At 33.9% G+C, this 72,089-nt stretch overlaps 1 protein-coding gene across 1 annotated transcript; it reads left to right on the forward strand.

Annotated features, from left to right (window-relative positions):
* The first annotated feature begins 26,459 nt into the window (after nt 1–26,459).
* LOC149138051 (glutamate receptor 3.2-like) lies at nt 26,460–37,666 on the forward strand. Its single transcript, XM_089450221.1, has 10 exons — nt 26,460–26,745; nt 27,095–27,923; nt 28,232–28,733; nt 28,853–29,130; nt 29,229–29,260; nt 30,733–31,127; nt 31,240–31,677; nt 33,353–33,523; nt 37,209–37,291; nt 37,381–37,666. Exons 1-10 carry the CDS (start codon nt 26,460–26,462, stop codon nt 37,664–37,666), a joined length of 3,300 nt encoding a protein of 1,099 aa, XP_089306347.1.
* Nucleotides 37,667–72,089: the final 34,423 nt, after the last annotated feature.

A 72,089-nucleotide genomic window follows, 5' to 3' on the forward strand; every position in this document is an offset into this window, starting at 1 on the left:
ACTTTTAACTATCAATCAATTATGCAATGTCAAGTGATATTTAAATCATAGTACTTTTACAAGTACTTAGAGAGCACTAACACTCTAATCATCAAAATGATAAATCACTGCACCACATGCACACTGTCTTAGCTCCTGCTAAAGACATCCACATAGTACTTATAAAAGTACCCAAAGAGAACCTAACTCTCTAATAATCAAAATAGTCAATAACTGCACCAAGTGAAAATTGTCTTAGCCCCTACTAAGACGTTCACAAGATTGGTAATACAATAAAGGAACTAAAATTCCAACAACTCCTTACTGAGCACTAAGCTCCTTTCGTGTTAAGATGTGCATAACATCTTTACACAATTATATATAAAATTCATTTTAACACAACACATAATTAATTAATTAATTAATTTGTTCTCTTACAAGAACCATAGTGGCAAAAGAATGCTCTTCCCAACCCATGGGAACTGGTTTCCACAACCAGATCGAGTCATTTTCACATCCAGATAGTTCTTTGACAGAGACCATACCAGGTCTAGTATAGAATTCCACTGGCCAACCAGCTCAAGAATTCCAATGACCACATAGGGTCCAATATAAGATTCCTCTTGGCAGCGTCCTGCCTATTCCTCTAACAACGTCCCGTCTATGAAGAATTTTGGGCCTCCTCCAACAGGCTCCAAATCAACAGAGTTGCCTCAGGATTTTTACCCTCTTCACCATCTTGGCCAACTATTTTCCCTTACTAAGATCATTTATCTCTAGGGAGAGGAAATCTGGTCAGGCAAGTTCCATCAACCCCTCCGGGCAAGCAACCGCCATCAACCCAAGGCCTTCTAGCCTTTCACAATTGTCGACAACTGTCTAGCATGTTAAATTTATCTTTTAGCACTTTTTCCCACAATAATATACATAATGAACCATATGCACATTAGCATTAACAAAAGAAACATTCATGTACACCATGGATTTATACTTAGCCCTCAACATGGGTCCACAATATCTAGATTGACAGGAAACATAACTGTCATACATGTTGTATGCATTTTGATTTTCCAAGTAACGTAATCATGCATATCATATAACATTATTCTTTCTCATTTATGATTGCAATTCACATTGCAACGTTTTACTTTCATAGTTTTGCTTATTTCCCATCAGCATTTAGTCATAAATAAGTATTCACTTTCAAAATCATTTTAGTTTCATGTGTACAACATTATCATGCATAAAAGTATATGCAAATATTCATTAATGTGTAAATGTCAATAATAGTTAAGGTAACAATTCAAACATTTGCAATTTCCCATAGTATATTGTTACCAATAGACCAACGCATGAACTACCATAATCACTTATTCACAACTTGCAATAAGCTTAAATAAAATCCAATTCATGCATACAAGTTTTATTAGTTAGTCAGGAAACGCTAACCAATCACTGCTACCAACCATCTTAATGCGTAGTGCATTGTAGCTTCAGTCATGTTCATTAGATGTATCCTTAATATTTCCATATTTGCAAAAGTTGGTAGTTGATTGTCACTTTCCTTAGTGAGTGTTCAAAATTATTCATAAGTGTGACAAAGGTTTTATTGTCTTTTATCCTCGTCAAGATTCCAATGTCATGAACATAGTTTTGCAGCAGACTTTATTACTTACTATTCAATGCAGTTATAAACATGAATCACACATTTCATGTCAAAAGTAGTCTACTGTATATATATCGATATGTAGATTGTTAGACTCATACTTGAGCTAAGTCCCACTGGTGGCATACCTCAATTTCTTTTCCGCTTACCAATTCCCAAAGGCACCAATGCTACAACCTTTTGCTCTGATACCACTTGTAACATACCCTGATAGCCTCATATGAAAATGCAGGGAGTTAGAAAAATTTTACACAAATTACCCATCGGTAATTATCCAAACCACTATTCCACATTCTTCATTAACCATTAAATAGAATGTTCATCAATACATAAAGTAACTTTAGTAGAGGAATAATAAGTTTTGTAACCATTAACCACCACTCTTGTAGTATATTAACATAAACTGTATGATGTAATATTGCATCCATTTCATGATTCCATTAACCACATTAATTAATCACATACTTGACATTATCAACATCACATTATGCAAGGAATCACATCATCAAACTGACATAATAAGCAATCACATCATTGAACACCGATATACCTTGGAAACCCCGTAGGGTGAAAACCAACAAACATTTAATTTTATTATTAAACGCTCGTGAGGGTGTTCACCCCTCACTCAATGGCTTATAAGGGAGTCCATCCCTTAACCATTGTCCCAAAATATTACAATGAAATATCAATTAAAATACAACATACCTAGCTAAAATCTATTACAATGATCATGAAACCATTTACCCACAAATGACCACTCTTTATATGTTTGTGGCATGATTATCCCATCAGTGGACCATCCTACAGCTCGTACTCATCAGCATGGACCATTAGTTCTTATCTATCACAATTTTAAACATAATTTGTCTTATTCACAAATCACCATCCTTTCATGTCATTGATGTCGTCAACAATATTTGGTAACATGATTAGATAAAGTATTAATCAATCAATAATCATTCTTTGAAAGCGATCTTTTAACATCTATTCATGTGCATACATGAGATGTAAATATAATATCACAACATGCTTCTTCTTACAACATTATGCGTGTATAAACAAATAATTATCAAGCATGTCAAAATAATTATCTCATTACTATGATGATTCTCGCACCAACACACATTCATATCCAAAGGAAACCACTGTAACCATCCATTTCACTTAAAGGATACTAGAAACTTATCTTTGTTTTTCATGCATGTAAGTAGATAAAAACTTATTCAAAGAGAGCTAGCCCCTTAGCTTCTTCTTTGTGCATGTAACTAAGTAATCTTTCCAATACAATAGATGTTCCCTTCTAAGGGGAAGCTAACATGATAGACCTTATTATCATGCATGCAAATGTAAGTCCCTTTTCGAAAAAACATCTTTTCCAAGATAGATATATTTACAAAATCTATTGTATGCACAAAGACATGCATTGTTCTAAACTAGAAGTAATGTGTTAGTCATTATTTCTTGCATGTGGATATATGTATTTTACAAAGGAAAGCTAGTACATTTATTCCAACTACTTGTTTTACTTTCCATAATACTTACTCTTTTCTGCACACAAATCCATATTTCTCTTTAAAATATCTAACACAATAGTTCTACAAATCCATGTTTCTCTTTAAATATCTAACACAATAGTTATATCTTCATACATGTAATCAACTATGGTAATCAACTATTGTTTCTATGCTTTTGCATATGTGCATATGTGTTCTTTTCACATAGTTATTTTCAAGAACCCAACATAGTTATATCTTCATACATGTAATCAACTATGGTAATCAACTATTGTTTCTATGCTTCTGCATATGTGCATATGTGTTCTTTTCACATAGTTATTTTCAAGAACCCAACATAGTTTCTCTATCATTTATGTACAAAGTTATTATGCATTTGTTCCCAAGAAAGTATCATAACAAAGTTCTCATGCATTTGTTTTCAAGAAAGTATCATAATCAACCTTTCTTTTGGGCATAAGAACTAAGATAATAATAATGGTAACCTTTATGCATTAAACCATGCAATTAAATCAAACTATCCAATATGCAACACACAAATCATTTACTTTTTTACTCACCAAAACATGTAACTTTTGCAAATCTTGCAAATGAATTAACACCATTAAATTATCTTTCATGCCCAAGGAAAACATATTCTTTCCAAAGAAGATTCATAGGACTTATATTATCTCCGTGCATTTCATCTATGCATAGGTTATTATATTTTCTCATAACTAAGTATTCTTTTTCAAAAGAACTCTCTTACCCATGAGAATATTTCACAAATTACCCTCTTTAATCTATATTCACTTCCAGAAAAATGACCTATCTTTTTTTACATAAAAGACATATTCAATGTTATATAAAGACAAGAAAGGTTACTCATCGCAAATATATTTATAATAACAATCTTTTCTATATATATAGTAATAACAATCTTTATCTACATGTAGTAATATATTTTCTCTACCAAGAAAAATATATAGTAACAATCTTTATCTACATGCAATAATATATTTTCTTTACCAAGAAAAATATATGATCACAATCTTTATCTACATATTTTCTTTACCAAGAAAAATATATTACTAACCAATATTTTCTTTACCAAGAAATTTATGATAATCATGCACATATATATGTATATATAATCACTAACAAAAAACAATTTTTCATTTCTTTACCAAGAAATATATGATAATCATGCACATATATATGTGTATATATAATCACTAACAACAAAAAACAATTTTTCAAATTGTGTATAAACTTGTTTTTACTTTTAAGAAAATCACATTAATTTCTACTATTTTATGCACAAGATGCAAATGTGAATTTTTTTAAGGGGCACGATCGCTTATCTAGGTAGTCGACTCTCATAGGAAAAAAACGAATGGTTGTGAGCCCTTTTCATACGCAAGCATGGGATCCATGTCTAAAAATACGACCGTACTCTTGCATGAAGTTCGACCCTCTGGTTTGAACATTGGTTGTGAGCCCTTTTCATACATAACCATGGGATCTATGTCTAAAAATATGGCCGTACTATTGCATGAAGTTCCACCCTCTGGTTTGAACATTGGCTCCTTTCACGTAGTGCCACTAATATCCATGGAGTCCAGCGGAGGAACAACTTTCCTTTGTCCTTTGTTACCATGTCCAACAGAGGAACAACTTTCCTTTGTCCTTTGTTACCATGTCCACCAGAAACGAAGCTTCATAAAACAAGACAGGAACTCCATAGTCCTCAACGACTGAACATATTATCCAAAACCTCTCAAAAACGATTATTCCTCTCCCTCTGAGCACGAGCCCGATTCATTGTGAGATCAAAAATATAAAAGGGAAATTTCCAAGAAGTAGTTTAATTGAGTTGGCATATGATAGCAACTGTTGTCAGAGCTAAGAGACTGATATGCCTATTCTCCTTATCTCAAGATCATTCTTTCATGTAAAAACAAATGGTTATTCTCTGGTAGTTTCACCATACCGAACCCTAACTACCTCATGGTATCACAAATTGAGAGTTTAATGGCATAATCTATGTAAAATCTATAATCATGCAACCCCTAGTTTTAAATTAATAAATTATAACCCAATGGAGTTAACTCAATCTCACACCCATGGAGCATGACCTGCATAACAAGCTAATAATACACAATAATCTACAAACAATTTAGTCTTGTTATAAAAAGAAAAGTAACTAAAATTAACACAAGTTGTTAATATCTTGCCAAAACTATCGAAACGCTGAATTGTTTTTGTTTAGCTTATTTCCACTATTCATATATTCCAACAATATGAATTTGTAATTTCTCAACTTTGCTATTTTGATTAAAGATTTCGAAACTTGAGCTATTAACTTTAGAGTTTATTTTTCTAAATATAAAATTATATGGTTGAAATTTGACACATTTTAGTGAAAAAAATATCAAATTTGTTTAAAAATATGCACAATTCTTCTGGGGTGGGGGGTTCGAATCCCTTACATTAATTTTCCGCACAATATTTTGCTATGGATGAAGAAATCTGAATGAATAAAATAGTTCTAACAGCAAACAAACTGATGCTTTTCCACAACTGTGGATCTATTGAAAAAACAATCATTCTAATCATTCTATTTTTCAATCTTTATTTTAAAAAAACACATATATGTATAATCTCAATATTTCCAACACCAAAAACTCCAATTGACCACTATACTTTTCATTATAATTCAATATCTACGTACATAATTCTTAATCATAATCTGGCTTTTCGTGGTTCTGATAGATTAATTACGTTTGTAATTTGTAAATTTAATAGATAGGATGCCATGATGGCTGGGCGGATGGCTTTCGCTCCCCCCGCGATCGATTCCTGCGGTGGTGGTTGAGGCTCCGCGCTATAGTATATTCGTGACGGCTATGCCGTAATTCTGTTCATCTGCTGGCTTCGGCCAAAATTCTGCTCATCTGCTGGCTTCGGCCATATGTAATTATCTGCGGGCTTCGGCCATATGTTGATTTTCCCTCTGAAAAATTTAATAGATAGGAGACTCTTTTTGTGAGGATAGGTGCATTTTAACTCTTTCAAAAATAGAATATTATAAAATATTAATAATTTTATTTTTACTTTTTTTGTTAGTTAGTTTAGTTGTTGTGTAAGCTATATTGTAATGTGAGGAGATGTTGTAGAATTTGTAAAGAGCGTAAACATTTAAATGTCATCTCAATAAAAATGTAATATAGAGAAAATATGATAGTGTTTATAAATGAACGTATTTTCTCAATAAAAATGTAATATAGAGAAAATGTGGTAGAGTTTATAAATGAGTGTAAACATTTATTTAATAAAAAAGTATTTTCAAAATTATAGATAGATCACACATTAAAAGTTATTTAATAAAACTAGTCTTAGATCTATCTTAACTTTGAATTTATTAAGGCAATCAAATCTCTCCACGTGTAAATCTCTTTTTGAGTGCAAAACTTGAGGAAAGATTTACACCTAAAGAAATTTAATCTCTCTCATTCTTTGATAGATGAGAATTAGATAGATCTAGACTGGTTTTTAATTAATCAATTTAATTAAAAAAAAAGAAAAATAACATAAATATTTTGAAGATAAATTTAAATTTTTGATTTGGATATTATTATAACAAAATCTATTTATAAATTAAGAATCTTCCGAATAAAATAAGATAAATCATCATAATTTAAAATCTTGTTATATATTTTTTAAATAAATATATATTATTTTTTTTAAATTAATAATAACAATAATTTAAAATAAAATTATATTTAATTTATTTTCAAGATATTTTTAATTTTAACACTATAAATACTTTATTTTTTAATTTTATAACTCATAGGAGATCAACGCTTCCCATTTATTTGCCCAACCCTAACGAAACCATGAAAATTCAAGTAAACACGTTTCTTTTTCGTTCAAAGTCCTTCCTTTGTATATCATTGTCATCACATTATTCCAGAATTCCAGAATCGAAGGTTTGACTGGGTTGTCGGTTTGGTCCGTCAAAAAGTATGGGCTTAGGAATCTATCCGGCTGTTTGGTCCGTCAAAAAGTATGGGCTTAGGAATCTGTCCCCGGCTGTAATTGATTTATAGGAAGGAAGAGAGGACTCAATGAATATGATTGATTTTTTCTCAAATCTACTGCCTGATTCAATTATTAGCATTGGGAGTAGGTTTAGTTTATGTAATTTGGTTTGTTCTTTGTTTTTTTTTAATTTATTTAATTTAATTTTAAAGTATATGTTTGGTTTATTTTAATAAGATTAAAAAGCAGATGTTTTTTAGAAATATTTTTAACTTTTATTAAGTCATAAATTATTAATATAACTAATTTGGAAATTGTTAAATATATTTTTGATGTTATAATTATAATTATCAAATTTAATCTTATATTTAACTCAAACTACTCTAACAATGTCAATTCACCTTATTATCATATTATATATATATATAAATAACAAACATCTAACTCTCATCCTCATGTATATTTATAAACAACGATGATGTCTTTTTTTGTTAGCCAATAAAAATTATATGTTATCTTTTGTTATATGTACATTTAAGAATCTTGTTATATATTTTTTTAAATGAATATATGTTTAAGGTATATTAATTCTTTTTAGAATTAATAATAGCAATAATTTAAAATAAAATTATATTTAGTTAATTTTGAAGATTTTTTTAATTTTAACAATATGAGATATGATTTTTTTAATTTTAACAATATGAGATATATAGGACATCACCAACTCACATTCATAGGACATCAATGACTCACATTCATTTTCCCAACCCTAATCCGTTAGTAATTCCTATCTCCTCGCACATTTGGCTCATTCATTGTTGTTTTTTCTTACTGGTGGCACAATGCTTCCCACGGCTCCTTCCGAGCACCTAGCCCTCGGCGCTGGCACAAATGCCATGATGCTCGATAACCACAACCCTTTTCCAGGTATACTTGTTTACTCCTATGTTTTTTTTGTGATCAATGTTTTCTTCTAATTGTTGGGCAGAACATTTAACATTTTTAACCCCCGTCACTTGCTCGTACAGGTTCTTCTTCAACCACCAACCACCGGCGGGGTTTTCTCCACTCCCTCCAAGAGAAGCTCACAAATCCAGGGTTGAATGTTGTTACAATATATATATATACAGCAGGGTAAGTTGATCTCGGCTTCCAACCCTTAGAACCTTCTTTTAATTTATTCCATTCATGGTTTTATACTTGTTTCTTGTTTAAGAGTGAAGTTGTTGGCATCTTTTGCAAGAACACCTGAACCACCAAGGACGACAACATGGTTTCTTGGATGTCGGGTCTCCGCTTGTTGTTGGATTGTGTACCTCTATCTACCAAATACGACATTTATTCCTTGCATACTAAGCAAGAAAGAGATTTTCGTTTATGTTCATTGTCTGGTTAGCGACAACTTTGAAATTGATTTTCTGAGGGTTTCATTCCTACTTCCCTATATCAACAGTCTGGGTTTCCCTTTCTTGTTTTACTTTTACCCTATTTAGAGGCATGGGGTTTCCGACCTAACTCTTGTGCCCTCACCTGTCCATCTTGGGCGAATCAAAAAATGGTATAGTCGTGTTCCTCATTTTTTATATATTTTTTCTTTTCATGGCTGAATAGAAAGTTACAGTCATTTAATGAGTTCGTTGGGGTTTTACCTTGGCAACTTTCCCCTTCACGCCTCTCTAAGGACACTCTTTTCATTTTCCCTTCTCAAATTAGCATTTCCCCCTCTACATTTAACTCTATGGTCCCATAACTAGGTTGGCTTCAATTCTTTGCTTCCCCAGCACAACTTGGTGGTGGAATTCAAGATAGAAGGGTAGGCGTCCTACTGCTCATGCAAGAAAGGGTGACCTCTCTTCTATGTCCATTCCCCATGATAGGTTGAAAGCGTATTTACCTTTTGTTAAATTCTAGAAATCTATAGGTTGTCGCGTGGCTTTTTTTTTCGTTTTTCGTTCTACATTTTCTTATATTCTGGCTATTTGTTAAAGGCCTTTGTTTCCTTATGCACACACGCTCATTTGATTATGCCTATTTGTTTTTCCATGGCATCATAGGTGGCTTATTGGCTTGGCTTGCTTTCCCTTCTGGCTTCTCTATTGATAGCATTACTTCTACATTTTTCCTCCCGGGCGTATTCCCAACACTAGGTTCAGTACTATTAACGTACAACGGGTTGTGATTACAACTTCTCTTTAATTTTATGTTGTCTCTATTCTCCAGTTACAAATCATGTAATAATTTTTCCTAAAGATGTTGTTTGCACTGATACGCTACTCGGTATAAGTAACAATTTCGTATAATGTTATGTAAGGTGTAAATATTTTGGTTAACGATTGCTGGGCTATTTTCTTCCCTTGTAAATTCCAGGACTATTGTGTAATGGTATAATTGTTGTACTTAACACTGTCAATTTAAAGAATGCTTATGCTTTGACATGACTAGTTGAGTTGTTTATAATATATGATGCTTGGATTCATATTAGTAGCTCATGGACACACAGATAGACCTTTGTATACTAATTTAATTCTCGTTTTCTCTATATGTAGTCGGTTTCCATTTTTGTTCTTATGATTTATGTTTTCACAAACCCTTCATGCACAGTTTAATGTTTATGTGCTTATTTTCACAAGTGGATGAGCTCTTACAAGGATACTGTGATCATGAATTAATATTTTCGTGTTGCTACCAAATCGAAAGGAATATTTCTTTTGTTGATACTTCTAAGTCAGTCACTAAATGGTTTTATTTAAAAACTTCATGAATGCGAGATACACTCCAATTTCCAATATTGTCTCTTTCTTAAGAAATTGGTAAAACATAAGTAGTGATATCGATATTGTAATAGCAGGCTTAGAAATTTACTAATATATGTCTGTTGGTTTTAATTCCAGAATTTCAAGGTTTCACTTATTTCTAATATTCCCGAATTCTCTTGGTATTTCTAGACTGGTTTTTATATAAATATATATGTAATGTATTAATGTATGTCTTGATAATCCTCAAATGACATCTAATGCATACGCTCATATTCTACTACATGCATTGATATATATTAAATTACATATCGCAGCTCTAGTTTTACTGACTTTCCATTACCCTTCAGGGTTGTGCCACTCATATAAATGCCACTGCCTAATTTAACAACAACGGGTTTAGCTATCAGTCCACACACAAACGATTTACATAAGAAAACAAGATCTATGCTATCACATCTAAAATTATCCTGAGAAAAATGAGGTGCCTTTTACCCTCTAATGTAATGTTCTGTAATGACTTTTACTTTAGACAGTTAGAAAGTAGTTAAGTAGTTTGACAGTTTTGGTAGTTACCAACTGTCTCATGATGTATAAAAAGAGGGAAAATTATAGAAGAAAGGTCTGAATTTTGAAGAACTTGAAGACTATACTATTTTGTACTTAATAGACTGATGATTAATGAAAGAATCAGGAGTTTTCCATACAGTGTTGGGTATGATTTTGTAATTTCTCTATTATGTGTCATTATGTCTCTTCCTCTCTTTAAATATGGTAATGAAGCTGCAGGTCTTTGTTTTCTTATGTGAATAAAGTTAAAATTCCTTAAAAGAGCGCTCCCATATTTAAAACTCCTTTCTCTATGTTTCTTCTAAGTTACAGATGATAGTTTCTGTCAAACACAACATATTGTCTTTAATTTCTCAAAATATTCTTCACACAACATTTATATTCAGCATCACATGGCATCTTGAGATTTTCATATCAGCTAAATATTAAGGGTTTAAGGTCAGGTCCTTCAAATCCTTCAAAAGAAGATACATTATACAAATAAGTGACATGCATAATAAAATTTAATGTCTTAAGCACAATTTCTCCACAACCTAGAAATTGGTTTCTTAAGGGACAACATTAATTGGTGCCATTGCCGGGGATCGAAGGCAAGAACGATTTTCCCTAGGTTTTTAATATTTTCCTCTGGTTGTGCAGTGAGGAGGAAATATTTGGTTGTATTGAATAAGAATAACAACTCTGGCTTCAAAAAGGCCTCATACGAGGTCAGATACCTCACAGCAAAAAGCTCAAGCCCTTTCGGATCCTGAGAGATTAGTTTCCAAGAGGGTTGGAAGGCCAAAAACTCCATTTACACCAAATCCTACACTGTCTACACCTGGTAGCAGTTCTACACATCTTTCATCCAAACATTCACCTTTTCTTGATCAAGAATTGCCTTTTACATCCACTTTATTTCAAGAACCCAACTACCAAGAATAGTCTTTAGAGTCTGTTTCTTTTTCAGTATTTAAAAATATATCTGCTATAGTTGTTCAACCTGAACCTATATCTACATTACCCCCTTTTCATACTCCATTTACCCCTCAAATAGGTTCTACATCTGTTGGTACTCAAGGTTCAGTAAGTTCAAGTGCAAACATGGCAGCACCTGCATTCTTGTTGAATAGGTATGCACCTATTCAGTTGCCTCAACAATTGAATCCAATGCCTCAAGAATACCTAAAAATTCTTCCTCATTTCTTAGGGGAAGATGAACAAACAGCAGAGAAGCATATAGCAGTGTTTTGTAATTTTGCAGAAAATCTCAATGTTGAACACCTGGATGTTGTTTTAAGACTTTTTGTGCAATCCTTAGATGGTGAGGCAAGAAAGTGGTTTAAAGGGCTTGCTAATAACTCTATTCCTACATGGGAAGAGATGGAGCGCCAGTTCACCCAGAGATGGGGAGAGAAGCGAGATCATGGGTATTCACTTACAGAGTTCAATTCTATTAAAAGAAAATCTGATGAAAGCATTGTTGAGTTCATCAGAAGGTTTAATAAACTTTACAACAGTCTTCCAGTGGAGATCAAGCCCCCTCCTACTAGTGCAAAAATAACTTTTGCAGGGGCATTTGAATCAGATTTTGGGTTTACATTAAGGGAGAGAAGATCCACAACCCTTGATCAGATTCAAACTGATGCTCTAGAAATAGAAGCAAATCTGGTGGCTGCAGGCAAAGCACCAGAGGCACAACCTACCCAAGATAAGGGAAAGGCCAAAGAGGAATCCTCTCAAAGTCAAACATTAGAGGATATGAACAAGGTGATTAAAAATTTGTCTAGAAAATTGATTAAATTGGAATTGGAGAGTAAAAATTCTCAAAGGAAAGTACAGAAAAACAGAAACTTTAATCCCCAATATAGAAGACAACCTCTGTAGATTTTGCAAAAGGAAAGAAAAGACCAAGATCAAGTTCAAGCACCACTTTACTTAGAGGCAGATCCTAGTGAAATATCAGAAGAGCATTCTAAAGATCATGATGATCATATTTCCACATTGTATGCAGGAGATGAAGATGAACTAGGTGTTGAAGGAGAAGAATATACTGAAACAGATGCCACTTATGATGAATACTGGAAGCAATTTACTGATTTTATGTAGGCAGAATTGCATAAGAAATATGACTTGAGATCAAGAAAAAGATCTAGAGTTCAAGAAAATGAAAGTGAGCAGTGAGTTCCTGCTCCCTTACAAAAGGAGACTCCACAGGAAGCACAGCCTGCAAAACAGTTAAATAAAGGAAAGCAACAGCGGAGTACAAATAGAAAAACTCAGATGCATCAAGGTGAGCCTTCCCAGGATAAAACTGATAAAATTCCTTTAGAAAAAATCGTTTCCATTTCAGAAGAGATTCCAATTATGAGGAAAAGTGAAGAAGAAATAGATACAAAATAAATAAATAAATAAAATAAAATACCAAACAGGTCCATGCATTTAGTCTCACTAAAGAATTGGAAAAAAATAAAATTCAGGTACCTCTCACAGAGTTGGTTAAGACACTAGTTTATAAAAGGGAGATTACTGAGTTTATCAACTTGTCCCAGAATGTCAATATAAATGACACTGTGAATCTACAAGAAGATAAACCAATAGTTGTTTTTGGCCCACATGTGGAGGAGGTAGATTCTTCAACACCTCCTTTCTACATTTCTTTATTGATTCATGACTTCATCTTGCATAATTGTATGCTTGATTCTGGAGCTTCACACAACCTTATGCCACTATCAGTAATGAAACAGTTGAATTTACAAGTTACTAAGCCTTACAGAGACCCGTATTCTTTTGATTCAAATAAAGTCAAGTGTCTCGGTGTCATTAAGGATATGGTGGTGTCATTAGCCCAGATCCCAGCTAGAAGCTTAGTAATGGATGTAGTAGTACCAGATATCCCTTCTAGGTTCGGAATGTTGCTATCTAGGTCATGGGGGGCTAAGTTGGGGGGAGTTCTGAAGTTGGATTTTACTTATGCTATCATACCAATTTTTGGTGGAGAAGAGAGAAGGTTGTACAGAGAAACAAGGTTTGTTAAAACAATTACAAAGAATGGAGCAAGTAATTCACCTGTGTACAACCAAGAAAAATATGACTTTTCTTGTTTCATGCTGCATGACAATGCAGAATTGGCTGAAGATAATCAGAGGCAGCTCACTTCAGCTTGTGTAAATACATAGCTGCAAACAGAAGGAGTATGGAAGTGCTTCTTTGATGGGGCCTACTCTAAGGAAGGAACAGGTGTTGGTTTTCTATTAATTACACCTGGAGGTAACATGATCCCATTTTCTTTTAAATTAGAGTTTGAAGCAACTAACAATGTGGCAGAATATGAATCCTTAATCATTGCTCTTCAAACAACAAAACAAATGGGGGTTCAGTCTATTTCTATTTTTGGAGATTCAAAATTGATTATAAAGCAAATTAAAAATCACTGTCAAACAAAACACCCTAGGCTTAGGGCATATAGAAATGAAGTTTGGGATTTAGTTGAGAATTTCTTTGAGGCTTTCAACATACAATTCATTCCAAGAGATGGGAACAGGTTAGCAGACTCCTTGGCTGTGGTAGCCAGTACCTTTAGGCCTCCTATAAATCCAAGACTGAGATATGAGGTCGAAATGAACCACAAGCCATCTGCTCCAGATAACATAAAACACTGGCAGGTTTTTAATGATGATCAGCAGATTAAGGAATTCTTGACAATGATTGAATAATTTCAAGGCATCGAAATTGATCAAGATGGGGATGAAGTAACAGAAGGTGCAGAAGTAAGTGATTTTAAAAATTCTATAGTTAATCAGAAAATTATTCATTTGAAAGATAATATTTTTCCAAGAGGACTTGTCTCTCTTGAAAGACTTTTTAATTCTAATGATGTAGCTGTTAGTTCAGAGAAAGTTTCACAGGATGAACAGATCCAAGATTACAACATTGGAACCCAGAAGGAGCCCAAGTTAGTCAAATTGTTTAAGGGAGTTCCATTTAATTATAAAGAAAGGTATATTGAGCTTTTTAAGAAGTACACTGATGTTTTTGCTTGGTCCTATGAGGATCTCAAGACATATGATGTGAACATCATTCAGCACAAGATTCCCCTGAAAGAAGGGATTATCATACCAGAGGTTGGAAGTTCTATTGTTGTTTTTATATGATACCTCGATAGAGAATTTATTAATGGTGGTGCAAAGGGTTGTAGTGAAATCATGGTAGGTGAGATCAATGTTATCGTTATATGTTAGGTAACCAAGGTTCCTCTTTAAATCTTGTAAGAAGAGGTCATTTTCATTCTTGTTAAAATGAATGTGCTTTTGACTTTCACCATTCTTTTGCACCTGGTTGGTGTGTATGTCAAGCTTGAGGGTGAGAGATAAGAGTCTATGGTCATAATCATGCTTATGGTCATTTAGGATGTTAATATTTACTATACAGTTGAGGATATGGGTGTCAGATATCACATAATCAACAACACTACTTCCCAACCGATGAATGCAAGTCATCTAGCTAGAGGTAGGCCATTTACTAATCCCATTACAAATAATCAGGTCTTGCGAACTACAAAGTTTGATAAGCTCGGTACCAAATATGTTCTTAGTGGTGTCTTCGGAGTATTCGTTGAATCTATTAGCTAGGTCACAATCTTCATCAAGCCATAGGGGCTAGGGTTAGAGTTATTTCTTAGGAGAATAGCCTGGCTACTAGCAGTTCTAGCATTGAAGTCCCCAAGAAAAAATATATCACCTTCACTTCGAATATTATGGATATCTTGTTCTAAATTGTTGAAGGAAAAATTCTTATCCAGATTGTTTTTCTTATAGGAGGTAGAGTTGATAGGGGTGAAATAACAGATTGCAAGAAAGATCTTATTGGTGCTAGAATAAAAAAATTTGATCCACATGCACTGATTGAGGGAGTCTATCTTATGAAGTCGAACATGAGGAGAAATATTATCTTTTCTATAACACACTATACCACCAAAACCTCTACGAGAAGATTTCTTGTTCCAGGTTGACCAGAGAATGAATCCATCCATGCAGGGGACCCTAGATTCATCATGCTCCTAGGTTTCAACTAAGAAAATAAGATCGATATCACTCAGGATCCAGCTTAACGTAGGTCCTTTATGCCATGGGAAGCCACAACACTTCCAGAAGAGGATCCAGAGTGTTCTTAATTCCTATTTATCACTGTTGTTTTGAATTCTCTCCCTAATAATAGCACTTCCAGAAGAGGATCCAGAGTGTTCTTAATTCCTATTTATTACTGTTGTTTTGAATTCTCTCCCTAATAATAGCTTTTGTATTTCTAATGATTGCCCATTTCCCTTCCCTTCTTGCCTCCTTTACCTTTTGGACTTATTTTCTTAGTTCAACTTGATCTTTTAGGATGAGATCTTCATTTATAAAGATTCTTGATCTTTTCAAGCTTGGTTATTTACTGAGTATATCTACTTTATGTTCATTACAATTTACCTTGATACATGTTAGTCAATGCTTATGTTTAAGTATTTTTCCCACCCTTTGTGCTTCTGTTAGATAGGTTGTTTGAATTTGTGACTTAGATTTTAGTTGTTCTTTTACTACTTCTAAAGTGTCCGCACCATTTTTCTCTTGTAATGCTCATGGTCCAGTTCAATTAGCTTGGTCATTTCTTGTTTGTCGTGCTACTTTGAGCTGAGTTATTATTTAAATTTTCTTTTAATACTTTAATCTGGTCTCTCATGGAGTAGTTTTATTCTACCATTAGTTATTTTTTGTATTTAAATTCTTGCATCTTATCTTTCATTCCTTGGATTTCAATCTCAAATGCTATTATTTTATTTCTAAAAAATTGTGAGATTAAAATTCTTAATATTAATCTTTAGAAACCTTAATCTTAATCCATAGCAAAATATTGTGTGGAAATCTTAATCTAATAGATTAGAACCCAAGACCTATTATTGTTTTTTTAATGTTTGTTTTCTTAATATACTTTTATTCATATTTATTTTTTAATTAAAGGTTTTTTCCTAATATTTTATATAATTAATATAATTGGGTGATATTTTTCTTATAATTCAAAATCTATATATTTTCCATCTCTGGTGGTGGTTCGTAGATCTCTCCAGTGGGTTTTCTGTGGTACACCCTCGTGCTTTGTGGGTTTGACGTGGTTCATAAATTTCTGCGTTGGCTTTCTACGGTGAACCTACCCTAATCTCTAGTCTATAGAGCTTTCCTTCATGCTATCACCTGCGATTGCTCTACAGTCTGCGGCCTTCGGAATATAATCCGAGCTATCACTATGCGGTCTTCGTACTAATCTCCTGCCGTGTTCTTCCAAGCGCATTCTTTCTTTTCTTTTTATCGTTGTTTGTTTTTTTTCTTTTTGTTTTTTTATTTAAATTAGGAGTAATGTTTCTCATATTTCTTTCTTTTCTTTTTATCGTTTTTTGGGTTGATTTCTTTTAAATTATGAGTAATGTTCCTCGTATTTCTAAATCTCTCTCTAGAAAATGGAGGCTTAGTAAAATTGCTTCATAGAATTTTTTTGATTACATTGAATTTTGAAGGAAGAAAAGAGAAAGAATCACAACTTAAACAAAAATTATACAATTACGTTGAATTTGTAGAGAAAAAAAAAAAAAAAAAAAAAAAGACAATTGAAACAAGAATTACACACAATTTTTGTAAAGCATAAGCTCGAATTATCTACAATATTTAACAAAGTTATAAATCTTTAGAAAATAAAATAAAAACATTTGAAACTGAAATCCAAAGAACTAAAGATAAAATGCAAGAATTTGAATACAAAAATTCTTGTATCTTATTTTTCATTCCTTAGATTTCAGTGTCAAATGTTATTATTTTATTTTCTAAAATTTTGTATGGAAACCTTAATTTAATAGATTAAGATTAGATTAAAACAAAGATATTTAAAAAAGCAACAAAATTTATAGAAAACTTAATCCGGGAAATAATATTCCAACTTAAAAATCATATTAAAACAGAGGGTGCTGGTGGTGGTGGTGGTTAACGTCCACTAAGACCAAACTTTGGTCTATGGGACCTAAAAAAACGAATTATTTAGTGGAGAGAAGCCTTCTGAGCTCACTATAATTTTGACACTCTAAAAGGCTAGGAAAGTCAATGTTGCAACAAAGATTATGCCATTGAGATCTAATGTGGTTATAAGTTGGGCACTCTAAGAGGAAGTGATTTTCATCTTCGACATTCCAACTTAAAAATCATATTAAGAACATAAAGATAAAATTTAATAAATATATTTAAAAATAATATATATATATATATATATATATATATATATATATATATATATATATGATGATGATGATGATGATGGTCAACGTTCGCTGAGACCAAATAATGGTCTATCGGACCTAAATAAACAAATTATCTATTTTGATTTAAGATTTTATTCCTATGCTCAAAAAGCTTGGAGAGAAGCCTCCCGAGCTCACTATAATTTTGACATTGTAAAAGGCTAGGAAGGTCAGTATTGTAACAAAGATTGTGAAACTGAGATCTAATGTGGTTATACGCGGGGCACTCTAAGAGGAAGTGGTTTTCATCCTCGATGTTCCTATTCTCACATATATGGCATATCCTTTCCGTCCATGGCGTTCTAGGAACTGCCCAATGACCTGTTTCACTATGGAACTCATGAGAATTCGTTCTAATCTTTGCTATATTAATTTTCTTCTTTGAGCTAGTTAAAATAGAGAGATACTTTTGATCTTCTAGGGTGGGGTTGATGACCTTCTTATAATAACTTAATTTTCTTTTAGCTGCTAAGCCTTTCTCACACCACATTTTTTCTTTGAACTTAGAAGTAACAATATCTTTAATGTTATTTATGTTTTGCAATGCATCATTTTTGTTGATCTCCCAATAGTTTAACCAGGCCCTTGTGTCTTTATGCCACCCTCGATTGAGCCTTAGGTGGTTTTGGCTAGAATTTAAAGCTAGCTTAGGAAGTCTATGATCGTCTATGTTACTGATTTTGTGCTTGTACAACAGAAACCTAAGCATAGCTAGGCTCTCAATAGGGGAAAGACCTCTTCTATAAGGCGAATAAGATAGGGTGTATTACTTTTAATTTTCAGGTTGTAAGTTATAAAACGCTTTTGGATTTGCTCAATCTTTCTCCATGATTTTCTAGAGATGCTGCAACCCCAAACCTCACAGCCATATAGATAACAGGAGTGACTAAAGTTTCAAAGAGGAACTTCTTTTTATCCCACATTACAAGGTTTGCTATTTTACAATTATTTTCAAGACCAAAGTAAGCTTTCCACCCCCCATTAATCCTTTTCTCAATGCTATGGTTCCAGTTGAGCTTGTGATGAATATCAATTCCTAGGTACTTGTAAGAATACACTTCCTCCAAGTTATTATTGTCATACATAAAATTAGCGTAAGTGTCCTTCTTGGATTTGATAATCATAACTTTTGTTTTGTCAGTGTTAACAGTCATACCTATGGTAGAGCATAAATCCTTAAGAAGCCTGAGTTGCTTATTAAGATCAGATGGGCACCTTGCCAAAAGAACAATATCATCAGCATAAAGAAGAAGGATGACGACTATCCCAGCTAAGATCGTGCCATCACATCCTGCTTCTTCTAAATAGCCTTCGAGCTTATCGATGTAAATGCCAAATAGGGTAGGGGAGAGGGGGCAACCTTGTTTAACTCCGATGTTACACTTAATATCTTTTGACCACCCTTCATTGCTCTTTAGCTTGGCAATTACATTCTTGTATAACCTTATAGCGGCAGCTCTCAAGTCGAGAGGAACCTTTAGCTCTTCTAATCTATTCCAAAGGTTGTATCTAGGAACCGTATCGAAAGCCTTTCTAAAGTCCAGAAAGCAACAAAATAAATTGGATTTATCATTACGACATTCCTTCACAATGATCCTAAGCGTAACAAGGTGGTCTATTATTGAGTGATGCCTTTTGAAACCTGCTTGGCCTTTAGCCCACTTACCTTCACTTTCAAGCCATATGCTTAACTTCTTTTCCAAAATACTACCATATAACTTGGCTAAGAGAGGGCTGATCATAATTGTTCGATAATTAGAGGTGTTATTTGTATCCCCACTTTTAAAAATAGGGATAATGAGGCTCTCAGTCCAAGGTTTAGGGAACCCTTGCTTGACTGCTTGATTGAAAATCTTGTGGATGTGGGGGATGAGGACAGGACCACTAATTTTTAAGATTTCCGCTTGGTAACCTTCAATGTCCTTAGCTTTCCCATTAGCGAGGCGATTAACCCAAAACTTAATGTCTTCTAAAGAGAAAACTTCTTTCGTTGTGAGAAGGGTTTCTAAATTATCCATGACATTTGGAGATTCATAAAGCGCTTTAAGATAGGAATTCCAATCGTGAAGAGCAATTTTATTATTATCCTTAGTCTTCCTAGTTAGAATCTGCCTCCAAAATTTCTTAGGAGCTACCTTAGAGAGGTGTAAGAGATTCTCCTGTCTTTGACGAATGTACTGACTCTTTTTCCTTTTAGTTAGGGTTTTGTATATTTTTATCTTGTCCATTTTAAGAGATTCATCAACAACTTCCTTAATTGCTCTCCTTGCACTTTTACAATCTTTGTCATACCATGGATTGGTTTTGCTATTTCTTTTATTATATATATATGAAAAATTAAAAATAATAATAATAGGAAAAAATTAAAATTAAAATCTCAATAACAAATAATAAATAGAAAAATCAATTAATATTATTATATTTAATTTTTCCATATTGAAAATAAAATAATTTATTTTTGTTTAGTTTGTTATTTTTTAATGTTAAATATTCTGGTATATTTTGATTAAACAAAATATAATATAAACTTATTTATTAATTTATTATTTAGATTTATTTAGATAATCAAATTAATAATAAATGTGCGGAGTTTGTCTAAATAATTAAATTAATACAACCATATAAATTAAATAATTAATAAATGTTGATAAAAATCAATTTAATAAAAAAATTTCAAAACATCTACTTTATAATATGTTTCATATTACTAAAAACTATATAACTAACTAAACTAGGCTTATTTTATTATTATTATTAAATAAATAATATATTTCATATTACTAAAAAACCGTATAACTCATTATTATTAAATAAATTAATATATAAATTAAAGGTATATAAAAAATATGTCACAATCTTTTTTATTTAATTTATATACACTGTGATGAATGGAAAAACTAGAAAAGGAAACCAGTATAATGATTTTATAAATAAATCTCAATTTTTAATTTAACTTATCTAAACTATAATGAATATTCTAAACTAATGCATAAAAGTTAAATCCCTCTCATCATTATTAATAATTAATTTAAATTTTAAATTTTAAAAGTGTTATAAAACATTAATCTACAAATAAAAATTTGAGTATATTCTTAAAAAAATAATAATTTATTTTATAGAATTATATCGAATTCCAGAAATTCTATAATTTTTTTTTATAGAATTATATAAAACAGTAAAATTTTATATTGTAATTTATTTGTTCTACTTTCAAAGTTATCTCGATTGCAACTTGTAGGTGTATCTAACCAGCTAAAGAAAGTTGTTGGTGTACATGCACTTAGACTAGCTGTGTTGGTGTACATGCGCCTAGATTAGCTCCAGTTAACTTATTGCTTGCATGTGGCACATGTACACATTAACATAAGATAAAGCACACTTAGCTTTAGTTAGCTTTAGTTATTGCATGTACAACTAAGCTTAACTTAGTTGCTTTTATGTATTTATTCTAAAACTAATATTGGAGAATCAATTATTCATTCTTTTCTCAATTCTTGCTTGCTTCCTTCCTTCTCTTGCAAGCTTGTTTATTGTTTTGCAGATCTAGATCTGTGTATCTCAAAAATCTTACATGGTATCAGAGCACAAGGATTTGTAATCAGTGCATAAGCAATTTTATTTGCAGGTTCAGAAGATTGAAGCAACAACAAAGAATGGAGTCTAAATTGGAGTTTCCACAATCGGCAATTCTCACTCCATATAATTATTTCGAATGGAAGCCAAAGATTCAACTTCATCTCAGAAGTAGAGGCTTATTTCGAATAACCATGGAAATGGAAGTTGAATCAACATCGGCAATGGAGAAAACAAGATATTTCAATCGCATGGACAAGGCCTTCGGCATCCTATGTTTATCTATTTCTCCGGAACTACTATTTCATGTTGAATCATGTTCAACTCCAAATGAAGTATGGAAAAAATTGGAAGGATTGTTTGGAAAACAGGATGAAATGCAAGGTCACATTCTCGAAAATGAGTTAAACTCATTAGATCCGAGAAACTTTGAGAACATTCAAGATTTTTTCACAAGGTATAAAGCCTTGTTGGTTTAGCTAAAAGGATGCGGGATCGACAAATCCAAGCAAGAAAATCAGTTGATTCTTTCCATTTTATCAAAACTTGGTCCAAAGTATGCAGTATTCATCTCTACATTCCACACAGTCAGATCTGCAACTGGTGCAGCTTGGAAGATGCCCTCACTGGATTCTTTCATTCAGTCTTTGATGCATGAGCAAGATAAGCTCATCAAAATGGGCACACTTAAAAATTCCAAAGCGCATGCACTTACTGTGCATGCAAAAGGAAAGGCAAATTCCAAAGACCATCAGAAAGGAAAAGGGAAGAAGGATCCTGATCCAAGAAAGGGAGGACATCCCAAACCCCCTGATGGATCATCTGGCTCAAAGGAAAGGAAAGGAACGAAAGGGCAATCAATGTGCAATTATTGCCACCATGGATTTCATCCTGAATCTGCATGCATGAAGAAGACTATAGATCTTATGGCACAGACACTCTAGCAACACAATCTTGGAGACCACATTCCTGAGAATGTTAAGAAGAAGTCTGGAGAAAAAGCACCAAATCCAAGAGGTAACGGGCATGCTTTGATTGCTCTTCATTCTGCACCACAAGAATGGATCATCGATTCAGGAGCTTCACATCATATGGCTTCTTCAAAGGAATCCTTTTCTTCACTACATGCATACTCAGGTCCTCCCATTCTCATGGGGGATAATTCTGCAGTTGCAGCAACTGGACAAGGAAGAGTGCAATTCGAAGATGGAAGTTTTGAAAATGTCTTGCATATTCCAAGGCTTTCTGTGAATCTTCTCTCAGTGTATCAGATGACACACACAGGCAGCGGAAGGAAAGTGGAATTTACCCTAGATTCCATGAGCATTTATGACATGCAAACCAATTTGAAGATTGCATCTGGCAAGGTAAATGATCAATCTCGTCTGTATACATTTTCTGATTTTGTTCCTCAATCAGATTCTATTTTGCTACTTACGCATGCAAATGAAGAAAGTAGGATTTGGCACGAGAGATTTGGGCACTTGAATTTCAGATATATGCAACAGCTTAGTAAGCAAGGGATGGTCAAAGGATTGCCAACCATTGAATTTTCAGATGGTGTTTGTAATGGATGTGCTCTTGGAAAGCATCCACAAGAAAAATTCGAGAAGGGGCATGCATGGAGAGCCTCTTCACCTTTGGAACTTGTACACAGTGATCTCATGGGTCCATTTCCGGTGCTTTCAATGAGCAAAGCAAGATATGTGTTGTCATTTATAGATGATTACACGAGATTCACTTGGGTTTACTTCTTGAAACTCAAGTCTGAAGTTTTTCAACATCTAAAGATTTTCAAAGCGCATGCAGAAAATCAGTCTGGAAAACGCATCAAAATACTTCGCACAGATAATGGGACGGAATATGTCAACAAAGATATCAAGAATCTTTGTGACGAAGCAGGCGTACAGTTGCAGCATACAGTTCCTTACACTCCACAGCAAAATGGTGTGGCTGAAAGGAAAAATCAATCTTTGAAAGAGATGGCTAATTGCATGTTGCATGCAAGATCTCTTCCGTCGAAATTGTGGGCCAAAGCTATTAATTGTGCCTCATACATCCAGAACAGATCTCCTCATAAATCTGTTACTGGAAAAACACCTTTTGAGGCTTGGACTGGCATGCAACCTGAAGTTAGTCATTTCCGCATTTTTGGATCTCGAGCATGGGCCTGCATTCCTCTAGAGAAGAGAAAGGCTTTGGAGCCTCAAAGCAAAGCATGCATGTTTGTTGGATATTCTGATGAAGTCAAAGGGTACAGATTGCTTGATATCCACACTGAAGAGCTCTTTATTGAAAGGAGTGTAAAGTTTGACGAAGATATTTCGCATGCACCAGTAGATGAACTTGTTACCAAATTTTCATCGCCACTCATTGATGAGTATGCAGATGAAACTTCAGACCAGCATTCTGATGAAGATGAGTCTTTTCTTGTGACCCCTGTTAGACCACCAGTTGTTGAACATCGAGATCATACTTCTGCATGTAGTTCGGAAGATTCTTGACCACCTTCAACACAAAAATGGCGCAGCATGAGTGATATCATTGATGATCCTGCCTCTATCCCTCTGTTTGAGGAAGATCCGCAAGCACTCTTAGCTATGGAGCCATCCATGCCCATGCATGCTTATATGATGCATGGATCTGATCCACAAACTTATGCAGAAGCAAATGGGCATCCTGAATGGGAAGCCGCCATGGATGAGGAATATAACTCTCTCATTGAGAACCAGACTTGGGATTTGGTTCCGCTACCTTCAAATCGCAAACTTGTGAGATGCAAGTGGGTTTACCGGACCAAGAAAGCATCAAATGGCCAAGTTAGTCGATATAAGGCACGATTGGTAGCAAAAGGTTCTCAGCAAGTACATGGTGTTGACTATGATGAGACTTTTGCTCCAGTGGCAAAGATGGATTCCATTCGGCTAGCTCTCTCCATTGCAGAAGCAAGAGGATGGGAGGTGCATCATATGGATGTGAAGAATGCCTTTCTTCATGGTGATCTCGAGGAGGAAGTCTACATGGAGCAGCCACCGGGATACATGCAGAATTCATCTCTGGTATGCAAACTAAAGAAGTCTCTCTATGGCCTCAAGCAGGCACCTAGAGCATGGTATGCAAAGATGGATTCTTATTTGTTATCTCAAAATTTTGTACGCTGCAAATCTGATTCCAATGTTTATTTTCTGAAGAAAATTGACTCCTTGTTGATCATAGTACTCTACATAGATGATCTTTTGATAACGGGTAGTTCAACTTCTGTCATTACTAACATCAAAACTGCATTGCATAAGCGGTTTTCTATGACTGACATGGGCTTGCTAAATTTCTTCCTTGGACTAGAGATCCATCAGCGTGATTCTGGCATTACCATTTCTCAACCAAAATATGCCAGAGATCTTTTGGCACGATTTCACATGAGTGACTGCAAGCCAGCAACCACACCTTTCTTATCAGGGATAAAGCTTGAGAATGGCAAAGACACACCATTGGTTGATTGCACATTGTATCGCCAGCTTGTGGGAAGTCTTCTTTATCTCACTCACTCCCGTCCTGATCTCTCCTATGCTGTCGGAGCAGTTTCCAGATACATGCAGGAGCCACATGAGTTACACTGGAATGCTGCAAAGCGCATCCTTCGATATGTCTAGGGGACAATCACCTATGGGATTCATTATGCAGCCAATTGTTCTTTGAATCTCATCGGGTTCACAGATTCAGACTGGGCTGGAGACACCATTGATCGCAAGTCTACTTCCGGTTATGTACTTAGTTTGGGATCCGGCCCAATTTGTTGGTCAAGTAAGAAGCAGGCTGCCATTGCTTTATCATCAGCAGAGGCCGAGTATAGAGGAGCAGTCAATGCCATTATTCAGGCAATTTGGCTACAACATTTCCTATCTGAGCTTGGGATTAGTGTCCATCATCCAACTGTCATCTGGTGCGATAATCAAAGTACGCTAAAGTTTTGTAGAGATCCAGTGCAGCGACAGCGTACCAAACACATCGAGATCCACATGCACTTCATTAGAGAACTCATTCATGATGGGATCATCGATCTTCAGTACTGTCCTAGTTCTGAGCAGATTGCTGACATCTTCACCAAGACTTTCACTGAGCAGAAGTTTCGATTCCTGCGAGATCGTCTCGGGGTGAAGGACACGACTGCCTAGCAGTTGTCTTTTCTCTACTTTTGCATTATATTTTGAGGGGGGTTTTCTTCCCACTGGGTTTTCCCTCTTTCCTCTTTTTTATGCATTGTATATGGGTACCTAAAATGGCCGTGTTGCCGGGACTCATTCATTTTGCATCACACTCACCTAAGTTATGCTTAAGGGGGGGTGTTGGTGTACATGCACTTAGACTAGCTGTGTTGGTGTACATGCACCTAGATTAGCTCCAGTTAACTTATTGCTTGCATGTGGCACATGTACACATTAACATAAGATAAAACACACTTAGCTTTAGTTATTGCATGTACAACTAAGCTTAACTTAGTTGCTTTTATGTATTTATTCTAAAACTAATATTGGAGAATCAATTATTCATTTTTTTCTCAATTCTTGCTTGCTTCCTTCCTTCTCTTGCGAGCTTGTTTATTGTTTTGCAGATCTAGATCTATGTATCTCAAAAATCTTACAAAAGTCCATCGAATCTTATAGCTTTTGTTTCATTCCAGATCGTCCACCTTTTGTTTCATTCCAGAACGTCCACGAAACACGTATTTGATTGTCCTGTTCTACGTGAGTCGAAATAAGAATGCATCTCTCAAGTCAACATCAACAATGAATTCTGGCTCCGCGTTTTGTTGGGTCAATGAGTACGGCATTGCGAGGAAGCTGATAATAAGGAAAAGTTAAGTTGTTCAATGTTGAATTGTTCAGGTTCAATGATACCAATATATTCTTCAATAAACAATCACAACCGCTCAAATCTTGCCACACCATACCTGATAATCCTCGCAAGTCAATCCAGACAAAGTAGCGGGTTTCTTTCCGCCTTCTGTTGACAAAATAGAGTTGCAGGGATCTATTTATCGAAATCTTTGGCTCCGGTTGTGGCTGCACACGGCAACGATCATGGCGGTTTCCATTCTGAAGTTCTTCGTCTGTCTACTACTTTGTTTGGTGAATTTCTATGGAGAGGATGCAAGGAATGCTGTAGCAGCAGAAGATGGGAGGAGGCCAATTAATATAGGCGTCATACTAGACAAGGATTGGTACGGATTAGTGGCAAGAACGGCCCTTGAATTAGCTGCAGAAGACGTAAATAAGGAGAATAAGCTCCCCAACTCCAGTCGCTTAGCGCTCCAGTTTCGCTTTTCAGATTCGGATGGACAAAACGCAGTCATGGCCGCCTTTGCTGGTATTTATTAAATCCAATAATCACAGTTTAAAATTAGAATTGACTTTGATGGCTTTTATTTTCTATTCACGATTCAACTGTATTGAATAGATAAATCAAAATGTATAAATTATTATGGGATTTTATTTTCATAGCTTTTATATATCCATGTCCTTTGAATTTACATAAAAACATTTTATTATTTAAAAAAGAAGAAGTTGTTTGTCCCAAATTTTATACAGCCGGGACAAAATATGTGAGAGGAGAGATTAAGATTTCCCGGGTTCGAATCTATTAGATTAAGGTTTCAAGAAATCTGAATGAGTAAAATAGTTCTAACAGCATTAAACAAACTGCTGCTTTTCTACAGCTGTAAATCTATTGAAAAAACAAGTGGTGGCCATAATAGGACCACAAACATCGCAAGAAGCCGGGTTCGTGATAGATCTGTGTACCGCTTCAAAGGTGCCAATGATTTCATTCTCTGTAACGGATCCCCTGCTCTCTGCCCGCCGGTCCCCATATTTCATCCGCTTGCCTCATAGCGACGCTGTTCAGGCCGACGCTATTGCAGCGCTGGTCGAGTCCTACGGCTGGAGAAAAGTCGTGGCCGTCTACGCCGACAACGATTACGGCACCGGCATGCTGCCCTTCTTGACCGATTCTCTCAGTAACGTGGGATGTGAAATCGCTTACAGATCGGCCATTCCAGCGAATGCAAATAGAAGCGCTACGAGAACGATGCTTTCCGAGCTGAAGGACATGCAGACGAGAGTTTTCGTTGTTCACATGACTTCAGACCTGGGCGCTGTTTTCTTCTCAGAAGCTCAGAACATGGGGATGATGAGCAGTGAATATGCATGGATTATTACAGACGGGTTGAGCGCTGTTCTCGACGTCATGAACGAATCAAGCATCGCGTCCATGGAAGGCGTTCTGGGAACCAGAAGTTATATTCTAAACTCTACACAGTTGCATAATTTTGATAGCAGGTGGAAGCAACGGTTCATAGCCGAGAATCCCACTAAAGGAAAGCCGGCAAAGCTCAACATATACGGTTACTATGCCTACGATGCCGTTTGGATGATCGCTCAGGCTATCAAACGTTTTGGTAATGCCGAATTTAATTTCTCTCAATCCCCAATTAACCCAAATGAGTCGTTCAATTCACAGCTGTCGAATCTTCCAGTTTTCAAACAAGGGGAACCAAGGAAAATTTTAAGGATGGAAAATTTTCTTGAAGTTTAAAAACATTGGCGAATCTCACTAATCCCTAATATGCAAACTATAATTTTTTTAATGATATATTTGCAAAATTATTCAAATTTATAATGATTTTATATATGGTATCTATATAATGTTGGCGATTTTTAAGGCAAAATAATTTTATATTCTAAAATTTGGGCAAATCATCTTTTATAAAAATTGGAAATTGGCGAATCGTTTTTTGGAAAAATCATGGAAAATTAGCCCACTGGGCGAACATTAGCCCCTAAAATTTTCCATGAGGGGAACGATTGCTACACCTACTCAGGAACACCAATTTCAAAGGTTTAAGTGGGCAATTGAAAATAAGTGAAGGGGAGGTTACAGGTGCCACATATGAAATACTCAATGTCTTGGGCAAAGACAAAGTCCGCTACCGCCCAATTGGCTGCTGGAGATCAAATGGAACTTCTGATTCCTCAGGGGCAATGAGTGAGCTTGAAAATGTTACTTGGCCAGGAGGATCCACAGACCCACCCCGCGGCTGGGCAACGCCTACCAAGCCGTTGAGAATTGCGGTCCCAATTAAAGACGGATTCCAAGAGTTTGTCCGTGTCGAGAAAAATGCAACCGGCGGGCTAGTAGTCTCTCAGGATAAGCCCGGTTTTGTAATTGAAACATTTACAGCCGTTCTCAAAAACCTTTCATATAATGTTACGCCCTATTTCATTCCTTACAATCAGAACGGGTCAGAATTGCCGGGTTACTATGATGACCTAATCCAGCAAGTCTCCTTATCAAAGGTCAGCTGTTAAAAAATTTCTTCCTCTCTTTCTCCATTATCTAGTTCCAGGTATATAAGTGCCTCTTTTTTTCAACCAATCTAATTTGGAGTTTTTCTTTTTAATGCCCTGATCAGGAGTTCGATGTAGCTGTGGGGGATTTTACCATCCTTGCAAACCGCAGCATATATGTGGATTTCACTCAGCCCTATTTTGAGTCAGGGCTTGTGATGGTAGTGCCAATAAAAGCAGCCAATCCGAGCGATGCTTGGACATTTCTCCGTCCTTTCACACGAGCTATGTGGGGTACAACCGGAGCATTCTTTGTGTTTACAGGATTAGTTGTTTGGCTGCTTGAACATAAGGTCAACGATACTTTCAGAGGAAATCCCAAAGAACAGGTTACAACCTTCCTATGGTAATCTTCATTTTCCAATTTCTTTCATAGGGTTTGGGTATTTTCATTTATGAAGTTTTTAGATCGAGTATAATGAACCATGTACTAATGTTTTGCAGGTTCTCATTTTCCACGCTCTTTTTCTCTCAGAGTAAGTCTGTTATTTACTTTCACTTTTTTATTATATCATTTATCTTTGATAAGAATTTGCCGCAAGTAGATTCTACATTAAAAATGCATTGAATAATAGACTTTGAATCACTAAATTGAAATTTCATAGGACTAATTTTCATGAAGGCAAAATATGTTTATTTTTCTGTGCATTGCTTTCGGTATCGAAACATTTAAATGATATTACAAAAATCTCATAGAAATATATTTCATATGCAAAAAACAAGCTGGGATTTCATATGAAAAAAAACAATGGACTTTCATATGAAAAAAACAAGCTGGGATTTCATATGAAAAAAAACAATGGAACTTTATATGTTTCGTCTTCAGTATCAAAAAAATTAAATGACATTAAAAATTATAAATGCCACTCGTATTTATTATAATCTTACCCCAGCAAGGTTAAGAGGGACGCAAAACGTTAATTTTCGCTGGTCTTCCATGAGGGGAGGGAATTCTTTTATCAAAACAGTACATTCGGACCATATTTATAAAGCGATCGTTCTGTGAAGTTGTAAACAGACAATCAGGCAGATTAAAAATTCCTATTGAAATTCATGTCTATTTTTCTTATATGTACTCTTAGAAGCTATCTTATTTCTACTATTTGGAGGTATCTCCGCTATTCTTAGGGAAAACACCCTTATTCTTTTTATCAGACGATATTTTGAAGCAACCTTCCTGTGAAGTTGTACACAGCCAATGACACATTAAAAATTTCTATTGAAACTCATGTCTGTTATTCTTATATTTACTCTTTGCAGGTATCCCTCTTATTCTCAACTTTATTGAATAGGAAGTACGTACAATTAGATTAAATCCGATTTAATTTCTCATGGGATTAAATCTCTCCCAGTAATGAAAATAGTTTGCATAGTCCCTGTTAGCTTTTTGATCATTAATGAACATATTCATTAAAATTGTATTGTTTTAACAAATATTTAAATATCCAATCTATAGTTTAAATCGTATGGTATAATTGTGAAGTAGAATATAGACCTTTTCTGATAAATTTTTATAATTAAAATGAAGTCATTATACTATTGGAAATTTTCGACTGTATATTCTATGCTTCAACCATATGCTATAATTTGTATCCTATGTTTCCACCATATGCTCCAATTTGAACTACAAAATTAGAGTAAAATTGTCATCAAACATAGTTATAGAAACTAGGAATCAAAAGCCCAAAACACTATTTCAAATATGCAATATTTCCAACCTCAAAAATCCTGATTGAATACAATATTTCCAACGCCAAAATGTACTAACAGCAATATTTCCAACATCAAAAATCCTGATTGAATACAATATTACCAACGCCAAAATGTACTAAACTTTTCATTATAATTTCAATATCTGCGTAGATAATTCTCAATCACAGCTCTGTAAAATTGTAATCGTTTTATTAATTAATGATTCAAAGAATTGCAAATGGTTCGTATTATACAGGAGAGAAAGTTGTGAGCAGTTTGGCTCGAGGAGTCATAATAATCTGGCTTTTCGTGGTTCTGATACTGCAATCTAGCTACACAACAAACCTCACTGCAATATTAACAGCCCAACAATTGCAACTTACCATTCAAGACGTGGAGACTTTGAAATCCAGCGGACAGCCAGTGGGTTACCAGGCCGGATCTTTTGTAGGTGAATACCTGGTAGAGCACCTGGGGATAGATCGCAACAAGCTCCAGGGATATTCATCACCACATGAATATGCAAACGCACTGTCAAACGGATCAGTGGCTGCCATATTTGACGAACTCCCTTATATTTGCGTTTTCCTGTCAAACCAAAGCGGCTTCACAATAGTTGGCGAGACATATAGAACCGGGGGCTTAGGCTTCGTATGTTTCCATCACATTCATTCTATTTATTGCTATTAGGGTTAAGACTAGTAAAATTGCACTCGTTTTTGGTGTTCGAAATATACTGTGACTTGATTTTATCTATAAACAGGCATTTCCAAAGGGATCTCCGCTCGTATCGGACATGTCAAAGTCGGTGCTGGAGGTTGCAGAGGGCCCGGAAAATCAGCAACTTCGAGCGAAATATTTCAACAACCAGACGGACTGCAGCAACGGAGGGCCTACAGAAAATTCGAATAGGCTAAGCATGAAGAGCTTCTGGGGCCTCTTCGTCATTACGGGCTCCGCTTCAGCGATGGGTTTGCTCATATATTTGGGCCATCATATTGACACATATGTTCGCCATCGCCTTCCACAGGAGCAACAGCACTTCCCCTCCACAAAACGTTTAATCTTAAGCCGCTTGAAAAGCTTCCTGAATTACATAGTCGAGAAAGAGGAACCTGGCAATTCTAAAGAAACCAATCGAGAAAGTGATGAAAATCTCCCTGACGCCCCCAATTTTGGTACCAGTATTTCTACTCCGCCGGCGAGGGAAAGTCCATGTTGGAATTTTTTGATAAATTCCATAACAGACAAAAATTGCTCTGTTTTTACTCTCTGTTTTTGCACTCTGTTTTTGCACAGAAAAACAGAAAAATTCGTTCTCTGGAAATGGTGTTGCAGCAACGCAGTTTTTTTCAGTTGCTGTAACTTGTGTTGCAGCAACGCTGTTCGTGGTGTTGCAGCAACGTAAATTTTTGACGTCAAGTATTTTTTTGAGTTACGGTGTAACAGCAACACCCAAAAACGAACTTCTATTTATAAACAGTAAATCAACTGATACAAAAAAAAACATCTTCCTCACACAGAGGGATTTCACAACTGCTATTACAAAACATATTCCTCTTAACAGAGGGATTCACCAATGACTATGATGAAAAGCATCTTCCTCTCAACAGAGGGATTCACCAAGGAACGCTTCTGTTCCACACAAATAACATCTACCTCTTAACAGAGGGATTTCAACATGCCTGCTTCAGAGGCACTTCAATCTGTCCAAATTGACACTACTGTGTCTGCCTGATATTTTACACTGCTGTGTGTGAAAATATCTTCATTCGCATTGCTCTTCACAATGGCACTCAGGCTGCAATATGCTCTACACTGCTGTACATTACAGACTCTGTCTTCTCCTGAAAAACATTACACTGCTGTGTGTAAAACTTTCAATACATTTATGCTGCTGCATATTCCATTACAAAAACTTTGTCTCAGCACTGCTGTCTCAGCATTGTGTTTCAGCACTCTGTATCAGCACTCTATTTCAGCAACTCTCTCTATCACTGCACTGTTGTGCATAAAACAACTTCTTAAATTACTCTCGCGCTGCTGCGCATTCCTTTCACATTTAACAACAAAAATACGCACTGTGTGCTCCCCTTCATTGATTACAATCGCACTGCTGTTGTGCCTCACTTGCATTTCAGATGCAAACAACAAAAACTGTGTTGCTGCGTTTCTACCCTTTCTCACAGCAAACAATCACAAAACAAATTACTTTCAATATCTGCACTGCTGTGCATTTTTCCCTTTCTGCTCTCTGCTACGCTGTTGCGTCTTCTCCTCAATCTCTTCTACACTGCTGTGTCTTCTCCTCTGCACTGTTGTGCCATCTCTTTACATTGTTCTTCACGCTGCTGCGTCTACTCTGCTGTGTCTACTCTTCTGCACTGATGTGCCTTCGTTGTTGCTTCTGCTCTGCAGCGTCTTCTGCTCTTCTCTCAAGCACACAATCACATTCAAGCGCTGCTGCACTTCTCTCTTACATTTCATTTACAGTCCCTGCACTGCTGTGCATGAAAGCTTCATTCATCTGAGCTCGTGCTGTTGCACATTCTTTTAAAAAACACAGAAATTACATTCGAGCACTGCTGCGCTACATTGCAGAGAGATTAACACTCCTATCGCTCTGCTTCTATGCTGCTACTCATTACATTAAAACAGAACACTAGAAAAACTGCTTAAAATTATTATGATAAGACTGGAAATTAAAACAAGGTATGGCGCAACAGACAAATAAATCTAATTCCTGAGATTTTCGGATGTTGCGGTACATTCCCCATGTCCGCAATAAAACCTGTTGTTTACTATTTTTACCAACGTTTACCAATCACATTAAATTTCATTTATTGCATGACTGATAAATCTGGCTGTCAATGAAGATTCAACTTCACGTCAAATTCATTGCTGCAGGCCTGTACATTCAATCGGACAGCTGCCCATCCATATCGCACGGCTCTATCTGCTCCAGGGAAAACTGTTTTGGCAAAACTGCTGTCCATGTGTCTGTTGTTTTAATTTGTGCTGGGAAGCGTACTGGTTTTATGGAAATAGTACGCAGCAGGGGAAATTAATATTTCAACACTCCCCTTTAATTTCAACTGCTGTGTTAAAATTACAGTTCCTTTTGCTTGCTCTTCGCATAAGCTCCTTAACATATTTCTCATTCAAACTGCTTGACATTGCTACTGTTGTAGCTGCCACATATTCTGCCTCCACTATAATGATGAAGAATTACAGGCTCCCCCTAACTGTATGCATCGTCTCCTTTTGGCAGAGTCTTCTCAAAAAATACTTAGATTGGTGGGAGAGCTCAAAGGACTTTCGGACTGTATTTCCTTCCTTCTCCATACTTGTGTAACTTTCTTCTTTTGCATGGGTCTAGCTTGCATAGGAGCCCATGTTAAGTTACAATCACGTGCCATATGCCCAATGTTATGACACTTGAAGCATTCAACATTGTTCATGAATAAAAATTCATGATTTCTTCTTGCAAAATTGTTTCTTGGAGATTGTCGGAGACTACAACATCTATCTCTATGAAATGCTCTGCAGTCTTTTGCCATATGACCAAAGTTTGAACAAGAATAACAATAACCAAAAAATGAACTTTGATACCTGGTATATGGAGGTTTCCTTGATGTACTTCCGAAGCCTTTCTGCCTTGAAATTCTTTGTTGATAACCATTGCCTCTCGCATCATTGTTGTCATCAACATTTCTTCTTGGAGCTGGTTTTCTACTTGGAGTAGGATTTCTTCTATTGCAGCCTTGATTTTGCTCCTTGCCTTTGCTGGAACTAGGGGCATCACAATTTCTTTCTGCCTTCTTCACATCTTCTTTGCTTAAAACATTTTCATTCTTGTTTGAGGGTTCACCTACATACCCGAGTCCTGATTTATCAGATGGAGATCTGTGATAGTTGAGCATGTCATCCAAGGCTTGAGAGCTCTTCATGATTTTGTTCATCCCTTCAACCTTTTTCTTGAGGAAAACAATCTCTTCTTCCAATCTTTCACACTCATTATTTTTCTTTGCAAGTTGTTCCTCAGTTTCTTCCTTGCTACGAGTAGCTTCAGTTGCTACTATTTTAAGGGAGATAATTTCTGACTTCATTTTGGAGATTTCTGCTTGACTGCTCTCCATTTTCTTCTCAGCTTCTTGTGCCTGCTTTTTGGCTTCTTGTATTTTAGACTTAAGGGAGGAGACCTCTACCTTGTACTGTCCAATCTCTTCTACAAGCTTGTTTACTCTCTTGTGCCTTTGTTCAAGTTGATTTGACAAAATATCTTCCTGCTTCTTTGCTTTATTCAACTGATTTGTTATGGATATGACTTCTTCATGATGTTTCCTCTTGCATTGATCAAGCTCTTTCTCAAGTTTGACAAGCTCTTCATCCCTTTCTTTTACTTGAAGTTTGATGAGGTCAACCTTCTCACATTCAGCTTCTATGATGGGTTCAGAATTTTCTTCTTCACTGATGGTCATGATCAGTGCTCCCTTTGCATGAAGGTCATGAAGTTTGTCCCATATCTCCTTTGCTGATGAATATTTTCCTAGATTCTTCTTCACAGAATCAGGTAGCCCATCCAAGATTATTTTTGCTGCTTGTGCATTATACTCCTTGGATTCTCTATCCATCTTACCATCATCCATCACTGATTCCCAAATTTCAATCCCTTCAGATTTTAAGAAAGCCTTCATTTTTATTTCCCATATATCAAAGTTCCCATCGAACCTTGGAGCCTCAAATAGAATGCTTTCAAATAGATTGTCTTCTATTTTAGTAAAGGAGGGAGACACAACCTTAGAAGGTTTGGAGACTTTTTTCTTTGACCTTGCCATTCTTGACTATTCTTCAAAATACTAGACTGTGTATTTTAAAAAAATCACTGACTGTCTTCAACAGCAACACAGAAAATCAATCTGAGAAATACCTGGATCCTTTCTTGGCTGAGTCTTCACTCTGCTGGTGAAGCTGCTACCGCAATAAACCCTTCCTTCAGCTTCTTTGACACTTCAAAGAGCCTGGACTAGCTCTGATACCATGTTGGAATTTTCTGATAAATTCCATAACAGACAAAAATTGCTCTGTTTTTACTCTCTGTTTTTGCACTCTGTTTTTGCATAGAAAAACAGAAAAATTCGTTCTCTGGAAATGGTGTTGCAGCAACGCAGTTTTTTTCAGTTGCTGTAACTTGTGTTGCAGCAACGCTGTTCGTGGTGTTGCAGCAACGTAAATTTTTGACGTCAAGTATTTTTTTGAGTTACGGTGTAACAGCAACACACAAAAAGGAACTTCTATTTATAAACAGTAAATCAACTGATACAAAAAAAACATCTTCCTCACACAGAGGGATTTCACAACTGCTGTTACAAAACATATTCCTCTTAACAGAGGGATTCACCAATGACTATGCTGAAAAGCATCTTCCTCTCAACAGAGGGATTCACCAAGGAACGCTTCTGTTCCACACAAATAACATCTACCTCTTAACAGAGGGATTTCAACATGCCTGCTTCAGAGGCACTTCAATCTGTCCAAATTGACACTACTGTGTCTGCCTGATATTTTACACTGCTGTGTGTGAAAATATCTTCATTCGCATTGCTCTTCACAATGGCACTCAGGCTGCAATATGCTCTACACTGCTGTACATTACAGACTCTGTCTTCTCCTGAAAAACATTACATTGTTGTGTGTAAAACTTTCAATACATTTATGCTGCTGCATATTCCATTACAAAAACTTTGTCTCAGCACTGCTGTCTCAGCATTGTGTTTCAGCACTCTCTATCAGCACTCTGTTTCAGCAACTCTCTCTATCACTGCACTGCTGTGCATAAAACAACTTCTTAAATTATTCTCACCCTGCTGCGCATTCCTTTCACATTTAACAACAAAAATACGCACTGTGTGCTCCCCTTCATTGATTACAATCACACAGCTGTTGTGCCTCACTTGCATTTCAGATGCAAACAACAAAAAACTGTGTTGCTATGTTTCTACCCTTTCTCACTGCAAACAATCACAAAACAAATTACTTTCAATACCTGCACTGCTGTGCATTTTTCCCTTTCTGCTCTCTGCTACGCTGTTGCGTCTTCTCCTCAATCTCTTCTACACTGCTGTGTCTTCTCCTCTGCACTGTTGTGCCATCTCTTTACATTGTTCTTCACGCTGCTGCGTCTACTCTGCTGTGTCTACTCTTCTGCATTGATGTGCCTTCGTTGTTGCTTCTGCTCTGCAGCGTCTTCTGCGCTTCTCTCAAGCACACAATCACATTCAAGCGCTGCTGCACTTCTCTCTTACATTTCATTTACAGTCCCTGCACTGCTGTGCATGAAAGGTTCATTCATCTGAGCTCGTGCTGTTGCACATTCTTTTCAAAAACACAGAAATTACATTCGAACGCTGTTGCGCTACATTGCAGAGAGATTAACACTCCTATCGCTCTGCTTCTATGCTGCTACTCATTACATTAAAACAGAACACTAGAAAAACTGCTTAAAATTATTATGATAAGACTGGAAATTAAAACAAGGTATGGAGCAGCAGACAAATAAATCTAATTCCTGAGATTTTCGAATGTTGCGGTACATTCCCCATGTCCGCAATAAAACCTGTTGTTTACTATTTTTACCAACGTTTACCAATCACATTAAATTTCATTTATTGCATGACTGAAAAATCTGGCTGTCAATGAAGATTCAACTTCACGTCAAATTCATTTCTGCAGGCCTGTACATTCAATCGGACAGCTGCCCATCCATATCGCACGGCTCTATCTGCTCCAGGGAAAATTGTTTTGGCAAAACTGCTGTCCATGTGTTTGTTGTTTTAATTTGTGCTGGGAAGCGTACTGGTTTTATGGAAATAGTACGCAGCAGGGGAAATTAATATTTCAACAGTCCACTGAGCGAAACCACTGTTGGTCACATAGAAGAAGAAGAAGGCGGCTATGAAGACACCGATGGTCACATAGAAGGAGGCAGCTATGAAGACACCGGTGGTCACATAGAAGGACACGGCGGCGTAACCACCAATGGAGGTCCCATAGAAGAAGACGACGACTATGAAGACACCGGTGGTCACATAGAAGGAGGGGGTGGCGTAACCAGCAGTGGAGGTCCCATAGAAGAAGAGGACGGCGAGGAAGACGCCACCTCCTCAGCGTTGTTGTCGCACTCTTCTTGATTCCTTTGGCTGCCAGGGGCATCATCTTAATGATCAATATCTTGATGCTTACAAAATAGTCAAGGTTTTTATCTTTCCCATCGAAGGTTGGATCTTGGATCTTCACATGACTTTGCCTGAAGCATACCAGGCTTAGGCTCAGGCTCAGGCTCTTCCAGGTAGTGTCTGGAGTTAATGAGTTTTTTAACTCACGACCTTTCAGTATGCGAGGACCGGGAAAGCAGATTTTAGTAGTGGTTCTTATGATATTTGTGCTTCAAAAAATACTCTTTGTTTAGTTGACTGTTCAATAATTACAGCTGTAACATGTAAAATTTGTTTGTATGTTATTTTTTAATTAAGCATTGAAACCATTTATGAAATTATAAATATAAGAAAAACAGACATGAATTATAAATTATAAAACAGACTAGTTATGTTAGGTTAAATAACTTTATATTATGAACTAAATAGTTATAGAAATATGTTAGGTTATATTTTATATATAAAAATATAATATATAGTTATGTGATGTTATATTTAAATAATAGTTAAATATAATTATATATAGTTAAATATTATATATAATTAAGTTGAATGTTTTGTTAGCGTGATTATCCTAATTATAAAATAAACAAATTATGTTATGCTAAATAATTTTATGTTATGAATTAAATAAGTATAAAATTATGTTATGTTATATTTTATATATAGAATTATAAATATACTTATATGATGTTATATTTAAATATAATTATGTTAGGTTATAGTTATTATATAGGGTAGATGTTAAGAGTAAATGTTTAATAAATTTAATTTAGTGTTAATGTGGGCTCTAATTAAAGATGGATATAATTTTATGTCTAAAATAAAATATAAATTTAAGTAGAATTGGTACCATGGCAATGATGAGTGGAATTTTGTTTGTAGAAAGGGTGAAATAATTAAAGTAAAATAGTTAATCTAACCTTTGTCAACTCTAGATTTTGAATATAATATTTTTGTTTTAAAATATAATATAGTATTTTTTATTTTTAAATAAAATTTCTGATTTTTTATTTGGCTGTGAGGTGCACTCCAACACAAGATGCTAGAGATGTGTAACATTAATGTAAACATTCCGACTTGACAAAAATAAAAATAAAATATTGTAGAGACGTGTAAACTAATGTAACATGATATAATGTAAATGTTTTAACTCGGCTAAAAGAAAAATAACCACATAAAATTGATTAATAAAAAAATAAAAATGACCCATGGTTTTAAGAATCCATAGTATTGACCCATGGTATTCATGTGGAATATAACCTATTCAAGGGGAAATTAAACTAGCCTAAATCTATCCTAGTTTGATGTTATATTTACATACATAATTAGTTGTAGAAAATGACGGTGTTGAATCCATGTAGCTTGTAAAGGTAAAACTTTTTCATGGATTTGTATGGATATGTTTGGTGGCCCTATGTCTTTTTGTATGTTTTGTTTCTATCGTTGAATGGATGAATACATAATGTGTATATATATGTAGAAGCTTTAGAGCTTTCTGGACACTCTTGGGTGATTCAAGGTGTTTTTAAGAAGTGTAAGGTTAAAGAGGATTGCACAAAGTACAAAACAATAGTTGCTTTTTCATTCTAATGGTTTCTTTGATAATGTAAACATCTTGACTCGGAAAAATAAAAATAAAATATAGTAGAGAAGTGTAACTTAATGTGTGGAAATATATTGTAAATATTTTAACTGAGTGAAAATAAAATAAAATAACAAAATAAAAATAACCTTATAAAAATTAATAATAATAATAATAATGATACATGGTATTAAGAATCCATAGTATTAGCCCATGGTATTGACCCATGAAATTCATGTGGAATATAACTTATTTAAGGGAAAAATTAAACTAGCCTAGATCCATCTTAGTTTGATGCTATATGTTCGCACTTCGACATAGTGCATTTGTATGGATATGTTCGGTGGCCCTATTCTTTTTGCATATTTTTATTTTTATCGTTGAATGGATGAATACATAATGTGTATATATGTATATAAGCTTTACAGAGGCTATTGGATGCTTGAGGAACGTGTTTTTAGTAAGTGTAAGGTTAAACAAGATTGACAAAGTACATAACAATAGTTTTTTCTTCATTCTAATGGCTTCTTTGATAATCATTTTAATATAATATATGTAATATATTCTCTTAATTTGTGTAATATAATATATGTAATATATTCTCTTAATAGAGATGATAGATCTAGGATCGTAAATTTAGAAATGAATAAACTTAACTATGAAAGTGACCTGGGGTTAGGGGAGAAGGTGGGAGAAATATTATGTAAAATGTAATTATTAGATTTTATCTAATATTTAGGTCTACCTTATTAGGTAAAATGTAGTACTATAATATTATATTTTACCCAATATTTCCCCTCAATTGGTCCACTTTCTATTGTAATTTTTCTTCATATTTGAAGTTTAAAAGTAAACAAACTCAACTAATACTCTATATTTTTTATTAAGTAAAATATAATACTATAATATTATATTTTATCCACTTTTTATTAAAAAAATTATTTATATTTGAGATTTATAAGTAAACTTAATTCCTATGTAAACATTTGATCCCAGTATGGTAGAGATATTTGATTTTTTATTAGGTAAAATAAAAATAAAAATAAAAACACATAACATTAATAATTATATTTATATTTATATAGATTTGGTCCCTCTCGGCACTTGGTAGATGTGGAGTTACGATACATCTAAACTGATATATATATATATATATATATATATATATATATATATATATATATATATGAAGTGGACAAATTTATTTACATTGTCCTTGTTCTCGTAGTATGTGTTTGGAAAAAGAGCCAAATTGCAAAAGAGAGAGAAATAAAGCAGTGTGGTGGGAAGAGAGAGAAGCATAACAAGAGTGACACAAGTGCGAGAGGATACAATGAAGGAAAAATGAGTGTTTGGAGTGTTGGATGGAGGAAGAATCAATTTCGAGTCAAAGTGACATTGTTCCTTGTAAATTTGGTGTGTCCAATGGTTGCTTGTCTATATTGGATTAGCCAATGAAGATTTGGTGTAGATGTTGACTCACTTATTGTTTATTAGCCAATAAAAGTTTGGTAGAGATGTTGACTCACTTATTTTTTATTGAGTAAGTTGATAAACTTATAGGTTTTTGCTACAAAGCTAATAAACCACTTAGAGTTTCTTGAAAAAGATCTCTAAAACTTATAACATTAATAAATTTAATAAAAATGAAGATCCCTTTAGAAATAATTATCCATTAATAAAAAAATAAAATCCTTATATATTTAATACTAAAAAAATAATCAATGTAGTGAACCATTTGCCCCAGACATGTCACATATTAAGAGAGCCTAAATTATAGATCCAAATTTGATCTTTTCCATGAGTTACTAGTGATTAGTAGTTAACTCAATCAATTTTTACCAATCAACAAATTTGTTAACATTGGATCTTCAAGAAGACTTGTTTGATTAGGTAATCATAGTAAGAAGCCACTAACCCATAGCAATCCAATCCTTGATAGAGAAAAAAAAAGTTAAACCAAATCCAATTCAAATGGTGATTATAGAATTTGTCTCTATCACTTGAGGTAGTCATCATGGGATCTCATCATAAATCATGAGAATGAAACATTGCGTTAGGAAGCTTAATTTGTTTATTTACATGTTGTTGCGCCAATATAAGTGAGTGTATTCTAAAACTTGGTATTCATTTGTCTTATCCATTTTTATTTAATGTGTATCAATGATGCAAATGCACGTTCACCAGTTACCGATTGTCCTAGTGTTAAAAAAAAAAAAAAAAAAAATGATGCAAATGCACGTTACAGCAAACTAAAAGTCATAATGTTGATTAAATAAAAATAATTTAAAAATTAAAAATCCTTATATATAAAAATAATACTAAAAAATAAAAATTATACCAACTATTGGAATGGAATAAAAGGAACTTGATGTAATTTTTTCCACAGGGAATTGTTTGCCTATCTAATCTATTTGGCACGTCGGTTGTAATCTATCAACCCACAATATTAACTGTACTCTACATGATGGCAAACATAATACATTATGTGTGTGAGAGATCACCATCATAAATTATCTTAACATTATATCTTTTAAGCACTAAGATACTTTCATCTCAAATTTCTTTGGAGTTTAATAAATTGAAATTTTAAATAAATGCAAATTAGAAAGTAAAAAAAAGAATTTATTACTTTCCTAAAGAAAAAAAATCCATATATAATGTGGTTTTAATATTACATTATGTGTTGTTCTTGATTTCTTTACACCTTTGTAGAAATTAGCCAAATAAAGTAGAATGGTTACAAATGTTTTGGGAATGAAAAATTTTGCAATCAATGAAAACAATTATCAATTATCAATTAGTTAAAGTAACATTTAGGAAACCTTATTTGGTCCAGGTCGACTTAGAAAAGAAATCTTACTTGTTAAATCATTTGACACATTGTTGCAAATTAATTACAAATCATTGTTAGTGCTTCAATATTTAATTGAGAGAGAGATTCATTGATATATTATATAAAATGTACAAAATTGGGTTAAAGAACTTAATATTGTTGGGCATATGTATATTATTTACATGTAGACTATATATTTGTGCACTAGTAACATCATGTGGATTATGCATTCATCTACATGTAGGATATGCATTCATCCATGAGTGATAGTATATATTTATGTACTAGTAGCATCATGTGGATTATGCATTCATCCACATGTAATGTAGGTTATGCATTCATCCATGAGTGATAGTTGGGATTTAGGGATTAGGGTTGTGCATTCATCCATGAATGATAGCTGGGATCTAGGGATGCCTTTTGATTTATGTGTTATATTATTTGTATGTAGGGTATATATTTAAGCACTAGGAGCATCCACCCGTGATAATTGGGATTTAGGGATGCCTTTTGATTTATGATTTTACTGATTTCTTTTTTGGAATTTGATGAATCTGAAAATGCTGGCGCACTCCTATAGTATTATGAACAATATCATTCAGTAGATACAAACCAAAATTCCTGGTTAACTTCTAAACGCTGGAATGTTGAAATATAAATCCTATTCTACCCATCCACACAGGATCTGAATCTCTTTTTCATACATTCATACAGGGCGCACAATATAAACACTAACAGTCTTTTATATCTGCGTTAAAAAAAAACGCTTTTATCTCATATAACAATATTTTGGAAAACTCTTAAAACTGATAAGTTTCACATTCTGGAAATTGATCGCTGGAATGTTGTATTGGAAAGGCGCTTCCAGACTACGTCTCAAAGGTTACAGATGAGCGACAACATCCCCAATACATTTTTATCATTCCTGAGATATTGTTTCGCGATATCAGAGATATCCATGCTCAAGTTCCGATGTGCATCCGACGCACGTTTTTCGTCCACATGTTTTGAGCCTCCTCTTAGGGGAAAAAATCTGTCTAACGCAGGGGATCTGCCTTAACCTCCACGCATATTCCGGTTTGGATCGCCCTCCTAATAGGTACAAACCACCGTTTTTCGCTCAACAGGAACCACCATATTTTCGCGTATCTACGTTGCATCCCCCCTGTCATTAACAGAGAACACTAAACCTTATTAAATTGATGCCATCCCGATGCGATCTATCCGCCTTCAACAATTAACATGGTTTAACATTTGTGAATATCCATTGACCGACATTCAACACGTTACAACGCATCTCCTCCATCGACGGTCACACAAACCGATTCTATGCAACTTTAATCGAGATCTTCCACGAGAATTCTGGAATCATTACGCTCCAACGCATGAACTGGCAGAGGATTTCAATTCACTGGACTTTTCATTACCGCAACTAACACTCCATATCAACTCCGATGCCGCGATTCCGGGGATTTACGTTTACAATTTTTCGGCGCTCTGATCTGATCTGAGCTAATAGGAGATCACACATCAAAACTAACTTCCTCACGAAGGAAATCTCTTCGTTTTTTTTTATTACATTGCCTACTAACTAATCGATACACAATCTTTACATTTAAAAATTCTAACAAGTAAAACTCCTAACTAGCAGCGCTCACTTACACCTGTTGTAACACACCTATGACAATAATAACTAATTATTTATGAAATCGACTTCTTTAGCAACTAGACTTTAACGCACAGTAAATGGATTTCACCCTGTCACGCCACAATATGTGGACAATTTTCCACATTGCTGGCCAGATCCGATGCTCCTGCATCAGAATTTTGTAATCTAATCCAAATTAAGGGATTAGGGTTGCAATCTAATATAGGTTAGTGGGTTAGAATTGTATATGTTGTATAACACTTAAATTTTGTGTTATGAATGGTTTATTTGATATATTGGAGAAGATAAAGGTGAAATTCTAAGTTAGGATGGTTTCTTCAATTATTTTTTTATGTTTGTGCTACATTCTTTCCATTATGCATTGTTTTACTTGTAAAGAATTAAAACTTACATTTGGCATTAGAATGATGTTATTGGTTTCAAAGAGACATCTTTGTTTCTAGGGTTTAGCTCATTTTTGGAAGAGCATGTTTATCTTAGGTTTGTGATCAACTTGGTTTTAATGGGAGCATTGAACAATGATTCCTATGTGAAAGGGAAAGGAGAGTAGTAACAAAATTAAGATTGAGGAGCCTTTTGTAGACAAAAAAAATAGTGAGTCATTGTGGATCTTGGTACTACACCTACAAACATTGTAACAATATGCTAGATAAGTTGGATAAAATGACAAAAAAAACTAGTTATGTTTTTCCAATTTAGTGTTATTGATTATCTCAAAAGAAGTTAAGTGAAGGAATTATTGGATAATTTAAGGGTTGTGTATTAGTCTAAACAAGATTTCGTTCTGAAAGAAACTATACCTCCTAAGGATGAATGATGGAAACTCCATTACAAAGCATTTCAATGTCTTTAATAGTGTGTTAAATTAGCTATTGCCTATTGATATTAATTTTTTTGATAAAGATAATTCGATTACCCTATTTTGTTCTATTGTGTTATTTTGTTATTAAATTGATTTTCGTCACATCAAAATCAATACCAAGGCTTATCAATACCACATTCTAAAAAATGATATAGGTTTAATTTGTATGTAGGATTATCAATACCACATCCTAAAAAATGATATAGTTTTAATTTGTATATAGACTTATCAATACCACATCCCAAAAAATGATAACTCATTTGATATAACACTTTTGAGTACTCTACATCCTAGTATGAGAGACGTGTAATTCCTTCCATGCTCAACTTCAAATTACATGTGTATCTTTTGAAATAAAAATAAAATATTCTCTAAATAAAAAGCAAATTAAAATAATTCTTTCTGTGCTCAACTTCAAGTTGAAAATTTTCCCTCTTTATATAACTCATAAAAATAAATAATTAAATAAAACTAAAAATGTACTAGTTCAATTAATTGATGATAATATAACCTAGTAAGCAAGAGATATAAAGATATTTCATTCTCATTCATGGAAAAATTATATATATATATAACTTCTAATAAAAATAATAAGGAGAAATATAATTCATTTAAATTTTAATATAAAATTAATAAATAAACATTTAAAAATATTAATAATAATAAAAATATTCCATGTAGATTATAAATAAAATATATTAATAAATATATTACCTAAAATATTTCAATATTAATTATATATATTATATTATATTATATTTTATGTATTAAAATTTAAATATCTGAAATAAAATTTAAATATTAAATTTATTTATATATTTAAAAATATAACTTAAATTATTAAAAATTAAATATATAAACCAACTATTTATTTTCTTAAAAAAAATTATAAGTAATTTCGTTTCATTGAGCAAAAGAAAAATCGAAAAAATTATGCATATCAAGACCATGGTTAAAATAAATCATTATTATCCTTTCATTTAATGTGCGAAAAAAATCAATGCAGATCAAGTTTACTTGCCAAAACGTCTCGAATTGGATATTTTCTTGTCCGGTAAGAATCCATATGTTAGATAATTAAGCTTTAGGGTTAATTTTGGATTAGTTTGAATAGTTATTGGAATCGAAACTAATTCAATGTTTCTCGTATGTATTATTATGTATACCTTGTATATTACTATTCAAATTATTAATAAACGTTTGAGTTTGGTTTCTACTTTGTGATTCAAATTATTAATGAAAGTTTGAGTTTGGTTTACAGTTTGTGTTTTTTTTCAGTGTATCAAAAAAACACATAGTTCTGAGACCACAGGTTTGTGGTAGCATGCACAACATTGAAGGGTTGAGTGAGAGTTATCTATCTTACGTGGTAAAAGCTGTTGTAGAATTTCGCCACTAGGCCATGCAATAACGTGCCTTTTTTTCTATTGCACTATTCATTGTTACATGGTTAAAAGTGGTTTGATCTATAGTTACCAAGTTCGAATTTGAATTCGATAAGTACAATAAAAATTTGAATGATAAGTACAATAAAAAAATTGAATGAAAAAAATTCAATTATAAAAAATTTAATAATAAATATCATAAAAACTCTTTTTCCTAAAAAATTCAATTTATTTTGAATTTTGAATAATTTTTATTGATTTTAAATAATATAACAATCTTACAAATAAAATTATCTAAAAAATCTACTGTTTATATTTTCTCTCCAAAACTTCAAATTTTCTATAAATAAAAACCAATTAGTTAAAATTAAGTCACTTCACAAATTCTTTCAAGTCTATTTCCAAGATTGCAAAAACATAATTTTTCTAATATCAATTTTACTTTCTATTTTTTTCTACCTTTTTAACCTTTTATTTTTCTTCTTTGTATATGCCATCCATACTCTATTTATTTCTATTTAGAAAATCTTATAACAAGGAAAAAAAATAAGCCACTTTCACTTATTTTGTTGTCTTTTCTAAATTTCCAAAATTGAAAAAACAATTTATTTCTCATTTTTCTAAATTTCCAAAAGTTTTCTCCGAGACATTTCACAAAAGAAAAGAGGACTCCCGGCTTAATTCATTTCTTTATTAAAGTGAAAACTTACAACATGACACAGAACTAGCTACTACTTATTTGTTCACTCGATTTTCCATTATTTATGTAAGATTGAATCTGATCCTCCCTACCATGAGAAGGACAATTACATCCTCTTCTTCCCCTCCATCTTCCACTCAAGAGTAGTATGTATAGTTTGTCAGACTCAAGTATCATTCATCACCGTCGAGCCAATACCATCTGAATGTTGTATGTTTCGAAGCATCTACTGGTACATGTCCAGCTCAGGTATTACTCCTTGGCAGCGTCCTGCCAGTTCCACAGACCTTTCTTTATGTCCTTCTCCGACTTTTCAGAAAGCAGAATCCTGCCTTTCCTTGAGATCCCTGCCAGTTCCACAGACCTTTCTTTATGTCCTTCTCCGACTTTTCAGAAAGCAGAATCCTGCCTTTCCTTGAGATCCCTCTTTCCTCAGCAAAGAAGGGGCAACTGCCATAACTGTCTGACAGTTGAAATTCATTTTAGATCTATTATGTTTTTGACCTGCGAGAAATTCCAGAATACCAAAAATACCAAGAATTATAGCCCAAAACAAAAAATAAAATGAGAAAAACAACAAGTATTTTATTATTCAAAAACAGAGTCAATGTTCACTTACCTCTTCGAGAGAGCAACCTCCAGCAGAATAGAGCTCAATTACAATAAGACTCAATGATCTTTCCTTTACTAACTAACTCTATTATAGCTAAATGACATCCAAAACCCTAACCACTGGCAATCCCTTGCATAACACGGGTTAACCACTTTATTTATTAACTATGGCTCGTTTACAACTATCTGTGGTCCCTTTTCTTTAATGCGGGTCAACCACTTACAATTATTAATGCGGACTTTATTTACTCTCTAAGTAACTATAACTATGACTCAGCCCATTGAACTTATTACATAAATAAAGGGATTAAAATTGGACTCTAACAAGATCAGCATTAAAGAATTCCCACAATTCTATAATCAAATAACCATGATTAACAAACAATTATTTGTTTAAACCAAAATTCTACTTGCTACCACGGGTCCCCAATTACTTTGGTCTTTAATAATTTAATAATGTAATATGAGTAAATTAGTTTCAATCATAAGTGTCACAAATTGCATTATTGGAGAAAGAATAAAACTTGTATGATCATCAAAGATGCTTGATATAAAAACAGTGCGCCTCTATGCTCCACCTGCCACAATGTTTTTGAAAGAAAACCCACCTCTCCTTACATAGTGGATCCATCAAAGTTGAGGATGAATAGTGTAAAAAATCGTAATTCATATACCCATTATAAAAGTTCAGAACTATCAACATTCTCATAATAAAAGTGCACGACATAATTTTTGTGTTGAATTAGTGTTTGTTCAATTTTATTAACAACAAAAATAACATGTTTTTTTTTTTTTTTTAAATAATAAAATAATCAAAATCAAAGTAACGTATAATACAATTTTCCTCCTGATTTAAATTAAATTATAATCTGAAATATAAATTTAAAAAAATTGTAATCTAAAATATATCTTTGAAAATAAAACATATTATTATAATTTGAAGGAATATCTCTTATATAAGAGTCAAATTTCAAAAATAAGGAAAACTAATTCTAACTATATTCAAAATTAGATTTACTGTGACCTAAATAGAATTAATTAGTTTAGTTATTAATAAATTAAAAAAAAATAATATAATCAAATATAATTAACTAATAAATTAGTTAATTCAAATATTTTTTTGTTAAAGAATATTTATTTTAGTGGTTTGGTTTTTTCAATTACGATGGTTTAAGTTTAGCTTATGTGTGGTATATATAAAATAGTTGTTTGTTGTAATAGTGGGAATAAATCTTTTGAAGTTACTAATTCTCTAAAAATTAAAAAAGCACAAATTAATTTATTGTTTTTTAATGAAAAATGTAGTTGGTTCATATATCTATAATAATATTGAAAAGATGACATGACAATTGCTATAATACTTTCAAATAAATTTGGAATTTATTTTTTTCCCACACATCACAATAATCAAATAAGCTTTTAGATTTTAACTATTAAAATATAAAATAAATAAAATAATAAATACTCATAAATAATTAGGTTAATAGTCCATTAAACTTTACATGTAATAACACTATAAATTATCAAAATAACTTCACTTAACATAACACTATAAATTATTAAAATAATTTCACATTATGCACTGAATAAAGCACTTAACTAACCAATATGACCACCAAAGACCCAAAGTAACCAACCATCTCATTGTCTCAAGTTCATTCTAAAAAATAATAAAATCTCAACCTAACATTGAAATTATAATTCTGTATGCCTTTAAACATATATATATATATATCGATGCCTTTATTTAGTTACTTTATATGATTTATTTTCTTTCTTTAACCTAACCTATTTAAATACACCAAACAAACATTATTTGACTGCATGGGCCACTATAGGGGCATAACTAGCAATTGCATCAGATGTTGCAAAGGAAACGCCCTAAGGCATAAATTCGAGAAGCATTGTGACATATAAAAAACCATTGAAGATAAAAATTAAGAAACAAAATGCTATTCAACTATCTTAAATTATAAGTAGCGGTTTCATGTGAGCTATTAAATCCCTCAAAGTGTCCATTGTCAGTGGCATATCTCTAAAGTAATAATTCATTCAAGAGTTGAGAAACTCTTGGAGGTCCTTGTGACCCAACTGAAATTTGATAATCCTCACCATATCCAAAACCTTTGGGTAAAAAACTAGTATAGCAAAAATCACCTGAGAAATTCTTGGGTCCAGTATTTTCAGGCATATAATAACAACTAGAACCACCTGAAAATTGAGAATCATATTCTATTTTTGTGGAGCATACTTGTTAGGAGCATTTTTGTGGAGCATACTTGTTAGGAGCATGTGGATAAGAGTCTGTACATGTGTATCAATGAGTGGAGATTACCATCCATGGAGAGAACAAGGGTGTTCAATAAATATGGAGTTACATTTCATGAACTCAAATAAAGAAAAATCTGACATCAAAATTTAAGAAAACAATCACAATCAAAATTAACCATTATAATTAATCTTGAAATAAAGAATCCATTCTTGTTGACCATTCCAAAATTGTATTTCAATGCAATCTCAAAACTGAAAATATATTTAATCTGTAAATTTGATCTAACATTCATTCAATGAGTGGAGATTACCATCCATGGAGAGAGCAAGGGTGTCAATAAATATGGAGTTACATTTCACGAACTCAAATAAAGAAAAATCTGACATCAAAATTTAAGAAAACAACTACAATCAAAATTAATGATTATAATTAATCTTGAATTAAAGAATCCATTCTTGTTGACCATTCCAAAATTGTATTTCAATGGAATCTCAAAACTGAAAATATATTTAATTTGTAAATTTGATCTAACATCCATTCCTTCATCGGAATTTCACACCACTACTGCCAAGGCAAAATGTGGTCTTCATAGATAAGATGCAAGGGCACTCCAAAAATATTTGGTGTCCTTACTGATTTGTAGTTCTCTTTTTTAGGCTCCATAGATCAATTCTAAAACAAAGTTCTAGATAGTAGAATTTGAAGCCTTGTATTCACTCCTGCTAATAAATTCCAAATAGTCTGAGGCATGTGGCCTTTATCAAGAATTAAAAGACCTGGACTCCTTGTAAGGTACATTCCTATCTACTTTGTCTCTTCAAATTTTTTTGCATTTTTTTCATTGGTGAAAGTGTAAAACGAAGAGTAGCTTATTATCAACACACTTTCCTTCTTATGCCACTCATGTGGAATTTTTATGTTATAAATAGTATAGACATGTCTGATGAGTACTTTACATGGCATAGACATTACAGATCCTCTAAAAGTGGAATCCCTTATTGTGAAGTGTCTTAACGGACTCAACATATAACCAGAAATGTTAAAATTCCACTTTTTAAACTCCTTTTGCCATGTATGGAGCATGATTTTTGGGGCAATGATAAATGGTTTTCATGTTGGAAAGAAACTCACATAACTTTGCAGGAAACTTATAATCATGAGTGACTTTCCTTATTGCAGGATTGCCAAGGACGAAAGTGGTAAGTATATGAGCATGGCATTACCAAACCTCTAGTAAAAAGTCAACCCCTCAATGCAAGGAGAAGTAAAACATTTACTCCATAATAAGAGTTGTTAAGGCCTTATGTTGTAATGATAGGTTATCTAAATACTTTAACTTACTCAAATAAAAATAAAAAGAATAAAATTGAAAATTGTTTAAAATAAAATTAAAATTTAGTGTTTGTAGATTTTGGGATGGAGTTTTTAATAGCTGATAGTTTTGCTAACTTTATATATATATATATATATATATATATATATCTTAACTCTAGAGAATTGAAAGAATCAAATCTTTTGAGGTGCAAAACATTTAGTTAATTGTGGAATAAACTATATTAAGTTAAACAATATTCTTAATTATAGAGGGTCACAACAAATTTACTATATAGATTAATTTTGTTATAATACTATGAGCTAATACCACGTAAGTGTTTGATATGACATCTTCTAACCATCTCTCAATACTAGTGCATATTTCATGGAAATGAAATCTACACCATCCACCTAATGAAAGTAAAATTCTAAAAAACTTCTTCTAAAATAAAAATAGATATACTTATAAGTATAAATTGTTATTTTAATTTTCACCACCAATATTCATATTCAACAACAATAATTTACTCCTATAAACATTCCCTATCCTTTTTAAAATTTAAAATGTAGTCTCTTAAAAACATCCAATGCCAGTTCTAATTCATTTGGCGACATATATTGCAGCATAAAAAAAGTCAGGACGTTAGTTCCGAAAAATACGAGAATATTAAACCTCACTAGTCACTGAAAGATGACACCGGAAACATGATCCCTGAAGCAAATGAAAATTATACAGCTACTTCTCTTCCTATTTCCTTTTAGGATTTTAATGATAATTTATGACATCCCATATTTTTAATATATGCGAAGACAAGGGAAGCCCATATGTATACACATGCTAGTTAAGATAAGAATATAGGATGGCAAAGAAGGAAATCCAGTTCCTGTACTTGCTTTGTATACACACACTGGTTAGGATAAGAGTATAAGATGGCAGAGAAGGCAATCAAGTTCCTGTACTTGCCTTGTATACATATGTATACACACGCTGGTCAAGATAAGAATATAGGATGGCAGAGAAGGCAATCCAGTTCCTGTACTTGCCTTGTATACTGGTTAGGATAAGATTATAAGATGGCAGAGAAGGCAATCAAGTTCCTGTACTTGCCTTGTATACATATGTATACACACGCTGGTCAAGATAAGAATATAGGATGGCAGAGAAGGCAATCCAGTTCCTGTACTTCCTTGTATACATGATTTTTCTTAGTCATCTCTCAATAACAGTGCATATTCCATATTCTATAGAGATTGAATTTACACTATTTACTTAATTAAATTAAAATTTTATTTCTAAAATAAAATAAATATATTTATAAATATAAAGGGTTATTTTAAATTTCACCACTAATATCCATATTCAACAACAATAATTTACTCATATCAACATTTCCTAACCTTTTAAAATTTAAAATATAATCTCTTAAAAACATCCAATGTGGTTCTAATTCATTTGGTGACATATGTTGGAGCTTAAAAAATGCTAGGACATTAAACACACATATTGCACAGCATAAGTATATAGGATGGTAGAGAGAAGGCCTTGCCCTATAATAGCTTGCACTAATGTTCAATAGAAATATGTAACGAAGATTACAGGATCTAGCATGTCAATAGAGTTGGGGGATAAGCTGGGCGTGGGGATTGCTTTCAATGGAGCAACTTTGTCCAGCGAGAGTCAAATTTTCCAGTCATGTCTAACTGGGTATGAGCATGGGGAAGGGACCAGTCGAAGTATTGAAGTAGAGAAGCGAGAATGAAGTGAAGAATGTTATGGCCAATGGGAAAGCCTAGGCATATTCTTCTTCTTCCTCCAAAAGGAATCAGTTTGAAGTTGTGTAATCAATTGTACGCATCTGCAAGAACCGCTCTGGAAGATATTCAAGAGGCTCGCTCCATACATTGGGATCCTGTCCCATCGCCCACAGATTAATGATCATTGGTTGTGTTTCGGTATGAAGAAGCCTGTGATTTGGTAAGGGGAGTCTGCTCTGTTGCATATAAGAGGAGCCAAATGTTCAATAGAAATATTCAACTTATCAGTATCCGCATTGCTATTGACATTAATCAGAAGCCTGCGAAATGGGAAGGGGAGTTTGCTCTGTTGGACAGAAGAGCCAAAGGTTGAATAGAAATATTCAACTTTTCGTATCGGCATTAATCAAAACTTACAACGCAAGGTCAAGATCAAGTTACGAACTAACAGAGTTAACGAAAGAAGCATACCTGAAAATCTGAAGAAAAACTTTGTTCATGGAGAAAAATATTATTGATATTGGAATTATTCAAAACTTACAACGCAAGATCAAGTTACAGACTGGCAAGAATTAACGAAAAAAGCATACCTGAAAATTTGAGGAAAAACCTTGTTCATGGAGAAAAATATTATCGATATAAGAAGTTAAGTTGGTTGATGGTTCATAAGGAAGATAGTTCACAGTTTATTGCGGGATCCAACGACCCAGTAACAACCGTCATAGTTGGCCTTGTTCGATTCAAATCAATGGGTAACGATTACCCAATCGTTTAACAACAAAATCGAATGGCACATATTTTGACACGAAAGTAGTTTGGGGAGTCTTTTTCATAGAGAAATGCCTTACGACGTAAATATATATGTTTCTCATTCTGAAACCAATCCCTATAAATGAGGGATTTTGGATATAAAGAGGATATTTCGTTCACACATGAAATGAGATAGAAAAGGGGCCCTTTTATAGAATGATTTGATAATCTCAATATCGATTGGCTAATGCCTCATTCCTCCTTTTCTATATTTTTGAGATAACTATACGGAATGGAATAGGCATTAGCTCAAAGGAGAGTGTGGTTGAGGAGTTGGTCAAGTGTTTTGTTTGCAATATTAGGCGACACAGTAACATTGTTTTAATGCATATAAATGTATAATTAATTCATAAATATGAAACAACGTTAATTTTATATATATATATATATATAAACTATAACTACCATTGATAAAGTTAAAAAAAATAATAACCATTAACTATTATTATTATTGCACCACAACAAAACAACAAAAAGTCCAAAGAAAAAACCTAGTTGGAATTCCTCGTTACCCGAGCTCTTTCACCAAGGAATGTGAATTTACAGAAGTACAATATGTATAACAAAGAAAAACAAACTTTCGGTTCCAATTTATTGACGACCTTTCCATTGGACCAAATGTCAAGGGTTGCTTACCCTTCCCATATATCATGTTATCGCTAACACAAAATATTTACTCCCATTCTACCACAGATTTCAAAGGCGGAAAGAACATCTATGATTAATATCCATGGCTGCTATCATCTAAAAATTTTGCAGAGTAGACTTCAAACAACAATACTAACTCTGACATCATATGCGAGGCAATGAGTTTTACTGGGGGCCATGAAAATCTGTGGAGGCGAAGGAGTTTTGATGGTCTTGGGGAGGAACCTTTCTTTGGATCCACACACCTGCCTTTATCGCAAACTTGATTGTATTCACAACTGTCTGGTTGTGATACTTGGTGCCTGCGAATTGAGGCTCTCCAGAATTATCGTAAGTGTTCAAGCAATCCAACAATTTCTGATTGCTCTCGAAATTCATGTAATTATGCATTCGGGTGATGCAATAGTTGTGATTTTTTCAGCATCTATCCAACCCATTGCAGGGTGCTTCTGTTAGAGATAATGGAGAATATCTTAGAATAGTGAATTGGTTCATAGTACCTCAGGATAGGAATTAGTTTCTATTTCCTAGGGTAGGGTTCTAACTTCCCTAAATCCATGATTTCTATATAATGTGTGATGTACATGGACAATGTAGAGCGTTCTACAAAGCCAGACTCTCCTGGTTCAAACTCTCTGCAGTAGAGCGGACCAATGGATGTTTTTTATTAACACAAACATCGCTTTTTTACATGGTATCAAAGCTTCAGGGTTGAGGAACTTGTATCCTGAGTGAAGTATTTTCCCGACGTGCCTGAGGTGAAAACGTCGCGTGGTTTGGGGGAAAAATCACGCTGATCCCACTGTGATACTTCCCGCATTTTATTTTGTACGACCATCGCGAATCCGTGTTGGCTAATCGTGCTGACCGTGAAAACAAACAAAAAGTGGCCTGTGTCTTCGTGGTGGCTATTGAGAGAAGGCTACATGGAGGCTGAGGTTTGTTGAGAGAAGGCTGCAACAACCCTATACGTGGTTCCTCACAGTACTGTCATGGAGAGCACACAATGTGCTGGAGACTTGCCCAGAGGCTGCACAGACTACAAGGGATCAGCCAGTGCTAGAGGTTGTTGAAAATACCAGAAATCAGACTTGCAGAGATCAACGATTTATATCTTTGACATAGATCTGGGGTAGATCTAACATTTTTTTTTTACCTGTCAATTTTTTTTTAATCACCAAGATGAATAATCAAATGATCGAAGCATACTTGAATGAGCATAACAAGCTTGATGGCTCCAATTATGAGAATTGGAAATTCAATATGCAGACTCTGCTAGAAGTGCAGAGTGCTTGGACGATTGCAAATGGGGATGAGCAAAAGCCAGCAGCTGGATCAACATCGATCCCAGATTGGGAGAAGCAAGAAGGTAAAGCAAGGATACTGTTGAAGATGTCAGTGAAAGACTGCATCATACCACATATCAGAGAACGTTAATCAGCAAGAAAAATCTGGCGAATTTTGAAGGATTTGTATGAGATTAGGAATACAAATTGTCTTCTGTTCCTGAAGAGCAAGATATTATCCCTGAAGATGGAGGAAAATGAAACAGTTTCTTCCTTCATAGCGAGGATCAAAGATCTGAAGAACAATTTGGCAGACATTGGTGAAATAGTTGCAGATACAGATCTAGTAACCATTACCATGAATGGTGTGACCGATGACTACCAAATGTTTATCACTAGGATAAATGCGAGAGAGAAAATCCCAAAGTTTGAAGAACTGACGGGAATATTAATGTAAGAAGAAGAAAAGAGATTGGCTCTGAAGCCCCAGAGTGTAGATATTGCGTTGATGGAAAAAAAGAACTTCTTCAAAGGAAAAGGAAATCCGCAACAGCTAAACGGAGGAAACTCACAGAGAAGACCAAATTAGACTCAAGGTATGCATCCGAATAGAAACGACTCTAAAATTAAATGTTTTTATTGCGAAAAACTTGGCCATATAGCTAAGGAGTGCAGGAAGAATAAATGTCATGAACAACAGAAGCAGAAAAGACATGCAGGTCATCTCGCAAATGATAAGCATGAGAAGAACTTCAGATTGTTCATGGGAGACTTTGATGAGAATGTTGATGCAGACATCTGGTATGTCGATTCGGGAGAATCCACACATATGACGGGAAACAAGTAATGGTTTGAAGATTTTAAAGAAATCAACAACGGAGCACAAATCTACCTAGGTGATGATACAATTCCTTAGATCAAAGGGTGTGGAAAAATTTCTATCATTTTACCTAATGGTATTGTAAGACAAATTCATAACGTCATGTATGTGCTCGATGTAACAAAGAACTTGATTTCTATATCCATGATTATAGATCAGGATCTTAAAGTTGAATTTTTTAAATATAACTATTATATTAAAGATCTGTTAGATGGCATGAAGACTATTGCTATAGGAATTCGAACAGGAGGTCTGTACAAATTGGATGTAAGACCAACACCAGTTCGAGCTTTGACAGCAACGAGTTTGACTATAGAAGAGCTGTGGCATTAGAGATTTGGTCATATCAACTATAATGATTTGTTGTTACTTCAGAAAAAGGAAATGGTAAGAGATCTTCCTATGTTAAAACAAGTGCATAATGATTGTGATGCTTGTACATTAGGAAAGATGCATAGAGAGGAATTCCCTGTTCGAGTAGAGAAGAAACAGAGAGACATACTTGAATTAGTGCACACAGATCTTTGTGGACCCATGCAAACAAAGTCATTAGGAGGTGCACTATATTTTTTACTGTTTATTGATGACTGCACAAAGTTTTCTTGGGTATATTTTTTGAGTAAGAAAAGTCACACATTTGAATACTTTAAGCAGTTTAGAAACATGATTGAAAAGCAAACAAGGAAGCATATAAAAATTCTCCACTCTGATCAAGGGGGAGAATACAAGAAGGATGAGCTTATCAAGTATTGTAAAGACCATGGGATATTACAGCAATTCATAGTACCCCATACTCCTTAGCAGAATGGAGTAACGAAAAGAAAGAACAGAACATTGGTGGAATGTGCTAGGAGCATGTTGAAAGATAAGGATCTTTCGAATGGTTTTTTGGCTGAAGCATTGAATACTGTAGTTTATTTGAAAAATAGAAGTCCTACAAAGAGTCTTGAGTTTAAAACTCCTTATGAAGCATTATATGGATTTAAGCCTGCAGTAAAACATTTAAGAGTGTTTGGGTCCAAAGCATTTGCCCATATTCCAAAGGAAGACTGAAGAAAACTAGATTCAAAAGCCATCAGATGTACCTTTATAGGGTATTGTTCACAATATAAAGATTATAGATTATTTAATCCCTCTACTCACAAGATTTTCATTAGTAGAGATGTCATATTCCATGAGTAGGATCATGAAGAATCTGATAAGCGCAATGAGGAATGGGATATTCCGTTCTTAGTGGAAGAAGGAAGCGATGAATCAAGTGACGGAAATGAGTAGCAGCAGCAGTAGGAAGGAAAGAAGATGATGTAGCTATCAAGCCAATTCGAGAAAATGATGATCAGACAAGGTTTTAGGCTACCCCACCACTCAGGAGATCAGGTAGAAAAACTCAATTGCCTGCTAGATAAAGGGAAAATGTTTTTATAGCTAGTATGATGAATGTTGTTGAACCTTCTAGTTATAAGGAAGCAAATGAATGTAGTGAATGGAAAACAACTATGGAATAGGAATATGAATCTATAATCAGGAAAAACACTTGGGAGCTGGTTGAACTTCCTAAAGGGAAACAAACCATAGGTTGCAAATGGTTGTATAAACCAAAGTTTAATGCAGATGGAACCATAGATAAACTAAAAGCTAGATTGGTAGCAAAGGGGTATTCACAAAAGGAAGGAATTGACTATGAAGAAACCTTTTCCCCTATAGCTAAACTAAATACCATCAGAATGTTAATTTCTTTAGCTACTATGAAAAATTGGATGATTCACCAACTAGATGTAAAGTCTGCATTTTTAAATGGAGAATTGAAAGAGGAGGTTTATTTAGAGCAACCCAAGGGGTTTGTCCAAAAAGGGAAAGAACATTTAGTCTGTAGATTAAAGAAAGCTCTATATAGACTAAAGCAAGCACCTAGGTCCTGGTATGAAAAGATTGATTCATTTTTTCTACAACTTGGCTACAACAGAAGTAAAAATGACCCTAATCTGTATACCATGAAAGATGAACAGGGGCGCATAGTGTTGATTTATTTGTATGTAGATGATTTAATTATTATAGGTGATGTTATTGCTCTAATCAAAGAAATCAAGAAACAAATGTCACATGTGTTCGAAATGAAAGACCTTCGTGAATTAAGATATTGTTTGGGTCTTGAGATTTGGAGAGATTCAGGGCAAATTTTTCCGTCCCAAGGTAATTATGTCAAAGGTCTACTGGAAAGATTCAAAATAGATCAGTGTAAGGCTGCAGCAGTACCATTACAGCAGAACATTAAACTTCAGAGTGAGGATGGGTCTAAAGAGGTAGATTCAACACTTTATAGACAACTGGTTGAGAGCCTAATCTACCAGGCCACTACTAGAGTAGATTTGTCTTATGCAGTTAGTGTGCTAAGTCAATACATGACCAAGCCACTTGAGAGTCATTGGACTGCAACGAAATGTATTTTGAGGTATCTACAAGGTACTATAGACTATGGTATTATTTATATTGATTCCTATGATGTTAGATTGACAAGATTTACAGATTCTGACTGGGCTGGAAATGTAGATGATCACAGATTCATAATAGGCTATGCATTCAGCATTGGATCCGGGGTGATTACATGGAGCAACAAGAAACAGAACACAGTTTCCTTGTCTTCAGCGGAAGAAGAGTATCAAGCCATGTGTGTAGTGACATGTGAGGCAGTTTGTTTGCAGAGACTTTTCCAGGATGTTGGGGAAGAAAAAAAAAGATGCAACAACAAACAGATGCGACAATCAGAGTTCAATCAAACTTGCTAATAATCCAGTGTTTCACAGGAACACTAAACACATTGATACACAATTCCACTTTGTTAGGGAGAAAGTGCAATCAAAATAAATCCATCTTGTATATTGTAATAGATGTGATAATGTTGCAGACATTTTCACTAAACCTCTTGGCAAAATTAAGTTTGAAATGTTTAGGGAGTTGTTAGGCATATTTGTGAACCCCTTCTCCATTAAGGGGGAGTGTTAGAGATAATGGAGAATATATTAGAATAGTGAATTGGTTCACAGTACCTCAGGATAGGAATTAGTTTCTATTTCCTAGGGTAGGTTCTAACTTCCCTAAATCCATGATTGCTATATAATGTGTGATGTACATGGATAATGTAGAGCGTTCTACAGAGCCAGACTCTCCTGGTTCAAACTCTCTGTAGTAGAGCTGACTAGTGGATGTTTTTTATTATTACAAACATATTTTTTTAACAACTTCTCTATGGCATTGTGTGTAAAATACTCCATAGTATCATCTGTACCTTAGAATTGGGGTCTCTCCAATTGAATTACATCAATAGTCGACCAGAGGGAGGCCTTTCAACACAACATTTAAATTGAAATTGAAGTAGCTTCATTACACAAAACCTAAAACCCTAACATATAACCAGTGTCGTCGCTCCAAGAACCTAGTGCCGCATGCAAATTACCTATAAAATCCAAGGACGATAGTGGTCCAACGACTCAATGCAAACATAGGCAATTAAATATTACATAAGAACCATTTCAAAAAGGAACAGACCAAACTACGGAAAAATCAACCCAATCAATAAAATTACCTATCAATTCAATTCAAAATGTGTAATGGGTAGGGTTTCACCTCAGAATGGCATACCATTGAGAGAAGGCCTAGCATGTAGACCTCAAATTCAAAGGATAAATGGTGGTAGAAATCTATCGGTTTGATCAATTTGATGGTCCAAACTATTTCTATGGTTTAACATCCAAAATCAATGACAGAAAAAAGTACAAGTGGCATGGGAGGGGAGTTCTGCCACTTAGGAGGGGAGTTAGTCTTAGAGGGAATACCTTACAGTGTAAATATAATATTTTTTATTTTTTAATAAAACTACTCATGTTTTATTTGGCTAAGAGGTGCTCTTGAACACAGGATGTTAGAGATGTATAAAATTAATGTAAACATTCTGACTTGGAAAAAATAAAAATAAAATATGGTAGAGATGTGTAACTTAATGTAACATAATATAATGTAAACATAACTCGGTGAAAACAAAATAAAAATAACCATATAAAAATTAATAATAAAAAATAAAATGGCCTATGGTTTTAAGAATCCATAGTATTAACCCATGGTATTCATCTGAAATATAACCTATTTAAGGGGAAATTAAACTAGCCTAGATCTATCATAGTTTGATGTTATATTTAGATACATAATTAGTTGTAGAAAATGGTGGTGTTGAATCCATGTAGCCTGTAAAGGTAAAACGTTTTTATGGATATGTTCACACTTGCCATTTGTATGGATCTGTTTGGTGGCCCTATGTCTTTTTGTATGTTTTGTTTCTATCATTGAATGGATTAATACATAATGTGTATATATGTGTAGATGCTTTAGAACTTCCTGGAGGTTATTGGGTGATTCAAGAAGGTGTTTTTAAGAAGTGTAAGGATTGCACAAAGTACAAAACAATAGTTGTTTCTTCATTCTAATGGTTTCTTTGATAATGTAAACATTTTGACTCGGAAAAATAAAAATAAAATATAGTAGAGAAGTTTATATTGTAAACATTTTAACTCACTTAAAATAGAATAAAATAACAAAATTAAAATGGTTGGACATTGGATAAACCAATGCTTCCCGTGTGTTTCGGGACATGGACTAACCACCTCTCGTGGATCCTTATCTCCGGCGATGTGATTGTTGACTAACACTCTCATGGATCCTTATCTCTGGTGATGCGATCGTTGACTAACACTTGCGGGTTTTGGTCTAACAACAATCATGATTCCCAACAAGTGGTATCAGAGCATAGTTCACGAGTTCGATACACACCCGACTCACATTGGTGGGGAGATTGTTGGACATTGGATAAACCAACGCTTCCCATGTGTTTCCCGACATGGACTGGCGGCCTCTTGTGGATCCTTATCTCTAGCGATGTGATCATTGACTAACACCTACGGGTTTTGGTCTAACGGGAATTGTGATTCCAAACCTTATAAAAATTAATAATAATTAAATAAAAAGACCCATGGTATTAAGAATCCATAGTATTGACCCATGTTATTGACACAAGTTATTAAGAATTCATGGTATTCATGTGGAATATAACCTATTTAAGGGAAAAATTAAACTAGCCTAGATCCATCTTAGTTTGATGTTATATTTAGATACATAATTTGCTGTAGAAAATGATGGCATTGAATCCATGTAGCGTGGAAAGATAAAACGTTTTTATGGATATGTTGGCACTTGGGCATTTGTATGGATCTATTTGGTGGCCCTAGGTCTTTTTGTATGTTTTTCTTTCTATCATTGAATGGATTAATGCATAATGTGTATATATGCATATAAGCTTTACAGCTTTGTAGAGGCTATTGGGTGATTCAGGAAGGTATTTTTAAGAAGTGTAAGGTTAAACAAGATTGCACAAAGTACATAAAAATAGTTGCTTCTTCATTCTAATGACTTCTTTGATAACCATTTTAAATACTATATGTAATATGTTCTCTTAATTTATGTGTAATAATATGCTATAGAAATAGAGCTCTCATAGATCTAGAATGGTAAGTTTAGAAATGAATAAGCTTAACTAGGAAAGTGACTTGGGGTTGGGGGGGAGGTGGGAGAAATATTATGTAAAATGTAAATATTGCATTTTATCTAATATTTATGTCTACCTTCATCCACCTTTTACTAGCATTGAAAAATATTGGATAAAATATAATACTATAATATTATATTTTACCCACCATTTCCCCTCAATTGGTCCACTTTGTATTGTAATTTTTCTTCATATTTGAAGTTTAAAAGTAAACAAACTCAACTATAAAATTAGCATGGGTGAAGGGAAATATTGACTAAAATGTAATATTTAGGTTGGGGGTGATGCCAAATATTAGGTAAAATATAATACTGGTATTTTTATTTATAGGGTGGGAGTAGTAATAAATATTGGTAAAATATAATACTATAATATTATATTTTATCCACTTTTTATTAAAAAAATTCTTTATATTTAGAGTTCGTAAGTAAACTTAACTCCTATGTAAACATTTGATCCTAGTATGGTATAGATATTCTAATTTTTTATTAGGTAAAATAAAAATAAAAAATAAAAAAATAAAATAAAATAAATAATTATATTTATCTTTATAATGAATAATTAAACTAACCTAGATCCATCTTAAATTTAGATCTAGTGAGATGATATGATATGATATATATAACAAAATTGTCTCTTTTATATTTTTAACTTTAAAAATTAATATTTTATTTTTAAAACTAAGTATACTATTTAAAATATAAATTAATTTAAATCTAAAATAGTAAAATAGAATAAAAGTTCATATTTTATAAATAGAGGTTCACCATGAGTCATCATTGTTTTCTGTTTTGGAGTTTTTTGGGTATAGTTTTTGTCAAATTTGTTAGAAATTTAAAATGCATTTTAAATAACAAAAAATAAAATTAAAAAATTGAAAACTAATTTCAAAAAATTCCTAAAGAAAAACTTTGATACCTAAAATAATTAGAAAATAATGTTTTCACCATTCAAATTCAGAAAATATGCATTTAATAAACAAAACATTGCAAGCAAGAAAAAAATTTAAAACCTTAATTATACTTTTATTTTGTGGTCTCAAAGCATTTTCTAGGTTGTTTTTGTGGTTTTCTAAGTTATTTTGTTGGGTTTTTTTATGGTTTTTCATGGCTTTCTAGGTTGGTTTCGGGGTTTTCTAAGTCGTTTTGAAGGTTTTTTTTTGTGGTTTTCATGGTTCTTGTATGGTAAGTTTTTTTCTCAAATTAATTTGTTTAATTTTGCAAAAAAAAAAAAAAAAAAAAAAAACAAGAAAATAGAATACCTACCTTCATTTGAGCCTTTGAGAGGTTGGTGGGGTCGTTGACGAGATTGGTTTAAATGCTCCATGCTTCAATTGCTCGATCAAACTTCAATATTGTCCGTCGAGCTCTAAAATATTTCGTGGTTTGTGCAAAGAGTATGTGCAGGCTGTGGGTAGGACATTTAATAGAAAAATATGGATCTATGAAGCCTTAATGCTCGATTGAGCCCTAGAGTTTGATCGAGGGTTAAAATCAAACCCTCGATCAAGCTATTTTTTTAATGCTTGAGGAGCTCAATCGAGCGCTTAAATTGCTCGATCGAGCCATCTTTTTTGCCACCTAAATGCATCCTCTATTGCCAAAAAGTGTAACTTAGCTCCATGCTATAACTTGAAAGCACATAATATTTTCCACATTTCTTTGCTTAAAACGTATGTACATGATACTAATAATATTGTTGAATGGTCTGTAATACAGGTTGAATTCGAGGGATAATTCCAACCAAAACCATAATGCATTCTGGACCAGAGGAAGATCACGCTCCAAAATAGAGTTCTCTCTCTCTCTCTCTCTCTCTCTCTCTCTCTCTCGATATATATATATATATATATATATATATATATATACACACACACACACACACACACACACACGAAGTGCACAAATTTTCTATTTATTAAACACCAAGGATAATGTTCCTTTAAGGTGGTGGAGTCTATGACAACCCTAGTTGCTAACCCTCATGTAAATAACACTGTGAATTCATTGTTGTAAATAAATGTAAAAATGAAAATTATGATTGAGCTAGAGGAGTGGACATGGTATCAAATATCTGAGGAGGAGTTTCTTGTGCAAGTGATTCCCAAAGCCACACCCACTTCATTCAATTCTATCATCCTAACAAATTTTATGTTTACATAGCAGATATTGAGGAGAGCATGGGTTGTTTGAATGGAGGATGAGTCCCACATTTTTCTTGTTATGGTAGTATGTGTTTGGAAAAAATCCAAAACACAAAAGAAAATATAGAGAAATAAAGCAGTGTGGTGGGCAGAGAAAGAACAAAATAAGAGTGACATAAAGAATGCCCTAGAGCAAGTAGAGTGGGAGAGGATACAATGAAGGAAAAATGAATGTTTGGAGTGTTGCATTGGAGAAGAAGCAACTTTGAGCCAATTCTTTGTAATGGGACATCATTCCTTGTAAATTTTGTGTGTCCAATGGTTTCTTGTCGGTGTTGGATTGGCCAATGAAGACTTGGTGGAGACATTGACTCACTTATTTATTAATGAGTAAGTTGATAAATCTCATCATTCCTTGTAAATTTGGTGTGTCCAATGGTTGGTTTCGGTGTTGGATTGACCAACGAAGATGTGGTGAAGACATTGAATCACTTATTGCTTATTGAGTAAGTTGATAAACCTCTAGGTTCTTGCCACAAAGCTAATAAACCACTTGGAATCTGTTGAAAAAGGATCTCTAAAACCTATAGCATTGATATATTTGATAAGAGTGGCGATCCCTTTGGAAATACCTATCCATAAATAAAAAAATAAAGTCATTATATAGATCCAACAATAAAAAAAATCAATGTGGTGAACCATTCACCCTAAACATGTTACATATTAAGAGGTCATAAATCATAGATCCAAATTTGATCGCTTCCATAAGAGTTACTATTGATTAGTATTTAGCTCAATCAATCTTTTACCAATGAACAATTTTGTTAACATCTGATCTTTAAGAAGACTTGTTTGATTAGGTAATCATAGTAAGAAGGCACTAAGCAATAGAAATTGAATCCTTGATAGAAAAAACAAAAGGTTAAACCAAATTTAATTCAAATTGTGATTAAAAAATTTGTATATATCACTTGAGATAGTCATCATTGTAAATCATGAGAATGAAATATTGAGTGTTAAGAATCCTAATTTGTTTATTTACATCTTGTTACACCAAGATAAGTGAGATGCATTCTAAAACTTAATATTAAAGATGTTGTAACATTTATCTCATCCATTTTTTTTTGTATGTATCAATGATATAAATGCATATTAACACAATATAACATCTTACACAAAACTAAAATTAAGTTGTAATAGATTTAATGTTGACTAAATAAAAATCATTCACAAATTGAAAATCCATATATAAGTGAAAATAATAATAAAAAAAAGAATTTGATACATTTTTTTTTCGGCATTATTTGCCTAGCTAATTTATTTGGTACATAGGTTATAATCTATGTACCCATAATATCAACTATAGCCTATGATTTCAAACATTGTGTATGAGATCACCATCATAAATCCATCCCAAGTTGTAATAGATTTGTAATAGATTTAATGTTGACTAAATAAAAATCATTCACAAATTGAAAATCCATATATAAGTGAAAATAATAATAAAAAAAAGAATTTGATACATTTTTTTTTCGGCATTATTTGCCTAGCTAATTTATTTGGTACATAGGTTATAATCTATGTACCCATAATATCAACTATAGCCTATGATTTCAAACATTGTGTATGAGATCACCATCATAAATCCATCCCAGCATAAATATTTTTTAGGCACCCAAAGATTTTCTTCTCAAATTTCTTTGAGAGTTTAACAGATTGAAATTTTAAATGAATATAAATTGGAAAGGTACAACAAAGCAAAGTTGACTGCTTTTCGGAAAAAATCCATATAAAATGTGGGCTCAATCTTAATCTCTCTCACATCATGTGTTGTTCTTGCTTTCTATACATTTTCTTTGTAGAATGGATACAAAGATTTCGGGAATGGAAAATTCTGCAATCATTATTTTCAATGAAAGAGAATAAAGCCAATTTTCAATTAGTTAAAGTAACGCTTAGAAAACCCTATTTGGTCTAGGTTGACTTTAGCAAAAGAATAAATTGTACTGGTTGAATCATTTGACACATTGTTGCAGGTTAATTGCAAATATTTAATTAACAGCGTGATTCATTGACATATTGAACTTTGGAAATATGTATATTATTTGCAGGTAGACTATATATTCATGCACTAGGTGTTAGTAGCATCATGCGGATTATGCATTTATCCACATGTGGGTTATGCATTCATCCGTGAGTCATAGTTAGGATCTAGGGATGCTTTTTGATTTATGTGTTATATTATTTGCATGTAGGCTATATATTCATTCATTAAGTGTCATTAACATCGTGTGGATCATGCATTTATCTACGAGTGATAGTTGGGATTCAAGGATGTTTTCTTATTTATAATTTTATTGATTTTTTTTGGTGTTTTGTAATTTAATTTTAATTAAGGGATTGGGATTGCAATCTAATATAAGCTAGTAGGTTAGGGTGGTATATTTTGCATAACATTAGAAGGTTATATTATGAATGGTTGATTTGATATACTAGAGAAGATAGAGGTGAAATTCTAAATTAGGATGGTTTCTCTAATTATGGTTTCTAGAGTAAATTTATGTATTATGTATGTTGTAAAATTATTTTTTTATTGTTTCTCTATTATGTATTGTTTTACTTGTAAAGAATTAAAATTTACTTTTGGTTTTAGAATTAGGTTATTGATTTCAAAGAGACATTTTTGTTTTTAGGGTTTAGTTCATTTTTGTAAGAGTGTGTTTATCTTAAGTTTGTGATCAACTTGGTTTTAATGGGAGCATTGGAAAAATGATTCCTATGTGAAAGAGAAAGGAGATTAGTTCCAAAATCAAGATTGAGGTAAGGAAGCTTAAGATTGAGGAGATTCTTGTAGACAAAAAATAGTCGGCCATTGTGGATTTTGGTACTGCACCTACAGACATTGTAACAATATGCTAGATAAGTTGGATAGAATGACAAAAAATTAGTTATGTTTTTTCAATTTAGTGTTATTGATTATCTCAAGAGAAGATACTAGATAAGTTGGATAGAACAACAAAAATGCATCGAAACGCGTCGACAAATGATAGATCTTGTGATTTACAGTGAAAAATCTCTGATAAACCTGTTATGGATCACAGAAGCCTCAATTCAACAAAAAATTAGTTATGTTTTTCCAATTTAGTGTTATTGATTATCTCAAGAGAAGTTAAATGAAAGAATTATTAGACAATTTAAAAGTTGTGTCTGAATCTAAACAAACTTTCCTTTGAAATAAGTTACCCCTCTTAAGAATGAAGGATGGAAACTCCATTACAAAGCATCTAATTTCTTTAAGACTATGTTAAATTAGTTATTGTCTATTTATATTAAAAAATTTTAAGAGGGATCAAAAAGTTAATTTTTGTTGGTCTTCCATTCAGAAGACATTCTTTTATCAAAGCACATTCAGACCATATTTATAGGCAACCTTCCTGTGAAGTTGTGCATAAACAATAAGTCAGATTTAAAATTTCTATTGCAATTCATGTCTGTTCTTTTGGAGATATCTTATTTCCACTATTTGGAGACCTGTTATTGTTAGTAAATTCTTTTATCAAAACACTTTTAGACTCTATTTTTAACCAACCGTCCTGTGAAGATGTACATAAACAATAAGACACATTAAATTTTTTTACTGAAATTCATGTATGTTATTCTTATATTATCCCTCTTATTCTTAACTTCATCTTCATTGAGTTGGAAGAATCAATTTTAATTTCACATAAGATTAAATCTTCCCAAATACAAATACTGAAAATAGTTTGCATCGTCCATTTTCCCTCTTAACTTTAACTTTTTATATCGTTAATGAACATATTCACTAGAATTGTATTGTTTTAACACATTTTTAAATTTCCAAACTGCATCTTGAAATTGTGAATTAGAATATATACCAGCCCTGACTACTGAGTAATTAACCAAATCGTTGTGTAAGATAATCCTTTTGTAACTCAAATAATTTATTTATTTATGTTTTTATTTATAGCGTTTTTATGTATATTTACAGATTAAATTGTAAAATTAGTTGGGTCAATTTGATTGTACTTGGTTAGACAAAAATTTTAGTATTTTTTCACTCTTATACAATTATTGAAATTTTTTCCAAATAATCTTATAATCTAATGTGAGCTAAAAATTAAGAAAAATTGAAATCAGAGTAAAAATGTTTTCAAAATAAAATACCAGTTTATATATATATATATATATATATATTTCTGACCATTTTATTTTTCAATTTCATCATTTAAAAAAAACACATATATGCATAATCCCAATATTTCCAACACCAAAAACTCCGATTGACCACTCTACTTTTCATTATAATACAATATTTACTTCGATAATTCTTGATCGCAACTCTGTAAAGTTATAATCATTCTATAAATGACTAAATAACCTTCGAATGGTTTCAACTTTGTTTCGTACAGGAGAGAAAGTTGCCAGCAGTTTAGCTGGAGGCGTCATAATAATCTGGCTTTTCGTGGTTCTGATACTGCAATCTAGCTACAACAGAGGTGAGGAAGATCTGGGTGAGAGAGGAGAGTCGGGATTGAAACCAGCCATCCATGGACAAACAGAAGCAGAAGGCGGAAGTGGACGCAACACACTTGCTACATTGCTATGTCAGTGGGTGTGGAGAGAATGGAAAGTCACACATGAACGTCTGGGGATACTGCACAATTAAAACAAGGAGTGTCGGGATTGGAACCAAGCATCCATACATAGAACTAGACAGATGGAGGACGTTCTTATAACCCAGTAACTTGAATGGGGCGAACTTACTAACACTGTGGTTATTGCAGGAAAAAGGAACCAGGAGGAGAAAACAAAGGATCTCAAAGGAGAGCCTCATTAAGAATAGGGTTTTAAAGATGGGATGCAAGCAGTTTAAAGTAGTGTCAAGAGCACAGAACACAGGAAGAACAGAGGAACGTGAAGAATCTCATTTAGTATTTACTAAAAATCTTATTTCTGGAGGTTTTAATTTCATTGGTATTGGCCAAGTTATTTAGTGAACATTGGTGAAAGATCGATCATCTTCAAGATTTTAAATTTGTAATTTCAACGCAGCTGTACTGCGCTCCCCAAAACCACCGAACAAAACCACAAACCGCCCAGAGGATATCGCACCACCTTCCAGCGAAAAGCTGTTTCCGTATTCTTGGCTCCGATACGATTTGGTGAAGACATGTGGCTCTCACCTGACGTCAGCATCTCGGGAGGTAAAGCTCAGCATTAAAGTGGCTTCCGATATCTTTCTCCACCGTCGGATCTGCTCCCGTGCTCTCCGCCGTTGATCGATTGAAGCTGCATACAAATCAACGTCAAATCAAATTGCGTGGAGTGAATGTCAAATTTTGGTTGACCATACGTTTTAATTAATGAAATGTCATAGTGGTAGGTAGAATATTGAAGTTTTTATATATTGCACGTAAGTTTTTTTTATGTCGAAGGTATGGTACATTTAAAGATAGGCATGGTCAGTTTTTTTTACGCAATGTAATACTTAAAAAAAGGAGCTCGTATATTTTAGTTAGTTGACTTTTTGGTAATATGTGAGAGCTCGTGGTGCAGCGAAAAAAAACCATGTGTGGTATGTATTGAACGCACAGCAGTGCGAGAAATTACACAGAACAGGGTTGTAATGTCTTGTGAGGCATCGTAAAACAGAGGAGTAGCAAAAACCATGTGTGGTTTTGCACAACAGTGCATAAAGAAAATGGTGGAGTGAGTTTTTTGCAAGTCTGTGTAAATTTTGTTTTTTTTACAGCAGTATGTAAAAATAGTTTTACACCAGTAAAAGTGAATGGAGGTTTTACAGCAGTAAATGTTAATGGGAATTTTTTTTGGCAGTGTAAATTCTCATATGGAGACAGAGTAAATGTTTTTTTTGTTTTAATGAATAGAAATCTTTCATGGTGGTGAAATACTCTGTTCCTCAGTGAATTTTTTTTTTAAACTTCTCTGTGCACAAGAGGATCCTGTGGAGGTAAAACAGAGCATTGCCTCTGTGTGTTTGAATGTTTGGTTTTTGGTATTTTCCCATAAAAATACCCAACAGTGGTATCAGAGCAGGCTTAGGCTCTTTAAAGAAGTTAAAGAAGGTGAAGGGAGAAGGTTGTTGCTGCAGCAAAACTTCTCAGGCAGACAGAAGACTTAGACAACGAAGGATTCAGGTATTTGTCAAAGTTTTTTTTTGTGTTGCTGAAGAAGTAGTCAGTGTTTTTAAACACACAGTCAAGGATTTAGAGGCATAGATCAGAATGCAAGGAATGGCCAGCACAAGCACTGGTATGGGTATGTTTAATACCCAGCTCCCACAGTTTAATGGGAAGAACTATGACTATTGGTCAATAACCATGACAGCCCTGTTTGCTTCTCAAGATTTATGGGAAATAGTTGAATCTGGGTTTGAAGAACCAGCAGATGAAACTGAGTTCAATGCATTAACTCAGGGAGAGAGAGATCAGCTGAAGAGCAATAGGAAGAAGGATTCAAAAGCCTATATGTTGTTGTATCTAGCAGTAGACCAGAGTGTGTTTCCAAGGTTAGCAGCAGCTACGACAGCCAATGAAGCATGGCAAACCCTCAAAACAGCCTATCAAGGCATGGAGAGAGTGAAGACAACAAAACTACAATTGCTGAGAAAAGATTTTGAGAACCTGTGCATGAAGGAGTCAGATAACATTGACTCATTCTTCACTCATGTGATTGGTGTAATCACACAAATTAGAACTCATGGAGAAACCATTGAAGATAGAAGGATTGTGGAGAAAATATTGAGGGTCTTACCCTCAAGGTTTGATGCCATAGTCACCACCATTGAAGAGACAAAGGATCTCTCAAACTATTCAGTTGATGAGCTACATGCATCACTGATAACACATGAGCAGAGGTTGAGTAGGAATGAAAACTCATCTCTTGAGCAAGCCTTCAAGACCCAGATGTCCTTTGGAAGAGGAAGAGGTCAAGGAAGAGGAAACCGAAGAGGAAGAGGCAGAAGCCAGAACAGAGGTGGAAGGAACAGCCCATCAAATGCACAAGGAAGAGGCAGCAATACAAATCAGAACCAAGGCCAAGGCAGCAGCCAACAAAGAGAACAGTATCATGCTCAAGGACAAAGGTATGATAAATCTAATGTTCAATGCTATTATTGCAAAAAGTATGGACATTATGCAAGTGATTGTAGAAAGAAACAGCATGATATGAATAGTAGACAAAATGAAAATGTTACAAGAGAAAACAGCAGTCAAAATAATGTGTTGTTAGCCTGTAACATGGCTGAAACAAACAGTGAAGACATATGGTTTTTAGACTCAGGTTGCAGCAACCATATGACCGGAAACATAGCCTTCTTTTCTGCCCTAGATAAAAATGTGAAATCGGAAGTCACACTAGGAACTGATAGTAAAGTGTCTGTTATGGGAAAAGGAGAAGTAAAAATATTTACAAAGCAAGGAGAAAGGAAAACCATAGCAGATGTCTACTATGTCCCCGGAATGAGATGTAATCTCTTGAGTATTGGACAGCTTGTCCATAAGGGGTACAATGTTTTCTTTAAAAATGATGTATGCACCATCATGGATATACCACCCAGCAAAATATGCATTGCTGAAGTGAACATGACAAGGAACAGGATGTTCCCTCTCAGGATCAGGGCAGATTTGAAAAACAAAAATGAAATTGCAGCAGTCACCCAAGAGGCTTTCCAAAGCGTGCCAAATGATGAAAATTGGTTGTGGCACTTGAGATTTGGACATCTCAATTTTGGAGGTCTAAACTTGTTAAGCAGGAAAGGAATGGTAAGAGGACTACCATTGATAGAGAAACCGGACAGCCTATGTGAAGGCTGCATTTTGGGAAAACAACACAGAGAAAGTTTTCCATCATGGAAGAGCATAAGGGCAAAGACACCCTTAGAGATTATCCACTCAGATTTGTGTGGACCAATGCAAGCTCCATCATTAGCCGGCAGCCAATATTTCCTAACATTCATTGATGATTTTACAAGAAAGACTTGGATATATTTCCTCAAGAACAAAAGTGAAG

This window comes from Pinus tabuliformis, chromosome X (genome assembly GCF_031772625.1).
Source record: "Pinus tabuliformis cultivar Carrire ecotype Pingquan chromosome X, CPIR1, whole genome shotgun sequence".
NCBI lineage: Eukaryota > Viridiplantae > Streptophyta > Pinopsida > Pinales > Pinaceae > Pinus > Pinus tabuliformis.

Coding starts and splice junctions, on each gene's coding strand:
- LOC149138051 (XM_089450221.1), top strand. CDS start 26,460: ATGGCGGTTTCCATTCTGAAGTTCTTCGTCTGTCTACTACTTTGTTTG. Junction 29,131..29,228: donor CAGGTTACAACCTTCCTATG/GTAATCTTCATT, acceptor AATGTTTTGCAG/GTTCTCATTTTCCACGCTCT. Junction 31,128..31,239: donor GAACCGGGGGCTTAGGCTTC/GTATGTTTCCAT, acceptor ATCTATAAACAG/GCATTTCCAAAGGGATCTCC.